Here is a 71,152-nt window from a genome sequence, read left to right as displayed (position 1 = left end):
AGCAATCAGATCGAGCTCATCATTCTGCCCACAGTGACAGAAGCTGTACTTCCTCTGAATCCACTCTCACAACTCAACAAGAACAAAAACCAAACTGTTTCTGTCTGACATTTAGAAGGTGTCTGGCTTATTTTTCAAGAGGAAGAGAGAGAGAGATTTATACTAACCACCAGCTCCATGAAGCCCGTCAGACACCAGAAGGACTCCACCTCATTTTGAGTGACAAAGAGGATCGGAGACAGGAGGTCGCTCATCCCCTGGACATAACCTGGACAGAAACGGGGTCAATACTTCTACCAAAAACTCAGAAAATCTAAATAACCCTGAAGTTAAAATATTGTCAAAAGTAAGTTAAGTTTCACGTAACAGCCGAGGAAACGTGAAAACATTTAATTTGGAAAGTTCAGCGAGGCCACTGTTATTTTATGTCCTTCTATAAGCTCGAATTTCAAACTTCTTACTGTAGAAGTTGGAATTGTTAGCTAGTTTCTAAAGACCAAAAGTGGCTGTATTCAATTTTTTAAAACCAGAAAATCAAGTTAAAAATCAAACTAGGGTTTTATTTGAAATATCCACTAAAAGATAATGTAAGGATGGAGCTGAATAGATTACAATAAGTGTCACTGAAAATACAATAATAGTTTGAAATGAAATCTTAAAGGAAAGCATTTGTTTATGTTAAGATAAATGTAGGATCATTTAAAAATGGTATTTTCAATTGTTTCAGTGTGACATTTTTGTCCTTAGAACAAATGTGTTGGTTTTTGCATTGCTTTCCCATTTAGGCTAATTTACGGAGCTGAGACAGTAGTTTTAAAAAATGTTAAAAGTGAATGCTCTCTGGCAAATTTGAGCTAAATTCGTTCAACACGGCCAAAATGGTTGAAAATAAAGAAAAGGAGAATGGCACAAAATGTCCCTAGGATCCCCTAAGGGTTAAAAAACTGACAATCTTGTGTTCTGGTTCCATAGCAGTCTTTTTTTTTTTTTTTAAATAAAACTCTGCTTACTACTTGAACTCCATCAGCACGTTACACTCTTCTTTACTTAACCTAACTGTCAAGATTATTAATCCCAGCCTTTCTGCTTCCCATCATGTTGGATGCTTTTGTCTTACCCAGATCAAAGTTGTACATGCAGTACGTCATGAGCACGTCATGAAGCAGAGTCAGTCCTGGGTTATCATTCCCGGAGAAGAAGGTGTTATGTCTGTCCGTCCTGCTGACGTCTCTCTCTGTCACAACACAACAGAGACGCTCTTTAACATCTGTCACATCGCTCACACACAATTCTCAGCTGTTAATCCCACAGACTGTAGCACTGACCAATCAGGCTTCTGTATCCTCTGAGGAGAGAGTTCCTCATTTCCTGCTCCTCGCTCACTGACTTCCACTGCACCTTCATCCTGAAGTACTCATCCCTGCAGACGCAAACACATATTCAAAGGGATGAAAGAGGTTGACTTCTTGTAACCATATACAATAGTGTTTTTGCTCTGAATTTGATTAAATCTGATAACACAGTCCTATTTTTAAGACAAATAAGGAACTTCAGGCATGAATTATGTAGCTTAGCACCAAGACTTTAAAAAGCAAGGAGCAGCTCTGCCTGACTCAGTCCAAAGGTAACAAAACTAATTTGAAAGCAGCTTAAAAATTACACAATTCAATTTTAAAACTGCAATAAAATCTGCTAATTTACATGAGTGGCTGCGTTGCTTACTGTGGCGTCATTTCTTTGAGTATCCTTAACTACTTCTAATCCTAGAGCCTGTAAATCTTAAGGTTACTAAATGTTTCCTGGAGGAAGACTTCAGGGGCAGCATTCCTGAAATTTTCTAGAAAGTTTCAGGAGTACATATTTGAAAATGACTTAAATCATTTAATTAAGAAAAAAAAAACACCAACGTTTTGAGCCGCAGAATGTCTTCCCTTTGTTTGCTGGTGCTGTTCCACGAATAAAAGCCAAGCAGGAACTTCCACACCTCCTTCCTCAGTGGCGGCGTGATGCCCTGCGAAGGACAAGAGCAGAATGAGACACGAGTATCACAGGGTTAGATAGGATGGAATCTTTGGTATAGTACCATTACTGTCTCACCCCTCTGAAGACGATTTCTTTAATCCGTTCTGGGTTCTTCACTCGCCCCTCCGGGTCCAGAAACTCCTCCCAGTTCTCCAGAGGTTGTCCCCTGGTTACACGTGGTCTGGGACCGAGCTCGACCCCCTTAATGGCAATACAGAAACAAATTAAAATGTTTCATGATTCTCGTGTCCCTAAATGTGATGAGGTTAAATGTGATAAGGACTTCATACACATGTGATGAGTTCAAAGCCAGGCTCATCATCAGACTGAGGGGGCAAACTGGGATCCTGAGTGGGACGAGAATGGTGGACAGGGGAATCTGGAGGTCGGAGGGCAGCCTTGAAGAAGTTGGTGACTTTGGAGAATCCGCCAAAGGTGGTGGCGTACGGGTCCTGGATAAATCTCTGCTCAGGATATTGAAAAAGGAATGTACTGGTGAATTTTAGAACAAGGATTGTATGATCAAAATGTGCTCTTGTACATATTCATATGATCATGATTACCGAAACAAGATCCGATCCTCCATCGTCGAACAGCTGCAGTTTGTCGAAGGACTGAGAGAGAGCGCCTGAGTCATGAGGATAGGCAAGGAAGAGCCGCCCGTCAACCGGAGACCTGATGGTGATGACAACAAAAGCTGTGACATCTTTGATGTGAACTGTCTGCTACAGTAAGAGGGCTCCTACTCAGCTCTAAAAATGGAAATTTAAGACTTTTCAAGACCTGAACTGAGAAAAATTTAAAACCACTATGAGCACAGCAAACAGTCAAAAATGCTGCTTTAATGTACTGTTTTTCAAATGTTACAGGGCAGTTATTCCCAAACTGTGTGCTTTCATGGAAGTGAAAGTGTGTCCTAGGACTTAGAACAACTATATGTTATCACTGCAACTGAACATCACCTAAATTCACTGTCACATGCTGTTGCAAGATTTTGGCTTTATCTTATGCATGCCTTGTGCAAAATGTTTGGATTGAGAGCAAGGAAATGTTTTGGCCACAATCAAATCTGATGTTTTTTGGCACATTAAGTGCCTCTTTTCTAACAGTATGCTTTACAGTGTTACAGCAACACAGGTTTGCTTGCCTGATTCTGTACAGTTAATAAACTATTTCAAAAGAGAGTTACACTTTTAGTCATGTGAGGCCTTTAAAAACAAAAGTGGGCTTTACAAATTTTTAAGTGGGCAATAATTTGATAAAGACGCATTGTAGTCAAAGTGCTATCTTAAATTCAAGACCTATAAATAGTAAAAATACGTCTTTTTATAGCCTTAAAAGTACAATTTAAGACATTTTCAAGGATCTGCAGGAATCCTGAGTAAAATCTTTCGTATCCATAACTGAGAAACCCTTGACTAAAAAGCAGCTAAAATCAGGTCTATAACTCTTACTGGTCCAGGATGATGTAGCGCTGCATCGCCCTAAGCAGCTCCCTGGTTCCTCCTCTGTGGAAGTGCAGTGGAGGCAGCGGGTGCCCCCCTCGACTGGTCAGCACCAGGAAGTTTCGACCCAATGAGAAGCGAGCTCTTCTGAGTGAGTACAGCTCTGAGAGTGGCAGAGAGAACGACCACTGACCTGCAAGGGAAATGAGACACTTTTAGTTCCGACCAGAGATGCAGCACTTGATTGTTTAACAGTTTGAAAGAAAACAAAACTGTTTTTACAATGGACTGATCAGTTCTCCTGTTAAAACGCCACATTTTTGTGGTGTGAGAAATACAGCAATGATTCTCCTGAATGATTCGGGAGAATTATCTAATTGCAATGTTATTTTTTTTTAAATATTGCGATTGTGATTTTATATTCGATTATTTCTTAAGTTTCTGATCTTATATATTTTTCAACAAACACAAGCAATGAATCATTACTTATTATAACCAACACAATATTAGATAATTAAACTGGGGCTGAATGATTTAGAAAAAAATATCTGATTGTAATATTTTTTAATCATAGAGCAAATTTGATGATAATTTTTGTGTTGAAGGGAATTGGAAAAAGATACAATAATAATAGTTCTGCAAAAGAAATCGTATTTTGTCAGGGATTTCAGATTAAAAAAATATTGCACCTTCTGCAACTTGAAAATCGCCTAAGATCATATTGAGATTTAATCTAAATTTCTCTTAACTGCCCAGCCTTAGTCACCTCTTTGCAAAATTTGTCCACTCTTCTTTCCAAATGCTCAGAATCAGTACATTTATGATGGCTTTTCCTGTGCACAGCCCTCTTCAGGTCAGATTCAACAGGATTCAGGTCTGGGTTTTTGCTGGGCTACTCCAACACTTTTATCTTCTTCTGGTGAAGCCATTGTTTTGCAGATAAGATGTAAACTTTGGGTCGTTGTCATGCTGGAAGGTGCCATGGGTATTCAAGTTGGTTCTTCAATTGAACTGCATGCATTAAAGGTCACAAGAACGGTGGATAAGGTCCTGACATTATATATCTGGCCTCACTTGTTTAATCCCTTAAAAATGTGGCAATTTAAAAGGGGTTTGTGGAGTTTTTAAAGCCATAGTAGGTCAGAAAATCTTGTTTGTGTTCTTTAAATCACCTGAATTAATACCTTTTCTTTAAAATTTCTGAAACTGCATATGAGTTTGGGACTGTTGGTTGGATAATAAAAAGCAATCTCAAAGAAATAGGTGTGTGCTTTTTGTCAACATCAAGACAAAAGGAAAAATATAATTGAAAATCTTCAATTTCAGCTTTAAATCTGTTTATTTTAGTACCTCATTTCCTAAAACGTTGGGACATGGTGATCAGAAACTGGAACGGTCAGTTCACAAATGTTTACATAGTGTTGTATGTGATGTTACACAACGGTAAACAAGACCCTGCCCCAATTTAAGAAAGGAGTGTTGCTGACATTAAGTTTATAATTTTTCCAAATGCAATTCATTTCTTCAGCTTTACCACTGACACACTATTTTTAAGCTATTTTCAATTAAAAATGGTGTTTAAATGCTTTCAAAATCATCAAATACTGTTTCTTATTACATTTTTAAACAGCCTCCCCACTTTTTAGGAAATAGTGTTGAATTATAACTGTGAAAGAAGGAAGCAGAAGAAGAAGAAGAAAAGTAATGTGCACCTGAGTCTCTGACTGGGACTTGCTCTCTGTCTTTCTTCACTGTGCTGATAACAGCCCAGTCAGGTTCATATCCGGGGTCAAAGTTTGTATCCTCCTCCCCTCCTTCTCCATCCTAATCAATAACACCATTTAAAGATTATCTATAGGAGAAAATGAACACTCTCATAGTTCTTTTAAGCAAACAGATGACTTCAGACCTTTTTGGTATAAAGCACAGCGGGAGCACTGCGCCCCTCATCCTCCAGTGGGCTCCACTCTAGCGCTGGAACTCCAGCCTGTAGCAAAAATTAAGCTTTTTATTTTTTTTTCTATATTTCCTGCTTTGTAAATCAGCTCCTTCTGAGTTATGTAGATTTACTTACTCGCTCAACAATTCGGATGAATCCTGGGATCGTGTTGTCCAGATTGCTCCTTTTTGCATTTGTGTGGAGATACACCCCCTCCTTCTCAAAGATCAGCTGAAAAGAGAGGAGGCCATATAAAAGATGTGCTGACTGCTTCTTCATTCAATAAAACATCAAAAATAGGTGAAAATGATCAGGATAATTCCTCCCAGCATGTTCACAAAAGGACAGCATGCACCTATAAATATCCAGGTCATCTTTAGACTACAATCTTAAAGTTTGGTGTGATACTAGTGAAAATAAAATGACATAAATAACTGTTTTGATGCAACAGCATCAAAAATAAAAGTCTTAGGCAACAAATTTTGTGTATGTTCTTGTTCCAATCATCAGAGTGAGTCTAAGTCGCAGAAAAAGCAAAAGTAGGCTTGCAATTTTTGATGGACTCATTCAAAATTGCAGGCAATTGCAGGCTTTGGTGCATTTCATCATATATATACATCACTGAAACAACAAATTGTGAATTATTTAAACTCGTGAGAGATGGGAGCATTCAACATTTTGACAGCCTTAAAAAGAAACAGGAAAAGTTACTGTAATTTGTGAAACAGGGTTTAATCAATCCTCACTCTTTCAGTTTAGAATGCCCGTTTTTATGGTCCCAACCACGCTGACTCTAACGGTACAATGATGTTATTAAGTGTACAACACCAGCATTAATAATAATGATTCAGGGGTCAACAAAGGGCACTCTAACTAGAGATATTACATAAATTGCTGGCCTCTAAGTGACCCAGCTGGCTGAAATAGCTCTGCGAAATGGCTTTACAATGTCCTACTTAATGACAGCATGAAATCACATGACGGTTGTGGCTGCTCGCTCAGATAAGTGGGTGAAGGCGATCTAACCAAACAGGAAAACTTTGATTAATCTTACAGTCACGCACCAAACTGTCTGACTTTGTAAAAAAAAAAAAAATCTTTATGTCTTTCTGCTACATCTCTGGACACTGAACGACGATTTCAGACGTCCTGGGATGGCAAAACATACGTAGCAGCCAGTGTTATGATACTGCTTTATCATACAGTACGTTACTAAGCGCTAGCTTAAAGTGGTAACAACAGCTAACATTCCCACAGCAAATTCGACTTCCAACGACCGCAATGTCATAGTTAAGATGGTGAAAAGTTGTCGAGAGTCACAAAGAACTAAAACTGACATCTGGATATTGTTTAAAAATAGAAAATACCTTGTAGTCTTCAGCGTTTTGCTCCATTCTTCTCTCACCTCTGGCTCGACTCTTTTTTTCCAAAATAAATGTTACGTCACATTTCCTGACAACGAAAAGCCCCGCCTCCAAGAGACGACATGAAACGTTTTTTAGACCAAAATTGAAAAGTTCCTTTATTATGATTAAAAACTTAAAGAAAACCAACAATTACAAGAGCGCCATCATAAGAAATAACACATTTCTGGTGGTTTTATGTGTTTTCCCCATTTGAGCTAGCCAATTTTATTTTGAAATTGTTGACCGGATATTGTGATACGTTTTCGGCAGAGTGTGCTTGATGCGTCACTCGGGCGCCATATGCGAAAGGGGGAGTAGCAGTTGACGATGAATGCAAGTCAGGGACGGCGGAAGGACAATCCAAGATTAAAATGCTTACAACTCACTGAAAAATGAACCGATTTTCAAGCTGTTTGTTTTGTCACCGACTTCAGACATGCATTTATCATCTTGGTTACTTGAGCCAATGAAATACACATGTTTTCAAAAGGATAAAATTAAAAGAAAGACATACTGACCTGATCCTGGAGGAACTTTAAAAAAAAAAAAGACTGGGTAAAGCAGCTCAATATAATGTCCTTTACCTAGATAAAACTATATTGCAACACTTAACAAGATTTTTGACCTGCCCTCACCTGCTTACACTATATAAAACATATTTTTTTAAATCATACACACGTCATAGTTTGTGTTTTTATGGCTCTTTAGCCGATTGCTTTATGAAAATGAAATTAAGTGGCTCTTTTTTTCAAAGGTTTTGCCTACACACATACACACAAACATACACACATATACAGTAGGCTATAGGTTCTTTGCAGTCACGTGTATGCCTATGTAGGCTATCTGTACTGCAAGTCGAAGTAAAAGTAGCTACTGATTTAAAGATGGTCTCAAATTAAGTACAAATACCCTCATACTCAATCAAAGTTACTTGAGTAAATGTAATCAGTTACTTTCTACCCCTGTCATATGGCAGTTGGGTGTGCAATACGATAACTGTGGGCTAATCTTTACTCATTTAAACAGAATATTTTGCCAACTATGATTTATCATACTGACGCATCTAGTCTATATTTATTTTATCAGGATCCCAATTCCCCCCGTAGTATAGGACTTTCACTAACTTAACACAGGTTACTGTGGGCCTCGTCTATCGCATAAACTATGCTGTCTTTATCGGTATCTAAAATATTGCCTCTCTGCAGACACGCGCGCGCACAGCTAAACACACACTCACTGCCTGACATGCATACCCTTCCTCTCTCGCATGCGCTGTCCCAATCACGGACAGAAATTCCTCCACAGATCAAAACTACTCAGAGTGACCGACAGGCTTCACTGGCGCTGCTGGCAATTTGATACGTTCACTGACATCAAGGAGAACTCAGTCACTGTCATAACTGCCATTTTACTCCACTAAATAGAACAGCCAATAAAGTAATCCGGTCTGTTAAAAACCCGCCCAATCTGGCAACACTGGGACTCCGCCCTACTCAGGTAGTCAGTGTTACAAACCCAGCGACGTCATTATCAGTCACCTAGCTCGTGAGGTAGGCTGCACCTGAGAGGCGACAAGGAAACAACAACAATGGGCGTCATAGAAGTTAGAGTCGAATACTGGTAGAAACCTACTTTATTGTACTGTCATTTTATTTATACGGTTCTAGCTAATGTTTATGAGTCTGTGTATTGTTGCTTAGAGGTGGAAGGTAACTAATCAAATTTACTCAAATAACTGTTATTGAGTTGTATAGATGTACATTATATATCGATTTTGAAAGAAGTACTTTTACTTTCACTTTAGTTTTAACTTGGCTTTTACTTGAGTATAATAGTCTTATACTTTTTTAACCTCTGTTGACTACACAACAGGATATTGTCAGAGAATTATTCCACGTCACATGTTGTATTTTACTTTATTACAGATGTGTGACCTGGTTGGACATTCATATTGTCGAATTTTTTGTTAACAAGGAAAATTTATATTTGCTGTAAAACTCCTCAGTAATTACTAAGACTGGGCAGTTAATTAAACAAAGTTTAGATTGAATCTCAATATGTCCTACTGCAATTTCCAAATTGAATAAGCTACAATGTTTCTTTGAAATGAAATGTGTGTCCAAAACAGTTTTGCACACTTTTTCTATGCTCTACACATAAGTGTGCCTCTTGAATATTTAAAAAAAAAAAAAATCCTACTTTTCTGATTTTTGTTAATTATTATTAATTTCAAAATAAGAGATAAAAATGATCATTCCTGTCATTTCAACAGTTCATGTTTTCATCTGCAACATGAGTCATAATAATGGCAGGTAGATATTTTTTTTGGAATTGGTCAGCATAGCTTTCACAGTAATTGCTGAACGACTTCAAGTTCAACAAATCAGTGCATTTACTACTGTGACTGAAGTAGATATATGTCCGGCCTACATGACAGAACTGTTTATGTCTATATATTATTGTGTTGGTTATATGTTCAGGAGGACACAGTAACAACTGACTTAAAAAAAAAATCTTTCTCCATTCTCAACTTCGCAAAAAAGTAGGGAAAGTTGTGTTTGGTAGATTATTTCTTTGTTATAACAGTGCTTCTTGGCAATAAGTCTAATACTGCTGGAAAACATGTTTATTTCCCTTTTAAATGGTTCCACATTTGTAAGGAACATGCATTTGTGGGATGAGCAGCAGGGCTGAGGATGTGGGTTGTGCCCATGAAAAATGGGAAAATATTCTTTGCTGGTGTCAAACACTTTATTTTGCTGTTGCTATGAGCTCTTGTTTTGGGTATATCATTCCTATGTTTAAACAGGTTAAATATTCTTAGCTAATGTTAGCATCTTTAGCTTATAGCTTGGCTAACTCAGCGACTAGACTGACAGTAATGCTTGCATAAAAGAATGTAACCTGATACTTTTGGTTTTAAAAAATAATGCATGCATTGTGTCTATGCAGTGGTGGATGAGGATATGGCCACCGCTTTCAGGAACTCGCCAGGGCTGTGAAGAAAGAGTTTCCTGAGGCGGAGGTGTCCGGCTTTGTGGGAAGAAAAGGTAAGCCATGGTATAAGAGCTTAGCGAGCAGCTTTTTTTAACTGAGAACCACAGTTTCATAAGCTGATAGTATCTCAATTAAAGCAAAGCCTATTCAAGGAGAAGGGAACATGTAGATAATCCCATTTATTTTCATTCTGCAGGCAGCTTTGAGGTTGAAGTCAATGGCCAGCTGATCTACTCCAAGCTTGACTTGGGCGGCTTCCCAATTGAGAAGGACGTGAGTAACATAATAAGCGTTTAAATTTATCCAACAATAGTTTATTTTTTCACTGTCAGTTTTTAATCCTCTAATGTTACTTCCTTTACCCTTTCTGTTATGTAGCTTCTGTTGCTGAATCTTATCTACTTTTCTATAGGTTTTTAATTGTTTGTGCTCACTGATTTAAATTAAAACCATTTGAAAGCCATTTTAAGGTGTTAAATTAAAGTATTGTCCTGATAGTGTCAAATATGTGCTTTTCTTTCCTGCTACAGATCATAGAAAGATTGGAGGCTGCCCGTGCTGGGAAACCCCTGCAGAGGATCAACAGGAACAAGTCACAGTGTGTCATCATGTAAATGTCTCTACCCTGCTTTACCATCAGCAGCAGCATCGACACCACCTTTGGCCTACCTCCACCCTTTAAAATGGTCAGGGATCAAAACCACTCGGTACAACCACAAAAGAGATGCAATGTGATGACTTGGTACTTTCTTGATTGCAGATAATGTGACTCTTCTCTGCCTTTTGGCTCCCCTCTCTATCCTCAGTGTGGTTCTTCAGGCTGTTAATGATTACTTTAGCCAAAAACTTAAGGTTAGGGTATGATGAATACATGCCTGGAGTTTCCTACTTTGATGGGACTGAGACTGGGAGAAGATGGCACAGAAGGGTTTTTGAAGGAGCTCGCTTTTTAATCTCCTACAACCTCATTGCCTGGAATTTTCTTCCTGAATACTGTTTATCCTTTGTTTCTTGATTTCATGCACATACCAGTTTATTTGCACATGGGTAGTGTTAAATAGTGGAACATATTATTGAAGCATAAAGGGACACTCTTTGTTGCTGCCTTTGTTGCTCCATGCTGATAATATTTTACGTTTTTAAAGCACTACCATCACTGTCTAGGTAAAAGTCAAAGTTATGTTACATTAGTTGTGAAATTTAGCTTGCAAATTTTATTTCCATATCAAATTGGACTTAATATGTAAATTAAAAAGTTAAATGCTGTTCTGTGATTAAAACTGACTGTATCTGGAGCGATCATTTAAAGTTTTTTCTGAAGACCACCACTCACTGGTCTGTCAGATTACACTTCAGCTCTTTTTCCACGAATCATCCTCCACTTCTTCCTCAACTACTGTCGGTACTGTACTCTTTAAATAAAGTTACGGCATGTTTTAAGAGACACCTTTTGTCATCTTATTTTCAACACACTCAAATATGCATGGTGGCACGCAGACAAAACCAACTTTGCAAGCTCTCTCTTTCAGTAATCCTGCTTCTTTGCATATGAAGGATTTTCCTGTTACAGTAAACGTGTACGCCCTGGCCTTAGGTTACAGACAAGGTGTGGTAGTGACTTTGCAGTTTCCACCAAAATCTGCTCCTATGGGAGACATCCAGTGTTGTTGTTGATGTCAGGGTGCCTGGCATCCAGCACCTGACAGTTATTTTGAAGCACAAGACAAACAGGTTTTCTCTCTTCGCTGCGTCAGCGTCTCATCTGAGCTAAGGAGAAGAAGAACTGGACCATTACTCAGTGGTCCAAAGTCCTGTTTTCAGATGAAAGCAAATTTTGAATTTCATTTAAAAATCAAGGTCCCAGATTCTGGAGGAAGATCACAGAGACTCAGAATCAAAGGTGCTTGAAGTCCATTGTTTTCAGTGTCCACAGTCAGTGATGGTTTGAGGTGCCATGTCATCTGCTGCTGTGGGTCCCCTGTGCTTTATCAAGTCCAGAGTCAACACTGTCAGTCATCTACCAGGACATTTTAGAGCACTTAATGCTGCCATCTGCTGAGAGGCTTTATGGAGATACTGATTTACTTTTTTTGGAGGACATGGCACCTGCCCATAGTGAAGCCAAAAATACCAGAAACTGGTTTGTTGACTATGGTATGACTGTGCTTGATTGGCCAGCCACCTGGCCTGACCTGAACCCTGAGAATCTCTGGGAAATGTCAAGTGGAAGATGAAAGAAACCAGACTCAACAAGACAGATGAGCTGGTTGCGGCTATCAAAGCAACCTGGGCTAGCAGTCCCCAGCGGTGCTACGGACTGATTGCCTCCATGACACATCACATAGTTGCAATAGTTTGTGCAAAAGGAGCTGCAAACTCTGAGTGCGTGAATGAGAAGACTTTTCCTAAAGATCAAAATTTATGTATCATAAATCCTTTTTTTTTTTTTTTGTCGAAGTGATTTTTTGTGATATTCAAATATTTTGAGATAGTGGATTAAGATTTTTGTGAGCTGTAAGTTGTAATTGTCACACAAGGTAAGGTTAAAACTATATCAGCATTTAAATAGTCTTCCACTGTTAAAAAGAACAGAATGCAGTTTGTTTTGTTATAAATGTTTTAAATTGTTTTCTTACTTAAACAATTAAAATGTACAAATATTAAATTGTGTCTACATAAAGAATAAAACTTGTCAATTAAAACCTCTCTAAAATATACTAAAACTAAAGAAAAAGAAGTTCCAGAATTAAGGATATCTGAAGGTCTGTATAGATCTTCAGAAATCTCTCAAAATATATATTTATATATAATATTTGGATATAAAAATATATTTCCTTTGAACCGTTTTATTTCAAACATAAAAGAATCGAAAAGATAATATTTGATTCAAAACCAGAAAAAATAGAAGACTCCAAGCCCTTAAGTGTTTAAAATCATCCTGTAAGTGACGCCAAAGTAAACGTTAAATTATGCACTATTATTTTGAATGTGTAAGCACTTCCTGTGAAACCGCAAGTTTATTGTCAAACGACGCGTATGAATGTAACGAACAGGAATCGACAGTAAACAAACGAAACGGCGCTGAAAGTGAACGAGGAAAGGCAGAGAAAAGGTGCTGAGAGAGGGGGGAGCAAAATAAAGGCTTTAGCTACGGTCGAAAGTGGGAACAAGGTATGTTTGTTGCACCTATACATGTATAGCAAAATATGGATGTAGTTTAGCAACTTTTTGTGCATGTACAGAGACATGTTAAGCTATTCTTGGTTTCATTGAAAGGGCTAAGCTAATGTTTTTGTTTTGTCTCTTGTTGTTTATGTCTATCCAGCTCTTACGTTGGTTTAGCTGGCTAATGTCACCAAGGAAACAGAATTAAAAGTCACTAAATCATCAGTCCCGGCCTACTCATTTTGACCCAACGCTACAGTGAGCGCTTGACCTCCCTCCGTTTGAAGGTGCATACCTGCAACGGACAGCAGGTGGCGGAATTTGGTAGGATAAACAAAGCTGCCTGGAAAATGGAGTATTCACAGACAGCATTTGTAAGTCTTGAGGACATTAATGAGCAGATTGCCAGTCTACAAAAGGAGATTGAGGACTATAAGGATTTAACTTCAAAATGGAAGTGAAAATACAAGTCAAGATATCAGAGAGACAATCAGATGTAAAGAAAAACTGTTAGTTGAGCTATAGAGTAAACTACACAGTATGGAAGATTTACCTTGCCAGTCAGAATTCCAACTGAAAAGATGCTTGCTTATCAGAAAGAAGAAGTAAGTAAAAAGGGGAAGAAGCTCATGAGTGCATACGAACAGTGGAAAAATGAAGCACATGAGGCAAGAGAAAAGTTGAAGTCAGATATAACTACAGCTCACTTGTCATCACTCGTAGACATGCTAGAATACGAAAGAGATGACATCATGAAGCTGTACAATGATCTAAGAAGCCATGTAACACCAGCAGCTGATTTAAGACGAAAAATCAATGCATGTGAAGCAGTCACTCGTGACCTCATCAAAATCATTTCCGGAAGAATATCAGCTTTAAATGGGGATTTTGATGCAGAGCAAGAGAAAGATCGTCTACGTAAAATTCTGGATCGTGACTATGCGCTTTCCATTTATGGTTCCACTGCTGCAAAATTAAGCATCTCTCACCATTCTGCATCATCTTACCTTGCATCAAAAGTGGCTGATGCAGCTGCAGAACAAGCTGCAAAGGAGGCTGAATACAAGATCATGGAAGAGGAAAGAAAGCTGAAGGAAAGACTGAAAGCTCAAGAGGAGCAACACAAAAAGGAAATGGAAACCCAAAGGTCAGAGTTGGAACGTCTACAAGCTGAGAAGGAGCTAGAGGGAGCCCGAGCTAGATTGGAAGCTTATAACAGAGAAATAACACAGCTGGGTGATGTCCAGTCAATCAAAAGTGAGCAAGTGAGCCCATATTCTGTACCTCAGCCCCTTGCATCACCCCCATCTAACACACCCATGTTGTCAGTGCCCCCCAGTGTTACTCAGCTTGCACAAGCTGATCAGGACAGTATAATGATGAACAGACTTCCAATACCAGAGCCCACAGTGTTCAGTGATGATCCTATCCACTTTATTGAATGGAAATCGTCCTTCATATCCCTGATTGACCAAAAGGGCATATCTGCTGCAAAAAAACTGTACTATGTAAAAAGGTATGTGAGTGGTCCAGCATGTAAATGCATTGAAGGAATATTTTACAGAAATGATGAAAAAGCTTACCAAGATGCTTGGGACAAACTTAACCTGAGATATGGCCAAACATTTGCTATTCAAAGGGCATTCAGAGAGAAGCTATCAAGCTGGCCGAAAATCCAATCTAAAGATGCTGAAGGTTTAAGAAGTTTTGCAGACTCCATAAATGCATGTTCACTTGCAGTACCTCATGTCAAGGGTGTGGAAATATTTAATGACTGCAAAGAAAATCAGAGATTGATACAGAAGCTTCCTGATTGGGCAGCTGCCAGGTGGAACCGCAGTGTTACAAAAGCACTGATGGAAGGCAAGGACTTTGCCAGCTTCAGTGATTTTTCTGCATTCCTGTCATTAGAAGCAGAAGTCGCTTGTAATCCTGTCACCTCTATCCATGCACTTTGTTCCCTGGAAGCACCAAGCGACAACAGGAATCCAAAGGACATAAAAAGGAACAAGGCAAGTGTATTCACCACAAAGGCAACTGTACAAGGTGACAAGCAACTAACAACCAAAACACATGTAAGATCTTCATGTATCCTGTGCCAAGACACACACCAGCTTCACAAGTGCCCAAACCTCATAAAAATGTCTCTGCAAGACAGAAGAACACATGTTAAAGACAATAAATTATGTTATGAATGTTTGAAACAAGGTCATAGTGCTAAAGATTGTTGATGCCGCCTCACCTGCAACACTTGCATGAAAGCACACCCAACCTGCCTACATGACGGAAACCAGGTTAGCGATCTGAAAAGAGAGAGACATGTGAGTACAGAAAATGCAACACAGAACAACACATCAGAGACAGCAGCTGCGATGTCTTTAAATGTTGCCATCCATGCAAGGAAAAACTTGTTTATGCTTTATTAGACACACAGAGTGACATTGTATTCATTGGTCAAGATGTAAGCTATGATTTGCAGGCAGATATTTGTCCAGTTAAACTTAAACTGACTACCATGATGAGCAAAAATGCAGTTGTGAGCAGTGGAAAGGTCTCGGGTCTCCGTGTGAGAGGCTACAGCTCTGGAACAGTCCTCCAACTCTCTCCTTTATATACCAAAGAATACATTCCTGCAAACAGAGAACACATACCAGCCTGTGAAACTGCTAAACACTGGAGTCACCTGTCACCAATTGAAGATGAAGTTCCACCCCTCTTCAGCTGTGATGTAGGTCTTTTGATAGGTTATAACTGTCCCAGAGCACTAGCGCCCCGACAAGTGGTACTAGGTAAAGACAATGAGCCTTATACTGTGCAGACAGATCTGGGGTGGAGTATAGTTGGCAGCTCAGAGCCTTACCTTGAGACTGATATGACGAACAGCCTCTGTCATCGTGTTGCTGTGAGAGAGATCCCTCCTGCAACTCCTATGGATGCAATCCGGGCATTAAAAGTGACTTCAGAGAGATCAACAGAAGTGACAAAATGGTGTCTGAAGAGGAGCTCATCTTCCTCGACAAGCTTAAAGAAGGCATAAAGAAAACAGACAACTTGCTGAAGTCAGACTAAACCAACCGAAGAAAAAACTCACTAGAGATAACAGATACAAGGAAGATTATGTTAAGTACACGAGTGACATCATTAAAAGAGGCAATGCAGAAGAAGCTCAGGATGAAGGACTTCCTGGTAAGACGTGGTACATACCACATCAAGGCATTTATCACCCAAAGAAACCTGACAAGTTGCGTGCAGTATTTGACTGCTCCACCAAGCACAATGGGACCAGCCTCAATGAACATCTAATGTCTGGAGCAGACATGATCAACAATCTAACAGGAGTTCTTGTGCGCTTCAGACAACACCAAACAGCTGTAGTGTGTGACACTGAAGAAAATGATCGGAACTATCTCCACTTCTTATGGTGGAAAGATGGAGATTTAAGCACACAGCCTCAAGCATACAGGAGGACAGTACATCTCTTCGGTGCAGTCTCCTCTCCAGGGTGTGCAAACTATGGGTTAAAGCATCTTGCTGAAGAGAACTACCTTGTGTACCCATCAGGCTCTCAGTTCATAACCAGAGACTTCTATGTATATGACGGAATGACCAGTGCAGAGACGGTGAAAGATTGCATACAGCTTACACAAGAGGCACGTGAACTGTGTGCTAAAAGTGGTTTACGGCTACGCAAGTTCATATCAAACAGCAATGCCGTTCTAAACAGCATACCAACATCAGAGCATGCTGTAGGCATCAAAACAAAGGACCTTACATTCGGTGACTCACAAACAGAGACAGCTCTAGGCACAGTCCAAAACTAACATTCGCCACTCGCCAAATACGGGTAGATTTAGTCTCTGGCTGCTAAATTTTTAAGACCACTCGCCACTCTGGCGAGTTATTTTTTTTTACCAGCGAAAAATTCATTTTTTTTGTTACTGGAGAACGATGCCAGTATCGGCTAGTTTTCTGGCAGAGTAATGTGTATTTCAGGCCGAGACGATCTTTGGTCACGTAAGTGCGTCAATCATGACGTCATTCACAGCGCGCTGAGGTGGATAGCTGGTTGTTACTGTACCCGTACCTCTTTGCAGTGTTGCAAACTTAGCAACTTTGTCGCTATATTTAGCAAGTTTTCAGACCCCTTTAGCGACTCTTTTTCAAAAATGCGACTAGTGACGAATCTAGCGACTTTTTTTGGTGTTACTGAAGACTCTGACATGAAAGCACGTATTGCTATAGTTCCTCTCAGTGAGCAGCAGGTGCTGTCATGGGCCCCTCCCCGTCCCAAGGCACTGACAGGCAACCCACTCCTCACACAGCAGTCCCTCTCAGCTGCGGTCAGAGCAGGAGATGCTCACGCCTCCATGTCTAGACTACAGATTAACCATGCTGTGAAGGCGCCTTGATAGTTTTTTCTATTGTCTCTTTCAGGGCCATTTAGATTGTTAATGAACACTGTATACAAAAAAAAAAAAAATTGATTTGTTGTAGGCTCTTAAGTGGACCATAAGTTTTAAAACTAAGCCAAATTTAAGAAAACTAACTTATAAGAACAACAGAATAATAAATAAATGATAAACCAAAAACAAAAATTTAAAGTAACTCTGCCAGAGGATCTCTTGAGCCATTTTGCCTAGCCCAGATAAAGGAGGGTTGGAATTGTGACATTATGAAAACAAGAATCGACAGAAGCAAGTTCATTTGTAGTTCTACACATAATAAAGGTCTTTTTACTCACTTTTTGTCTCTGTCATGATGTTTTTCCTCTCTCCTACAGCATCCTTTACAATTAAATCCATACAAACAATTATGCAAAATAGGTGAGGACCTCATTTAGCGACTTCTGGCGACTTTAAACACAGCCAATAGCTACTTTCCTTACTGAGGACTTGGCAACATTGCCTTACTCATAGAAGAAGAAGTATTACGAAAAGAAGAATAAGAAGAAGTAGGAAAGAAGTATCATGTGGCGATGCTAGCCAGGTATTGCAGAGCCTCCCACAAAAAAAACAAAAAAAACCAAACCAAAAGAACCTGCTGAGGCTGAGATTTTAATGAACGGTGACCAAAAGACGGAGCTGCACCCGCTCCCGCCACCACCGCCACCCCCCAGTCTCATCATTACTTTCACTCAAGTCATGTCGTTGTATACTTTGTCCACCACTGGTCAGACATTCATGTATTATAGGGCTGTTGCAGTCTGGTCGAGCTAAAATCTTATGTCTCATCTGTCCAAAGGAGGTTGAAGTCAATGATTCAGGTCAAATTCCTTACTAAAAGATTCTTTTTGCACTGTAGTAAGAATACTACAGAATTTGTTAACCCTATGTATAGCAAAATATAAATGTAACTTTATGTGCATGTACAGAGACATGTTAAGCTAATTTTGGTTTCATTTAAAAGGCTAAGCTAATGTTTTTGTTTTGTCTCTTGCTGTTTTTGTCTATACAGCTCTTACGTTGGTTTAGTTGGCTAGTGTCATTAAGGAAACAGAATTAAAAGTCACCAAATCATCAGTCCCGGCCTACTCATTTCGACCCAACGCTACACAGCCAATAAAGTAATCCAATCTGTTAAGATGCAGTTAAAGGAGACATATTTTACCCTTTTAAGACAAGTCTATAGTGGTCTCAGAGATCCCCAAAACATGCCTGTGAAATTTATCCCTGAAAAAAAAACACTGGATTGGATTTTTGCATGTCTAAAACCTCTATTTCAGCCCTTCTCAGAATGAGCTGTTTCTGTGTCTGTGGCTTTAAATGGTAATTAGCTGTCTGACTCTGCCCCTGACCACACCCTGCTCAGGAAATGGAGGCAGTACTCCTGATGTTACAGACACTTTTATCCAGTTTAGGACCTGACTGGAACTCAAACCATCAATCTCCCAGACCGTAGTCAGCAGGTTAACCCACTCAGCTATCCAGTATCTCAGCTGCTAGCTGAGGGGATCAGTAGAGGAGGACTGAACTTTCCTCCAAGTAGGGGTGGGCCAACCAAACCTGGGGGCGGGTGCTTAGGCCCCTGGTGAGGTCACTAGGTGTAAAATCTGAGAATGGCTTGTTTCAGCACACATTTTCTGAAAGGTGGAGAAAGAGAGGGGGAGAGGGAATGGATTTTTCTGGTAGTTGAGGGGATTGTGGACAGGCCAGGGGCACATATTTGTGTTAGAAAAGCCTGAAAAAGTGATTTTTGCATAATACGTCCCCTTTAATAACCTGCCCAATCTGGCAACACTGGGACTCCACCCTACTCAGGTAGTCAGTGTTACAAACCCAGCGACATCACAGTCAATCAGCTGGTTCGTGAGGTAGGCTGCACCGGAGAAGCGACAACAGAACAACAATGGGTGTCATAGAAGTTAGAGTGGAACACTGGCAGAAACCTACTTTATTGTACTGTCATTTTAATTATAAGTTTCTAGCTAATGTTTATGAGTTTATGTATGTTGTTTAGAAGTGGAAGGTAACTAATCAAATTTACTCAACTGTAATTGAGTTGTATGGATGTACATTATATGTAGATTTTGAAATCAGTACTTCTACTTTCACTTAAGTTTTAACTTGACTTTTACTTGAGTACAATAGTCTTGTACTTTTTCTACCTCTGTTCACAACAGGATATCGTCAGAGAATTATTCCACGTCACATGTTGTATTGTACTTTATTACAGAGGTGTGACCTGGTTGGACATTCATATTGTCATATTTTTTGTTGACGAGGAAAATTCATATGTACTGTAAACTCCTCAGTAATAACTAAGACTGGGCAGTTAATTGAAGTTTGGATTGAATCTCAATATGTCCTACTGCAATTTCCCAATCAAAGAAGCTGCAGTGTTTCATTGAAATGAAATGTGTGTCAAAAACAGTTTTGCACACATTTTTATAGCGGAGATTATAGCGGCAAACATTAAGACATCAATTTCTTCTTGAATAGTTTGTAACAAAAATCCTACTTTTCTTATTTTTTGTAAATTTGTATTAATTTAAATGTAAGAGATAAAAAATAGTCATTCCAACAGTCAGTTCAATAGTTCATACTGGCATCTGCAACATGAGTCATAATTGCAATTTATTTTGCTGTTGCTATGAGCTCTTGTTTTGGGTATATCATTCCTATGTTTAAACAGGTTAAATATTGTTAGCTAATGTTAGCATCTTTAGCTTATAGCTTGCTTACTCAGTGACTAGACTGACAGTAATGCTTACATAAAAGAAGGTAACCTGATACTTTTGTTTTAAAAAAATAACGGGTGCATTGTGTCTATGCAGTGCCGAATTAGGATATGGATACCGCTATCAGAGCTTCGCCAGGGCTGTGAAGAAAGAGTTTCCTGAGGCGGAGGTGTCCGGCTTTGTGGGAAGAACAAGTAAGTCATGGTGTAAGAGCTTAGTGAGCAGCTTTTTTAACTGAGAACCACAGTTTCATAAGCTGATAGTATCTCAATTAAAGCAAAGCCTATTCAAGGAGAAGGGAACATGTAGATAATCCCATTTATTTTCATTCTGCAGGCAGCTTTGAGGTTGAAGTCAATGGCCAGCTGATCTACTCCAAGCTTGACTTGGGCGGCTTCCCAATTGAGAAGGACGTGAGTAACATAATAAGCGTTTAAATTTATCCAACAATAGTTTATTTTTTCACTGTCAGTTTTTAATCCTCTAATGTTTCTTCCTTAACCCTTTCTGTTATGTAGCTTCTGTTGCTGAATCTTATCTACTTTTCTATTGATTTTTAATTGTTTGTGCTCACTGACTTAAAACCATTTAAAAGCCATTTTAAGGTGTTAAATTAAAGTATTGTCCTGATAGTGTCAAGTATGTGCTTTTATTTCCCGCTACAGATTATAGAAAGATTGGAGGCTGCCCGTGCTGGGAAACCCCTGGAGAGGATCAACTTGAGCAGTTCACAATGTGTCGTCATGTAAATGTCTCTACCCTGCTTTACCATCAGCAGCAGCATCGACACCACCTTTGGCCTACCTCCACCCTTTAAAATGGTCAGGGATCAAAACCACTCTGTACAACCACAAAAGAGATGCAATTTGAAGACTTGGTACTTTCTTGAATGTAGATAATGTGACTCTTCTCTGCCTTTTGGCTCCCCTCTCTATCCTCAGTGTGGTTCTTCAGGCTGTTAATGATTACTTTAGCCAAAAACTTAAGGTTAGGGTATGATGAATCCATGCCTGGAGTTTCCCACTTTGATGGGACTGAGACCGGGTTAAGATGATGCAGAAATGTTTTTGAAGGAGCTAGCTTTTTAATCTCCTACAACCTCATTGCCTGGAATTTTCTTCCTGATTACTGTTTATCATTTGTTTCTTGCTTTCATGCACATACCAGTTTATTTGCACATGGGCAGTGCTAAATGGTGGAACATAAACTTAAAACAAAAAGTAAGGCAGTTTGTGTTTGGTACATTATTTCTTTGTTGTAACAATGCTTCTTGGCAATAAATCTTATACCATTGGAAAGCCTGTTTATTACCCTTTGAAATGATGCCACATTTGTAAGGATCATGCATTTGTTGGATGAGCAGCAGAGCTGAGTATGTGGGTTGCGCCCATGAAAAATGTGCCAAATCTTTGCCAATGCCAAACAGCTGATTCTGCATTGACTCTTGTTGGGTGTTTGGTGGATTGGATGGTTGAACTTTGAAGAAACAAGACATATTGACAATTTAACAATATTTATTTAACAAACAGAAGCCTCAGTAGTGTGTGGAAGAACCATACACAGGTCACCAGCCTGGTCACACACTGCTGTGGGATGGCATCCCATTCTTCAACCAGCATTTGTCGCAAGTCAGCCAACGTGGTTGTGTTGGTCACTCTGGCACAAACAGCACGCCCAAGCTGATCCCACAAGTGTTCAGTGGGGTTAAGGTCAGGACTGCTGGCAGGCCATTCCATCCTCTCCACTCCCACATTCTGGAGGTAGTCTCTGATAAACCCCGCTCTGTGGGGGCTAGTGTTGTCATCTTGGAGGATAGAGTTCTTGCTGACAAGGTGAGAAAACAGTATTCTTGGGGTGTTGTCTTCTTGGGATGCCCACTTCAAGGCCTGTCTCTGACATTCCCCATTGTATGGAACTTGGCCTTCAGTTTGGAGATGGTACTAGGGTTTACTCCAAACTATGCCGCAACTTGGTATCCAGATCAGGCAAACGTGGCATGCCGATTCTTGAAGCAGACATCTACTGACCACTGTGGCAGCACCTGGAGGTACCAGAAGCTCAAAGTTATGTTACATTAGTTGTAAAATTTAGCTTGCAAATTTTGTTTCCATATCAAATTGGACTTAGTATGAAAATTATGAAGTGAAATCAATGCTGTTCTGTGATTAAAACTGACTGTATCTGGAGCGATCATTTAAAGTTTTTTCTGAAGACCACCACTCACTGGTCTGTCAGCTCACACTTCAGCTCTTTTTCCACGAATCTTCCTCCACTTCTTCTTCAACTACTGTCAGTACTGTACTCTTTAAATAAAGTTACGGCATGTTTTAAGAGACACTTTTTGTCATCTTATTTTCAACACACTCAAATCTGCATGGTGGCACATAGACAAAACCAACTTTGCAAGCTCTCTCTTTCAGTAATACTGCTTCTTTGCATATGAAGGATTTTCCTGTTACAGTAAACGTGTACGCCCTGGCCTTAGGTTACTGAGATGGTGTGGTAGTGACTTTGCAGTTTTCACTAAAAGCTGCTCCTACGGGAGGCATCCAGTGTTGTCGTTGTTGTCAGGGTGCCTGGCATCCAGCACCTGACAGTTATTTTGAAGCACAAGACAAACAGGTTTTCTCTCTTCACAGTGTCAATGTCTCATCTGAGCTAAGGAGAAGAAGAACTGGACCATTACTCAGTGGTCCAAAGTCCTGTTTTCAGATGAAAGCAAATTTTGAATTTCATTTAAAAATCAAGGTCCCAGATTCTGGAGGAAGATCACAGAGACTCAGAATCAAAGGTGCTTGAAGTCCAGTGTTTTCAGTGTCCACAGTCAGTGATGGTTTGAGGTGCCATGTCATCTGCTGCTGTGGGTCCCCTGTGCTTTATCAAGTCCAGAGTCAACACTGTCAGCCATCTACCAGGACATTTTAGAGCACTTAATGCTGCCATCTGCTGAGAGGCTTTATGGAGATACTGATTTACTTTTTTTGGAGGACATGGCACCTGCCCATAGTGAAGCCAAAAATACCAGAAACTGGTTTGTTGACTATGGTATGACTGTGCTTGATTGGCCAGCCACCTGGCCTGACCTGAACCCTGAGAATCTCTGGGAAATGTCAAATGGAAGATGAAAGACAGCAGACTCAACAAGGCAGACGAGCTGGTTGCGGCTATTAAAGCAACCTAGCTTAGCAGTCCCCAGCAGTGCTACAGACTGATTGCCTCCATGACACATCACATAGTTGCAATAGTTTGTGCAAAAGGACCTGCAAACTCTGAGTGCATGAATGAGAACACTTTTCCGAAAGATCAAAATGTATGTATCATAAATCCTTTTTTTTTTTTGTGATTTTTTGTGATATTCAAATATTTTGAGATAGTGGATTTAGATTTTTGTGAGCTGTAAGTTGTAATTGTCACACAAGGTAAGGTTAAAACTATATCAGCATTTAAGTAGTCTTCCACTGTTAAGAAGAACAGAATGCAGTTTTTTTTGTTTTAAGAGTTGAGAAGATAGTATTTGATTCAAAACCAGAAAAAATAGAAGACTCTAAGCCTGTAAGTGGTTAAAGTCCTCCCAATAAAAATTGTTTAGAAGAACAGCGACACCTGCTGACCTGCTTGTGCCATGATTAAGGAGTATTTTGTCTCCAGAATAAATCATTCACTGGTTGCCTAGCCAAATGAATGCTGTTTCTACATAATATAATATGAAAGTTGTAATTATGAGCAAATATCTGGCCAGATGACAATTCCATAATGAAGTTCATGTGGCACAGTTCTGAAGAATCAGCAGTCGCCAAGCTGGGTTGCAAACCTGCGACCCCCGATGCTGAACATAGTTGCAAAACCTTAGCTGTATTAGGCCAAGCACTCATCTATCTATCAGTCTATCAATCAATCAATCAGTCTATCTATCTATCTATCTATCTATCTATCTATCTATTGGAGAGGAGAGTACTCACTGTGACTCTTAATTATTATAATCAAATATTTTTTATTCATGGCAGTTAGACTCAGGTTTACATGTAATTTACTGTAGTATTTATTCAATAACACCTGTTAAAGACTACCCACAGCCATATTTTTCATTTGTTCTCCTTGTATGACAAGCACATTGAGGTAATAATAGAGTATATAAAGAGTATAAAAATAATGTTTTGATAGATTAGGTAGGCAATGGTTCAAATAGAATTAAAATGTCAAATGAACTGCAGTAAAATGTTCGTAATGAGAATTTATAAACAAATAATGGTACAAAAAGTTTCAAAATTCATATGAAATTCAAAGAAAAAACGTAAATGAGGCAAGAATATATTTGATACTGCCAGCAGAATAGATAGCTGTATAAAAATGACATTATAGTCGTGATCAATAACAAAATTATTTTACATTAATGTCACAGCTAACAGCAGTGTAAAGCTAAGGGAGACGTAACTATTTTGAATTTACTACCTCTATGTTAGATAACATCGATCCTACTTTGAAACAGCGTGAAAAATATGAATGCGACTGTACATGAACAAAGAGGTGAAGTGCCGGAAATTACGCCGTCCTCGCGGCGTGATTTCCGGCGTTTCAAAATAAAACACAATCAGTTCTTGCGTTTTATCTTGAAACGCCGGAAATCACAGCGTTTAAACCGGTATTATAATAGTGTTCTATACCGTGTAGTTTTATTTTAGTCCGAAACTTTCCTGATTTGCATAGTCAGGACATTCAAAGTTTCCTCAACCAATCACTCCATAGTAAAACCAGACCAAACCAATGCATCCAAGAAAGAAAGACGACAGTGCTTACCTTTGTATCTCTGCTTGTTGCATGAAATGTATTGGAAGTCAGTAAACAGGTGACGTCAGTGTTGCGTCAAGTCAGTAAAACCTCAGTTCGCGTAAGACCGGATGAGAACAGATGCTGCAAACTTTCAAATTAAAACAAACAAACAAAAAAAAACAACGCAAACAAAATCACAGAATCGGACGATGAGACAATTATTTATCAGTATTATGCCACTTGAAACAATTTATTTAAAAAGTGAATATAAATAAATATAGGCATTATAGCAGAATTTTTTTTTTTTTTTTACAATTGTCCAAAGGGCTATGATAAGGGTAAATTAAAAATTTCACTGAGCCACACAAATTTATAAAATAAATGTTCTGAGATAAGCTAATATAGAAGTTGATATATGTAAATCCACGTTATGAAAACATACTGTATATAGTATCATAGAATGCTTCACAATGGTGGGCATTGTAAATTGCTGAAGGCCTCAATCTGGATTACTTGATATAATGGATAGTCTCATTCGTCTCAATACGAACTGAGCAATGCTTAGTTTGCTTCAAAACTCTAACTTAATAACATAAATATTTCAAACAAACATGACTAAATTAAAAAAGTAGTGCATTCAAAAATTTTTATTAATTTCGATTAATTTATCACGGGTGAAAATGCGATTAATAATGTATGCTGATTAATCACATTCTGATCACACAACTGTCTAAGAAGCTTTGTAACTTCGACTGGATGTAAAACTTCTCTGTGCTTTTAAATATTTAAATTTCATGGATAAAATCGGATTAATACCACCATGATTGGTAGTGAGTGGGCAATCCTGTTTTGTTACTGTTATTATTGAATCAAGAAAGCGACCTTTCTCAAATTATTGACAAATGCAATTAATTGCGATGGATTAATTACAAGGCCAATAGTTAGTCGAATGACAACACAAGTAATCAGGAAATAAAATAAACTGAAAGAATAATAAAATAAAGATTTTATATTGGAAGTTTCTAGGCTAAATATAATACATATCATCACATTTGACAAAATGTCTCCTCAGGGTTAGAAAAAAATCTTATGATGACAAATGCCCTGTCTATCGCCCATTTTAATATATTTCCTACTTTGACTCAGCGCATCGTGGAGATAATTTGTCTTTTATTTTGAAGCTCTTAAACGGAAATGCCGTGCCCATCCTCGCTGGCTTGCTGCTGGTGTAGAGCCTGGCTAGGGGAGAGAAACCGTGTGAGAAGGTAGAATACGTATGTTTAAAAAAGAAGTAAAGTTAAGCCTGATAAACACCTGGCAACGGATAAGAAAGAAACTGAACAGGTAGGCGAACACCTTGACTCGTTTCTGTAATTTATATGCGCTTGTGTCGGCTGCTAATGAAGCACGACAAATGGAGGTGAAATGTGGTGCCATCAGAAGGTGGTTGCACACAACACTGAATAAACAACATGATCAACAACAACAGCTGCAGCAGCGGCGACAGCAGCCGTGCAGAATAGTCCGTGTTGCGCAGTTTAAAAAGAGACAGAAATGATTTTAAAGATGGAAATAAAGGCGATGGGAAGAGCAGACTGAAGCTACAGCAGCTAATGTTACTGTAGCTACAGTAGCTAGCATGGGCTGCTGTCAAGCTCGTGGAGGTGGTGGGAGCTGCGACAATCTTATGTGTTTTGGGTGCTTATCTGCACTAATTAAAATGCGCAACCCCTTCCTTTGTATTTATTATTTAAAGATAACATTTTCTTTGAATATAGTGCAATATTTTCCACTTTTTTTTTAATTCCCAGCTAACCCTTGGTGTTGTTTTGTCTTATTTTTGCAGGTATCACCAGCAAGTTGGCAACATCAATTCTCTCCCCTGGCTCTCCAGTGCATAAAGACACCACCCAATACTTCATATCATTAAGTCACCCAGTGCCTCTGTACCTGATAGACCATTATACTCCTCTTCATCTTCACCAGAGCAAAAAGTAACCACACACCAGCAGGACAGAAGAAACACAAGTGAAGGGATTTTCTTTAGCATTTTGATCAAAAGCAGATGAACCACAGTTTACTACCAAAGTTTCCTGACAATATTGTACTCAGCTAGACATCCAAGACTCTACTCAGTATAAACCTTACAAAACTAACCATCATCATTCATCAGCATAACTCCTCACATCAGTCCAGCTACAGAAACACGCAAACAAACATAGCACCATAATGGCCTCCATCACCCACTCATCCGAGCCCGAGATCCCAGACAACCACAAAGAGAGCTGGCTTGCACTTCTTTCTGCAGCTGAAGCATATTGCCAAAAGTCGGGCTGCGACCTGGCCATACTAACAGCCTGTAAGAAGTTTCGTTCCTCAGCTGGAGAAGGAGAGGGGGTGAGGAAACGGGAGAGCAGCAGTGCCTTTCCTAAGGAGTGTGATTTCTCCTATAGCGTTTGGGGGCAAGGCTTTCTGGCCGAGTCGGCGCGGCGCTACATGGATGACATCAGCGTGCTGCACTCTACAACCATGCTAACAGCCCAAAAGCACTCACGCCATGTTGGAGGAGAGGGAGGAACCAAGATGGTCGTGGACCTGACCTCAGACCCTGCACATAGGGGGGTGAGTGGATATCTTTTGGATTCAGTCTGCACTCTTGTGCCTAGTTTAAGGTCCACAAGGCATTCATTTAGTTTTTTTTCCAGAGCTTTACAGGAGACGGCAACGTGGGTGGAGTAAGTCCCAATGGTAGAATGTACTCCCAAAGCTACCCATCAATCTACAGCTCAGGAGCCATGACGGGTCAGGGTGCTGGGCAGAACGGTAACGGAGAAAGGGAAAGGGAGAAGGGTGTGCTGGAGGCTGAGCGGGCGAGACAGAGGGCTGCAATCGTGGACTTGGAGGAAGAGTGTGAGGATGAAGAGGAGGAGGAGGATATGGATGAGAGGAGACCTTATGGGAATGAAAGTGCTGGTGAGGAGTGTGTTTTTGTAAGAAAACTGTTACTTTTGTCCTTTGATTATAAACTTGTTTTGGATTTTCTAAATCCCTAGTGACTAAAATTTATGAAAACAGATCTAATAAATGTCTTGTTTTCACCAGTAAGCACTTACCTTAAACTGGGCTTTTAAATTTAGAAATTGGGTGTCTAAATGACAAATAAAACTCAGGATTGCCTTAATTCAATGATCAGCAGGCAGCTGCTAATGAGGTACATTGACTGCAGTTTATTATTGAACCTCTTCTTAGCAAACGTGATTTTGACACTTAAAGCAGTTGATTTTCTTTTGACCCTTCATTGCAGTAACTTGGGGTCTAAATGGCTAATAAAGTTTTGAATTGCTTGAATTTATTGCATGCAGCTGCTAACTAGCTTCAATGACTTAAACGTATCAAAGTGCATTCACTTGCCTCTTAAATTAATAAAACTTTTGGCTCCTTAATGCATTAACTTTGGGGTGTAAATAGTTGATCAAGGTTTGATCGCCTTGATTTGTTGCAGAAGTAGACAGCTGTAACTATCTTCTGGGCTTAAATTTATCCACTAAACGTACTTGTTTTCACTGGTAGTGCTTTCTTAAACTTGGCTCTATAATTTGTCTAAAAAGCTGGGTTCTATATAATGAGCAAAGTTTTTTGGATTAACTTCATTCATTGCATCAGCAAGCAACCACAAGGCCGCCCACAAGAGGGGGATAAAGGGGAGAGCTTTCTGGGGCCAACCCTAATGGGCCCATGGAGGTCAGGAAAATCCTGGTCCGTTGAAAAGTTAATCTTTGATGGGCATATTTTTTAATTAACCTGAATAATAGCCACTCTTACCAAAGCAACAAAAAAGATTTTATTTATCTATTTATTAATGCTGTTTTTCAAAATGTAATCCCTTTTTCTTAAAACAGAATTGCTTTTCTGTTTGATAATGTTAGCAGTGTGGATGGACACACTGATTTAAACCAGTAGGAAAGTATGGTCAGACTTCATGGCTGATGTGCAAAACGTCGGGATGCCAGAGAACAAAATAGAAGGAGCTTAAATAACTAGAAGAGAAAATTAGTTTAATAATTGCGTAAAGAGGCCTAAAAAGCTAAAAATTGGCAAAAAGTGGTGAAAAGTAGCTACAGAGTGGCAAAAATGGGTTAAAAGTGGCAAACATGGGATAACAGCAGCAAAATGGGCTGAGAAAGGCAAAACGGTGAAACACTGTTAAAAAGTGGCAACAATGAAATACAGAGAATAAAAGTTGCAAAAATGGGTTGAAAGTGGCAAAAAAGTAACGGAAATTTGAGACTAGTGTAGGGAAAAGCGGTTAAAAAGTAGCAACAATGGGTTATAAGTGGCAAGATTTGGTTGAAGAGGCAAAAATAGGTTAAAATTTTAAAAACGTCAAAAAATAGGCAGAGACAATGATGAAAAGGGGTCTTAAAGTGGCAAGAATAAGTGATTTAAACACCAGCGCCCAATAATAGTTTGACATACTTTTCAAGTCCAAAATTATGCAACTGTTTGCCAGGATGCTAGCACCAATGCTAATGATCCAACATATGCATTGATATCATTAATAAACCACAACTTGGTAGGGCCCATTTGTTGTTTTTTTTTCAGGGGCCCATCCAATTCTGTAGGCAGGCCTGGGCTAATTTATCTAACGGCACCTCCTCAAGGTACTTGATTCACAACCTGAAGTCATTTTTCAATATTTTCCTGTATATTCTAAACCTGGCTTCAAATAGCATCAGTGGGCATCTGCTAACTCACTACAATGGCTAAAATTGATCAAACTGATCTACTTAAAGTACTTGTTTCCTTTAGTAAGTGCTTGTTTAATCATGGCCTTGTAATTTAGAAACCTGTTTTAGACTGCCTTAGTTCACAGCATCAGCAGACAGCTGCTAATTAGCCAAGTGCATCCTATAAAAGTAATGGTTTTCGCCACTTAAAGTAGTTGATTTTTGCCCCTTTGACATATTAACTTGGGGTTCTTAATAGCTAATACAGTTTTGGATTTCCATAACATAATGCATTAGTAGGCAGCTGCTAACTAGCTGCAGTATTTCCAGTTCATAAAGCATGCCTTCATAATATGTTTCTGCCACTTAAAGGAGTTGATATCTAGGCCCTTTAATTCATAAATTGTGTGTCTAAATGAGTAATAAAGATTGGATTGCTGCTGACTAGCCGTAATGGCTACAATTTATGAAGTGCATCCACATAAAGCTATTATAATTAAGTTGCATTTGTGTTTTAGTTTGGATTCAACATAATGTTTTGGAAAGACACAACAAAACAACACGGTTCTGACTCAGTAAGGCAGCAGTAGAAAAATTCATGTCTTCTGCAAGGTTAAATAGATGAAAGACAGAGGTGTAACTTCTTTCTGAGATTATAAAAGGACTAATTTTAACAAAGGGTTTATTCTCTAGGGGTCCAAAGGCACCCCCTTAGCATCAAGAAATAAAAACGTTTTTTGACGTGTTTGTGACAAAGATTGCATGATACGTTTTGTATGATTTGGTCTCCATCGCTCTCTATGAATTGTTTTTCCGTCAGGTGTCTTCTCGATGGACGAGGACTCTCTATCTCGGGACTGTGAGCCGTTCTTTGAATCTGATGGGGAGGAGGAAAGCACAGATGGTAAGAGTTTGTCACTTGGACCTATCTGCTTAGAATCAGATCAATGCATCATCCTGTCATCATCCTGTCACAGGCTCTTTGAGTGAGGACGCACCTCCGCCGACACGTGGCATGGCCATGGGTCAGGCTGCATACTCATCCCGGCACGCCCACACCATGGCTCTGGCCCGCTCGCTGCCGGTATCTGTGCCTGTGTGGAGCTGCAGGGGCAACAGAGCTGCTCCGGGAGACAGCAGTAGTGGAGAACGGGTGAGCACATGGACAGGGAATGGTTATTTTACCTCACTGAGAAAAGGAGTTGATTGGCTTTGTTTTGTTTACTTAGTTTACAGTGTGGAGTTTTGTCACAACATAGCGAGAGAGCCACTATTTACTTTCAGATCAGTGTCTCAGATCCTGCAGGATCCTGACAGGGACTAAAGAACTCTGCAGGGTGAGGGATCAGAGTGCCATGTTAATAGATCAAAAGGATTGCTTTACCTGTTTGATTATATCAGAGATAAGAGGTTTTAAAGAGGATCAAACAAATAGATTATTTGCAGGATAAATAATGGCAGAGCAACCCTCATTATGTAACAGTGGCATTATATCCATGCCTTGATAATTGTCAAAACCATGTGTTTTATAATTGAACAACCTGCATTATTGCAATGATCAGAAGTATCAAAAAGAACTGAGGGGTTGTGCAAACTGAGTTTTTGGCGTGCAGTTTTTTAATTTGTGCATGTTGCTACATGCATGTTGCATGTGTGTTCTTAAAGGGATATTTCGGCATTTTTGAATTTTGGTTGTACAAGTTGCTTGGCAATAATAGTGGCATTAGCCTCCAGAGATTTCAGTGTGCATTGCCTCTTTAAGAAAGCCGTGCTTGGGGAGCCTATCCTGTACAGAGTACTGTTGCTCTGTGGGATTTAGTGAGTTTAAGATCAAAATTGGCCAGTAAACAAAGCTGGCTATCTCAGAAACTTTTGAAGCGTTTTGTTTTTCACCCTGAAAGCCTCTGTGTTTGGTACTATTTTGCAAAGCAAGCTTCGGCTACTGTCTACATGCTCTTCTGCTTCAGTTATTTCATTATAGTTTTTCACTCCAGCAGCTCACACAATTTTTTCATAAAGTAAACATATTGTGTCGACTGTAGATTGTCTAATTGTCAGCCATTAAAATAATATATTGACAGGCATAATCTTAGTAGGATTATATTTTTCCATTCAGCTCTTCTGGTCTGTGTCAGTTTTCCAATTTATCTTCAGAAAGTTGAATAACAGCAGCTTTCAGCAAAGCACGGAACTCTGGATGGGGAGTGATGCAGGTTGCAGGCATCTGTGAGCTGCTCTCCTTGATTAGAAATGTCCTGAAGAGGTGTTGTGAAGTCCCACTTGTGTTTGCTCCCCATGTTCATGGGCATGGGCTCACAGTTTGCACTCCCACTCCAGGTGACTGGGGATCTCTCCTGCTAATCTGTCTCCACTAAAGTTTCTCGCCTCTCTCTTTCGTCCTACTGAGTCTCCATGTGTAGAAGTTCCTCTGTGTTCTTCGAGTTATAAAAGTACTCCCTCATACCCACAGTATACAGTCATTTAATCACAGCTTAAGTCACAATGGCTCATTTTAGTTTTGTTTTAACTTAGTTTAATGTTGATGTCTCAAAAGGCACACCTTTATAGTTAAATATTTCCTAAATGACAGAGAGGTAGAAATAAAATCCTGATGCAGTTGTCCTTGAAAAAAAAGAAATGTGCTGCATTTTGTCTGGATTTGTCCCCATCTCAGCAAAATAAAACAGCTTGAAAACACTTAACACTGTCAGATGTGTTACTCTATTCATAATATACATTCGCATGTGTTTGTCTTCCAGGTGGGCTGCGCGGATCTGGAGCACATTGCTGCCAGCATGAAAGCCCTTCTGGCCCCAGGAGCCACGGATGGGACAGAAATGTTTGGGGCCCTCCCTCGGCCCCGACTCAACACAGGAGACTTCTCCCTCAAGCACTGAGAGAGCAAGAGATGGAGCGAGAGAAAGGGATAGAGGGGGCAAATCAGAGAGATAACGTGAAAGTGGAAGGTTGTTGTGACGATTGGAGAAAACTGATCAGCCAGCGGGTGTGGCGTTCAGTTTGTGAAACAGTGTAAAAGCTAGTACCTCCATTTATTTCGCACTAACCAAAATTAATGCTTTGAGGAGTAACTGACAAAAAGAAATGTTGTTATAAACACTAATAACATTTAAGACACTAGCCCTCCTCCCTTTTTCACAACACACTTCACAAAGCTAGCCACTACATATCGATACGACACTACAACAGGATTGAACTTCAAGATATGTGAGTGGTCACAGAGGAGGGCACCAGAAACACCCGGCCAAGTGTGAATTGTTCCAAACGTGAGGTGGAAATTTGCCCTTTGGTAAAATTTACTGTACACTCATGAGAACCGGAGAAATGGTCTTTGATATGTGGTTGATCGTTTGCTTTGTAGCTACATGCTAACACTTTGATAGCTGATGAGCTAAATGCTATGAGAGAGATAGCAATGTGACAGGCTGTCCACTCTTTTGAAACACAATATAAAATAAATCTTGTTTAAATTATTTAGGGAAACACTCTTTGCTCTTTATCTGATAGATTAGTAAAAATGTAGCTGTAGAGTTGGTTAGCTTAGCTCAGCACTGACTGGAAACACACTTAAGAGCTAGCCTTTTCGTCCACATTTAAATATACTTCAAAAATGTTTGAAATCATAAAAATAACACTTTATACTATAAAAACATGTTCATTTTACACTATAATACCCAGTTTTACTATAATTAGCTCAATGCTGCATTATCATACCATTGGCAGAATAAGATTACACCTGCTGTACTTACATCAGAGTGGCTGTGCAAACTGTAGTTTAATCTTTGAACTGCTCTGTTAGATAAAACCAAGGTTTAAATTTCGCTCGATCAATGAGGGGACATTACAAAAAAGCTCCTGTTAGGACGTTTTAAATGTTTATGAATTGGACTGAAATTAATACTCATACCTCTAGATCGGTGGTTCCCAACCCTTTTTCCTTAGGGCTCCTCTACTTGTATTTAAGAAAAGCTAATCCCCCCCAGAACCTACTTGGAAAAAGAACACATCTATTTTATTGGATTTCATTGACAAATCCCAACACAATAGGCCCAGATATATTTGTTCTTCACAAAAGATCTTTATATAAACTATTCATTATTACAACAATGTATAAGGGAAACTTTAATAAAATAGAAATAAAGAGGATCTGTTAATTTGAAAAAAAAAAATCTCAAGTTAAAAAGTCATAAAGATATATATAGATATTTTTGCTTTAAAATTTGTAAGCACAACTTAGAAATTTTGAGATTATAAAGTTGAAAGTGGAAAGAAAACAACCATTGCCTTCAGTTTGTTTTTTCATAAATTTCTGACTTAACACTTTGCTAAATTTGCAATTTTAAAAACTTGAAATTTTTGTGTTTCTAAGGTCAAAATTAAACTTTTTAAACAAAAATTGCAATTTTTTGGTAAAAAGAAACCAAAACTTTTTTAAACTATGAAATCTTGAGTTTTTCTGGTAAATATTTGATGCTATAATCTAAAAAAAAAAATATTTTCAGTGCAAATGTTTAAACTGTCACTTAAAAATTGATTCTTTTTTTTTTTTTAGTTTTGCCCTAATATGCAGTCATACATAGTGTTTCTAATCAACCATTTTTTCAGTATGTTTTTTTGTGCAATTTCTGACTTTACACTATGTTAAATTTATGATTTTAAAAATTTGATTTTTTTTTGTGTTCCTAAGGTCAAAATTTAAGACTTTTTAAACTCAAAAGTTTCAATTTTTTATTTGAAAAAAATCTTAACTTCTTTAAACTCTGAAATTTTGAGTTTTTCTGGTAAATATTTGGCTCTATAATCTCAAAAATTTTAATGTTTTTCACTTCAAATTTTAGCTTAGAGCAGAGAGGGTCCCCCACCCCCCGAGATCCTTGGCTTCCCCAGGACCCCAGGTTGGGAACCACTGCACTTGATAACTTAAACCAGGCATTAATAGACAAGACTTACCATTTATATTTTGTAGTTTTTAATTATGGAAAGTGCTGCCGCGGGGTAGGTGTCAAACCAAGTGACTGACTTTAAACTGCAGCTAAAAGAAAGCAGAATTAGATTTCCTGTTTTTGGTTCTCATATGTATACAGGACATATTTAGCTAAGAGTTTTGTCCACCTGGGGCATCAAAATTAACGCAAATTAAAATGTCCTACCAGGAGCTTTAAAAGATCATAAATGGTTATTCTAGTAGTTTAACACCGGAGGTTACTTAAGACATAACTGCTGAAAATTGATGGTTTTCCGCAAATTTGAGAAGGTTTGTGACACTTGCGTGGAATTTTTTCAACTGAGATGAGAAATCGAGATATCATTGCCATTAATATTGCTCTTTGCTGGCTTTTTTCCCTAGTATTTAAGCTAAGCTCGTTTTCCATCGTTTGCTCTCTCTCTACCATCAGTCAGGGAATTAATGCTAAAGTCTTAGCATGTAGCACAAGCGCCAGAGATCTCCCTGGACCATAAAGATGATTTCTCTTTATGCTCTCATCATTAACCAGTTAAATAAACCAACTGGCCAGTTGTTGAAACCCCCCCACCACTTTTTTCACCCCCAAAACCAAAAAACATCTATATTCTAGAGGGTAGGAACCAGAGAAACAATAGACCTCCCATGAAGCTTGTGGCTTTTCAAAATGTGAGCGGAGGACACCAGCACCTCCTCCTAACATGCCTATTTGTACTTTTACTTTTATGCCAATGAATGACTGACTGATCGAATGATTGTAAATCTACATTGAGCTAAAGGGGATGGTGATTTTTTGTTTTGTTTTGCTCCAGTGCTTTGTGTTGATAATGACTGAATGAGTGAGCGAGAGAAAGAGCGAACAGAAATGTTTGAAAGGAGAAAATGTCTATCTCTGATATTTCAAAAAAGCAACTAAGTGTTCTGTTCAGTACTTTTATGTTTGAATAAAGGAGCAACACCAAGAAGAAAATGACTTATTGGAGACTGCAGTAAGGAAGCCACATTAACAGCCTCTAGAGGGCCTCATTACTCTACTATAAAAGGTAAATAATAGGCAATGTACTGGCACACGAGTGTTTTTACACAGTAGAATTTATTGACTACATTCAGTACATTAAAAATTTACAAGCACTCGTAATACATGCAAAGCCCTTTCTGATAAAAAAAAAACAAGACTTTGCCTAAAGTTCTAAGTTAAGTATAAATAGATAAATAATAGTAAATAAAATAAGTAGGCATCTGCATATAATATGAAACAGATTTGCTTTCTACATGCACCAGAGAAAGCAAATGTAACCCTCATCAAATGTATTAACATGCTAGGTTTTGCTTTACAGCTCCAGCACTTGTTCCTCAAACATCCCAACTTCTTATCTCCCTCTTTAAAACTTTTAAATTTACACAAATCAACGGTCTTCCCTGGCGCTTCAAACCCTCTGCTGTGTCACTGGTCCTTTTTCTGAATAATGCAGAACGAACTTGTACCAATCCAGAACCCGGGGTATATCTTCTCCTGGATGTCAGCCTTGAACTTGTGAATCAGCCGCACCTCCTTCTCTTCCTCGCCCTCCACCACAAGGAACTTGATGATGCCGGCAGGCTGGTCCACGTAGACGCCCATCCTGGAGGTATCAGGGAGTGTGACATCCACGTTCTCACCGTTGTGCCACACTTGGTAGCAGGAGCCAGACCAGCCAGCGCCCCAGGAGCCGCTGTTCTCCCCAAGGCCGCAGGGCCCGTCCTGACCCTTCCTGGGTGCGCTGTCGCAAACCACACCGATCACCACCCAGCCGCCGTAGTCAACCTCCCAGTACCCCCGGTGACCCTGCAGACTCTCCTTGCACAGCACCTACAGACGAGAAGGGGTGAGCTTTAGATACAAAAAATACTTTTTAGATCAACTAATTTTAGAATTTTGACTGCTTATTTGGTGAAAAGGCTACATCTTCTTCCCTTTATATTTTCTAAAACAAAGAGCTGCTAATAAACTGAAAAAAATCAATAATTTTTCTGCTGTTGGTCAGGAAAAAGCGTTTTGTATTTAAATTTTAGCTTTTTTTTTCTGTCTCTTCCAGTAAAAAATGAAATGCTTAAAGAATCTTTTGTCCCTGGTTTCTTAAATCATGTGCCAAAAGTAAAACAGCCAATGCTTTTAAATTTTGATGTGATTGTTTAAATTTTACTGCTGGTTTGCAGGGGCAAAAAATTACTGCCTAGTCAGTAACAAGGATTTTTAAAGAGCCATATTTGTCTCAGGTGACCACAGGAACCCAGATTTTCTAAACATGTTCATACAGGGAATAATGGGATATATGTAGTTTGGTTCTATATGATTTAAACACCTCTACCTATGTTTAATACAGTTATGAGAGATAGATTTTACTACACATATGAAACGTTAAATTTTCGTCTAGATTTCATACTTGCCCACCTGTGGTGAGTGTTCGTATCTTTCAGGTCTGTTTGGATATGGGCAGACGGCATCGGATGTACGAGCCACCTTTGAACCCCCCTCTGAAATCCACAGCAGCTTCTGTGCTGTTTTGTCATCCAGGGTGACAGGGATCCAGTCTGAGAGGAGGAAAGGTGGGAAAATGTTAGACCACAAAAGGGTTATGTGTCAATAATTTTTTTTTGAAACATTGATTTTCATGTGTTATTTTTTTCACAATCCTAAAAACTTACATTTACGTCCCAGTGAATCAAAATGGCTAATTTCATACATTAGGCTATAAAATATGATATAATATTTATTACTATCATTTTGGTTATTTAAAACACCCCACCCTCAATTCAGAAATATTAAATGGTCATTAAAAAGAGAGGGGGGGTGAATATTTGCACAGAATCTGCATTACAAACATAGTCACTTCCACTCCATAGGGATTTTGGGGGGGGGGTTTAGACAAGATAAGACATTATTCTAAAAATTATGTTTTTCCCCATAGACCAGAATAAGGAAAATGGTGCCATCTGGTGAAAAATAAAAATACTTAAAAAAAAAATCCCCAGCATTTATTGCATGCGGGCTGCGCGGTGGCGCAGGGGTTAGCACTGTTGCCTCAGCAAGAAGCAAGAACAGCAAGAAGGTTCTCTCAGGGTTCTCCGGCTTCCTCCCATCACCAAAACATGCTCATAAGGTTAATTGGTGACCCTAAAATTGGCTGTAGGTGTGAATGTGAATGTGCCTGGTTGTTGTCTCTGTATGTCAGCCCCAGGACTCCTAATGGGATAAACGGTATAGACAATGGATAGATGGATATATTGCATGCGTGTTTTTGTTCTAATGGCTCCAGGATAAAAAAATCTAATTATTATCAAAGAGCATAAGGTTTTCACTGTGTATCTAGTTAAGGTCTTTAATGCCTTGTCATAAATAAGTGTAGGAGACTAAAAATGCATTCCAAACAAAAGCCAGCTCAGGAGGTTAAATCAAATAAATGTAGGTAGAAAACAAAGATGGAAAAAGTTTAGGTCACACGTCTAACTCAAAATGCCCTCTAAAATTTAAGACCACTCACAAGTAAAAAGACTTTTTAAGATTTTTTATGGCCTTAAATCTAAAAACTCCCATTTAAGACTTTTCAAGGATCTGCAGGAACCTTGAAAATTTTAATTCCCAATTATCTTATGATGCTCATCTTACACAAACTATAAACTTAGCATGAGTGCCCTAGTAGCTTGGATTATGATAGATTGTATATAACATGTATTTACAAAAATAGCTTATGAAACCTTACATTTCATGAAGTCAGCTCTGGTCATAGGTTCAGGGACATTGGGCTCATAAGGTGGCAGCTTTTCTGAGGGAACAAACAACAGAGAAAAAGAGGATTATCACAAAATGCTACAGAAGGGAGGTATTCACTAAAAATCACTGATTTCAGTGGTGGTATAATTTTCCATTTTCATTTAAAGTCCCTGTAAAGTAATAAAAAAATCTGTATTTCAGGTTTTTGTTGTATGACAGGCTACTGTGTTCTGAAAAAATTTCAGCCATCTTTAGGTTTGTAAAATTAAGCTTAATCATTGTAAAAAATGAGGCAGTAAGATCTGCTCTAGGATGGTGATGGTGATGATCGTCTGCCTGCCTCTGTTCAGGAGCAGACACAGAAGCTGGGGATTAAATTTACTGTTTTCTGGCACAAATCTCTCTGTTATGATGCTTTTAATGACCTGTCGGCCAATGTGGCTGAAAGATTTGGGGAATTTACCTCACAATGACCAAAAACAGCATGTAATTTGCTGTTAACTTTCTTTGGCGTTAGTGACATCAGCTTACAACAGACTGTCTAGATGAACTGCTCTGTGATTTTATATCGCTGTAGCATTGGGGGGGGTAATTCCCAGTCAAGACTGGTGGTGTCATTTGTCTTATATTTGCCCTGCTCAAATAAAACCAAGCCAGAAAAGAGATTAACAGTTTTCTAAGGGTCTAAATCAAAAATTCAGTCACACATAGATGTCAGTGCTTTCTCGTGCTTACAGCAACCTTATTCCAACATATCTAGCATGTTCAGACACAAAGTGAGGATTTCACTTTACAGGGACTTTAAAAGTTACTATTACTAGTTATATTATTTTAAGAAAGACTACAACATTTTGGTCTGTACCTTCTGGAACGCTGCTGTTTTTCCTTCCTGGAAAAGCAAAATAAAATTTAAAAAAAAGTCATCACACAAATCAAAGAAATACTTCATTTGTAAAAGTTGCTACTAGCGCCTCTCCAAGACTCCAATAAACCTTCTATTATAAAAAATTGACAAAACTTCTGGATTTAGAGATCAGAGTCGACACAAACGTGCCTTGGAGCTGTATTTTCCCCATGGCCAGCATGGGGAGGGGGCTTGAGTAGTTGAAAATGTAATATGCTTTTTTCCTTTTACTTTTAAGACAAGTTCTCTTGCTTCTTTTCTTCCTTTAGTTGTTTCAGTAAGTTTTTACTGTTATGTATCAATTAATAAGGGCTTAGTGAGCCAATGTTCATTGCACTTTATACTGGCTGAAATTATGTGTCAAGCTGATTGAATTAAGGATTACTATTTGCATTTGCATTTTGAAAGCGGTGTATTTTTTCCTTTTATTAAATCAAAAGTTATTGTGGTTATTTAATTCAGAATATTTCACAATATGTAAAAGTTTGGCCCTCTCAGTAACCAAAGTTGCCCATCCTAGATGTAGACGGCTAACAAATGGCTTTACCCAGATGCACGTGTAGTTTGCATCGCTGTTCTTAGATAGATGACAGTGAGTATGTATGAAATAACAACTGCAAAGAATCTCAGGGAAGATTTTAAAACTGCAGGAGAGGTCCTTAACCAGTTGAGGCATAAAAATGAGTAAAAAAAACTTGCAGAAAGATCATTAGGAGAGTTTTAGTTCTTTGTAATAATATGAAGATGTTTTTATGACATCTTGTTGGGAGAGGGGTAGCTGGACGAGGGTGGCCTTTTCTCATATTTCTCCAAAGCCCCCCCTTCATCGATGTTTCTTCCTGGCCGTCGTCTGTAATAAATCATCAACTACTCTTAACATGCTGTAGATCACACCGGGCTATGTGTGCTATGTTGGCTCAGCACTGATTCATTAAGTTCCTCTAATGCCTGCCAAGGTTTAGGTTTCAACATAAGGAATCCAAAAGCCAGAGAATCCATTTGTTAAGGACACCCATCCTCACCACTGACAGCAGAACCCTTGGTCTAAGAATATACTTTCTATATGACACGGTTACTTTATCCTGCTGAGGGCACGTTTGTCGTGTTGTGCGCTGGAGTAACATCTCTGTCCGTTTGTTCCTCCTCGATGCTTGTGAGCCACCGTGTCTTCTGACTTTCTCAGAAAAAGGGCGATCCGTTTCAGACTGGTCTGATCATGATCCGACACCCCTCTGTGTGAGCTCGAGTTACTTTTTCCTCAGATTTCACACAGATGACTAGCTCATCATTCTTACTCATTTACCAAGCGGTTACATCATCACATAACAGCGTGCTTAGCTATGACCAAAATTGGACAGAACAGCCTCAATTGACCTGTTCCCATATATGGAGGCCTCCAAATAACTGTGTAGTGCAGGGGTGTCAAACTGAAGGCCTGGGGGCCATATCGGGCCCCTGGTACGGTCCCACCCCACCCGCAAGACTGCATCATATACTTTCACAATTTAAAAACAATATTTAACTCATCTTTTGACCTTAAAATGCATAATATTGAATTTTATCTAATATTATGACCTTTTAAATTTATTATTTAAAATTTTATCTCATATCTTGACCTTAAAAAACTTGTGATTTTGAATTATATCTCACACTTTTACCTAAAAAACTAATAATTTTTCATTTCATCTCATATTTGGATGTTTTGAAAGTATTATTTTGAATTTTACTCAATATTTTGTTCTTAAAAACTCACAATTTTGAATTTTATCTCATATTTTGACCATTTTAACTCAGTATTTCAAGTTTTATCTCATATTTTGACAATTTAGACTTGTAATTTAAAATTTTATTTTATATGTTGACCTTTAAATCTCAAAATTTCAAATTATGTTTCATGTTTTGAACTTTAAAAACTCTGAATTTTGAATCTAATTTCGTATATTTGCCTTTGACTTTGACATTGTTTTGACTTTGAATTTCATGTTATGACCTTTTGAACTAATAAGTTCGACTTTTATCACAGATTTTAAGCCTTTTCTTTTAACTTATCATTTTGCCCTTTTTTTAAAAAAATCTCAACAAAATCAATGCTTTTAACAAGACTTAGTACAGCCAGTATCTACCAGACGTTTACCTAGTTTTAAAAAGTCACAATACTGTATACTAAAGAAGTACAAACAAAGCAATTATATATGGCAATTTGCCTGTAAAGTGACCTTGGAGTAGGCTTACATCACAAAAACATGATATCAACTGCAGCTATTTCATTGTGTATGATCGAAGACCAGGAGAGTCAGCTCTTTGAGGAGGGATGGTCTGTTACAACACACGTCTGAGCCCGAGAAACTTAACCTCTCCAGGCTGCCAGATCTTTCACTGGGTAGGATGCCAGCTACGTACCGACCGGAAGGTAAATGAGAGTCTGGTATAACATCTGCAAGCATCATATGAGATCAGACGGCATTGCTTTCATTCGTTCGTGACAGCATGCAGTTATTTTTCCTAGTGGTTGTTTCTCCAGAGAGTCCCGTCTCCTTCTTTAACTCCTTTTGGTCCATCTTTAAGATCTAAAAATACAGGGCATTACTGTTTCACTATGTGGAATACAATAGCCTGACTGAAGCCACCAAGCTGTGAAAATGTGATAATTGACAGGCTTGCAGAGACATTAATAAGACCCTTATGAAATTTAAGGTCCCATTACAGACTAGATGTACTTGGATGATGTTCAAAAGCTCTCTTTTAAACTAAGTGAGCCTCCATTGCTTTTCCATGTACATTTGGCTGAAAAAATTATAACAGAAGGGGAGATTTGGCAGGACTGGGAGGGATCGAGTGAAGGCCACAGAGTCCGCTTGTGAAATTAGCGGGCATGAAAAAGATGCTGGTGACAGATCACTTCATCGGTCTTTCTTCCTTGATGGCGCCCGTAAAGGAAGAGAGCAGGTGAGACTGGGACATGATGAAAGAAAAGCCTTTTGAAACAGTGTCATCAAGGCTTTATGAGGGAATTAGTGGAAGACGAACATTCCCTGTGGAGATATTAATCTTATATCTATATGATGTTTTTGGCTCCGTCTCTGAGGAACAACTTGATGACCTTGGAGTGAGATATCGAGCTGGCAAGGGAGACTGTCTGTCCAGTTCACGTTTGGGGTTAATCCCCTGTGTATACCCTTCCACGCCTAACGGGATCAACAGGAAATCCCAACAGGGATAAACAGATGCTCAGAAAGATTGATGACTTGACGTTGCAGCAATAGAGAGATTGAGTAGAGCAAAGTGTAAGATATTTTAAGACAGAAGGACCAACACCTCATGAATCAAGTTGGGAATAATGGATGATTAAATAAAACTGTTAAAGTTCTAGCTAGAAATGCCTATAAACTCATTGGGGTGTCTGTTAAACTTTTGTCCTCATGAGCACATGTTCAAAAGAGTCAAGAGCTCAACTGAAAGGTCAGTGTTGGATGGTGCCTGTGAAGGACAGTCCTGATGGACAGTTTTCCCTCCCAAGATTCCCCTCTCAGTGGGACAGAGCTACATTATCTGGACAGATCAGGTTCGAAACATCCCACTGAGGCAGCAAGATCAGAAGATTGTGAGATGAGCAGAGGTGGCGTGGACCCAGGTTCATCTCTCTGGTTCCTGTCAAGGCATTCTGGCTTGGAGCCTTGTGAATGAGCGATGACCACATGTGGGTTTTGAAGGGAAAAATGGAAAGGAACTAATGTGTGACATCTGAAACATCATGCACAAATTACAGCACAAAACACTGAGTTTTCAAGACTTTTCCCACATAGAAAAGGAAATAAAAGTTAATGATAATAGGGAGATGTCAAAATGCAGAGACTAGGGAGTTGCATGTTACATAACAGCAGAATCAAACAGCCATAAATAAAAGCCAGACGGTCTTGAACAGTTTGTTGACTTGAGTTACTGTGCATCAGTTCACACTTTGTTACCGGGCCTGCCAGAGGACGCATTAGTGACATTTTTGTCTCCATTATGGGAGCTATTTTGGAAGGCAACATCCTGCATAGATCAAATATATCCCAAAGAAGCACGGGGAGGGACTTTATATCCTCATACTAGAGGGAGAACGAGCATGAAGCAATGCTGAGACTGGTAGAAAATCGAGCCTTTGACTTTGATTGCAGTCTCGTAAATGTCGGCACATGTCTAGAAGAAACCATAACCAGCAGGCGAAGCGGCTCTTTGATGCTTTTTTTGAAGACATGAGTGATGGACTGGAGAAAGCTAGCTAACTTATAGAGAGGATGCATTTGCGTAACATCAGTGAACAGCAAATTGAACGGTCAAGAAGCGAAAATGTACCTGCCCAGGCAGTGGAAAGAATTAATTTCTAAAGTTGTTCATTTTGGCATTTTTTGACTATAAAAACCCATGCTAGAGTAGTAGTTTCGTGGCCACATTTCTTCTGGAAATTCACCCTGACTTTAATGCGGAATTGTACAACTGCAAAAACACCTTGAATTTTGAGTTAAACCAAAGTTAGGCTTTTAATTCCTATTGATAATGCTAATGCAAAATTAAAAACAGTTGATGAAATTAAAGGCCCTCACAGAGGTGAAGACGAGGCAGGTTTCTTACCAGCTTTCTTGGGTACAGGCATGATTCCTTTTGTGCTCCTGGCGCTGCTTGGCATCAGACAGGGGTGCTTCTCGAGATAATGCTCGTGCGTCCCTCAGGGGTCACTCTTATTGACTTCCTGAAGCGCGCAGGGGAGGGAGGAGGGAAGTTTTGGTTGGTTGTAATGGATGGTCACTGTCATGACATATGAAACTCCTGAACCTTTTCTAGGGATCAGATGGAGACAAGCAAATACCCAGTATATCCCAAGTATGCATGCTCATTTGCATACACATGGACCAGCATGTGAGGGATTACTCACCTAAGATATGACAAGACACAAACAAATTTGGTGTTTCTTTTAAATGAGTGGAAAGATGATTTTGCAGCCAAGCAAAGGGTCAAAAGTCTAGGCTGCATTTCAGGAGTATTTCTAAGGACTTATGTGCCTAATTTCAAATGCTAGGCTTTGTTTTGATACCTTAGCAACATGTCCATATCTGACCCGAGAGTGACCAGCAGCTGAATTTAACTTAAACTGACCCTGAAACATGCTATAGGTGTTTGCTGCTTCATAGAGGAGCCAGGGGCGGTCAGTATGTAAGATGGAAGCCAGCTACTCGCTGGGAGAGCTGTCGTCGATCTCCAGATCCCATCAATCAGCAGCTGCTGTAGGGGTGCTCTGGCAGAGAACTTGGAGTAAAGTGTACTGAACTGCTGATGTGGTCAGAGCTTGAAAATAACAGCTTGTAAGTAGTCCGTGTACACAGATGTTGCTGACATTTCAGTCGTCTCAAGTGACCACTTTTAATTAAACACATTTATTTGTAGTTGGTACTTCAAATGTCAGTATGTTGGCTTTAATCGCTCAAATGAAAAGATTATTGAGTTATTGCCTCTGCTTCTACAAACAGTGTGACTACAAGAGTATAACACTGGAATATCCTGGCACAACTTCAATCAACACTCAAGGAAAATATCAGAGTTGACAAGAGCTGGCTTTGTTTCCAGAAAAGGGTCATCTTAATTTGAAAGTATCAGTAACAAGGTAATAAATGCTGGGAATTTTGTTGTGGTGCAAAAGTAAACTAGGACTAGGACTACTGCCTGGTGATCATATACCTTACAGCTGTGCAAACTGTGAAGTAGAAATTGTGAAGTATTTTCCCAAAGCGTTCTTGAGATACTAGATTTAAAAGCACAGGATGACCATGAGGCCCTTGACTTTTGACCTTTGAAATCTAATCATTTTATCTCTCAGTCAGTAGTGATTTTATAATTCAATAATGGTCAATACATAATGGTCTGTAAAATTGCAAAATGCACCTTTGTCTGCAATCACAGCACTGAGTCTGTGTGGACAGGTCTCTATCAGGCTTGCACACTGCATATTTACTCTCTTCTTTGCAAAACTGCTCAAACTCTGTCAGGTTGCATGGGGATCCATTGGAACAGCCCTTTTCAAGTCCAGCCACAAACTCTTTAGTGGACTAAGGTCTGAGCTTTGACTCGGCTACTCCAGAGCATTCACCTCGTTGTCTTTAAACCATTTCTGTGTAGTGTTTGCTGTATGCTTTGGGCCATTGTCTTGTGGAAAAATAAATCTTCTCCCAAGCTATAGTTCTCTTGCAGACTGATTAATATAGTCCTCAAGGATTTTTGTATATTTTGTCACATTAATTTTATCCTCTACCTTTACAAGCCTTCCGGGGCGGCTGCTGAAAAGCATCCCCACAGCAGGATGCTGCCTTTCTTTCTCTCAACCATGGAGTCCCCCACATGCCTTCTGGTAAACTCTAGTTGTGATTTAATGAGTTTTCTCCAACAGTGGCTTTCTCTTTGCCACTCACCCATAAAGCTTTGACTGGTCAAGAACCAGGCAGCAGTTGCTGTATGCAGAGTCTCTCCCATCTCGGCTGCTGAAGCTTGTAACTCCTTCAGAGTAGTCATATGTGTCTTTGTGGCCTCTCTCACTAGTCTCCTTCTTGCATTGTCACTCTGTTTGTGAGGACAGCCTGATCTAGGCAGATTTACACGTGCGCCATATTCCTTCCATTTCTTTGTGATGAATTTAACTGAACTCCTGGAAATGTTAAGTACCTTAAAAAAATGTTTGTATCCATCCGCTGACTTATACTTTTCAATAACCTCTTCTCTGAATTGTTTTGAGTGTTCTTTTGTCTTCATGGTATAATGGTAGCCAGGGATACTCAATCACCTGAGACACATTCACTGCACTCAGGTGATTCCATTTTCACCAATTGTGAGACTACAACAGCTGATTTGCTTATTTTCTTTCTCACTTATTTTAAATTACATATTTGCACTTAATTGACATTACTTTGTAGAAGTCTGTCTTTACTTTGACATTAGAGAGTTTTTTGTAAACATTTTTGACAAAAAAAACCAAATTATATTGACTATGATTGATAAATAAATTTAAATAAAAGGGTAAAACATTCAAGGGGTGAAAACTTTTTATTGGCAGTGTAATAGTAAATCATAAAGAGGCCTTAAAACATCAAATTATCTCTAATATAATTGGTTAAAATTATGTAATGTTAGTTATGTTAGCTTGTACAACTGTTAAGGTTAGCAATAGACAACAGGGGCTATGCTTTGAAAAGAAAGGGCAAGGGTGGGAACTGCTGGTGGCACAAGTAGTGATTAAACCTAACTGTCTCATTTCAGGTAAAGCTAAAGTGTAGGCCTCTTAGGCTAGCTACTTTGAAAGTTGGGTCTTCTGAAACATGCTACCCCTGAAATGAGACACAGCTATTGTTCTGTGTCAGATTCATGTTCGCAAGTTAGTAACAGGTTATGCATCCAGGAGCTTTTGTCCATCTCCAGTATCTTTGCAGTGATTGGTCTTTGTGGGAGCAGGAAATTGGTGTCAGATTCTGAGAATATGGGCACTTTTTGAATCTGGTAAATGTTACCCTTTTTATAGTGAGGCAGATTGGGTCTGATTTGGTCAGCTTTTTTCTGCAAGTTGATGATATCACATGTATAAAAGCAGGAAAAATCCTCATTCTTTATTCTTACCGGCATACAAGGAAATGCTCTTCAAAGGAAAAGCAATAAAGATAATGTTTGCCTGCTGAATTTAGGTGGTATTCTCACCCACACTGTGAGCCATAACTTGCTGTCTCTGTTGAACCACTGGGTGTGGAGGGTTCCTTTCAAAGGGCCATCTTAATTGATAAAACTTATGAGGAAATAGCTCCCTGTCATGAGAAAGTGTCCCACCACTATTAAAAAAAGAATTTTAATGAAGTCTAAGTGCCCGCTTAGCGCCAGCTCCTATAATACCAGATATAGTCCCCTGTGTGAGGCATGAAAACAAATTTCAACACCTGCTGCTTACTGCTGTCAGTAAGAGGGCTTAAATAGTATTGTACCATGACCTTTGGGTGCATTTAGGGGCTCTATGCACAACACCGTACACTCAACGATCACGATGTAATATACCAGTGTACATTACCGGCAGGCTTGGCCATTAAACTTCCGATCATGTTACTTCATTACACACATACATGATGGCGCTATGGTGACATGTATAGGTGGGGGATACAATAAGTGTGAGGCTGTAATCTGTGAAGGCCTGCTGAGACGCTTTTCAGGGACTGTCGAGACTTCCCCTCGTCTTTTTCGTCACTCTTGGATGATTGACAGGGCAGGTGCTTCCTCCTTCTGACTCCCCTGCTCACTTTTACTCTCCAAGTGTGTTTTGATCTTAGTCTGAGCACAGCGTGGTGTGTTTACGGTGTGTGTGAGGGCTATTTAACTGATGTCACAATATAAAATTTGATTTTACAAGTAAAAGTCTAAGAGTTTAAGACCTATAGCAGTGAAAGTTTAAAACTATTTTAGCTTTTAGTATTTTTTGTAGAAAAATACAGCACTTACAATAATATATATATATTAAATGGCTATATCTTTACAAAATGGAGGTAGTGTTAAAATCATGGACATAGTCTCAGTGAAATCACACATTAATAACTGGAACAAAGTTTTGAAGCCTATCAAAGCTAGTCCTCATATTAAAAATGCTGCCCCTAACCAACTTAGATAAACAGGCAAAGAGCTGGAGCTAAGAAAGGCAGGCAGGCGTTTTTTTGCACTTCCGCATTGGCGTCATTTTTCAACACCAGATGGTGCCGCTTGGTGTTAATATGGAAATTTAATCAAGGGGTTTTCCAGCCTAGCAGTCAAACCCTCTTCAAAGGCTCACAAAAACCCAGAGGGGTAACCCAAGAGAGGAGAAGGACGAAATAGAACAACATCATTGTATGCCAGAGGTGTCCAAACAATGGCCCCTGGTTCATTTTTGATTGGCCCAATGAAATGGAATATGGCCAACACTAGAACATGAAGCTTTGCTTGACTGAATTGTTTCAGCACAAGGAAGTGCTGCTATGCTAATTCTGTAAACAAACATTTTGACAAGACAAATGTATTGCTTATTTTTTAGACAACACTACATGGTAAGTATATTTGCAACCAAAATAATACCAATATCTTGATTGTGGCAGCAAATAGCAGTATATATGGCGTCCCAGAGCTGATCAGAGCCCTCTAAAATCTGATTGGCCTACCCAAAAATCTTTAAAATGATCAAGAAACCTGCTGCGCACCATACATCTCTGACTGTCACTCCCACAGACCGTTTATCTGAGACACCGTCTCTTTAAGAAGGGAAGTGCCTTAATTTACCGGTACAATGTATATTCAGTTTTAGATTAAAAATAAAAGAAAAGCAACTTTATTCATAAACAAAGTCTGGCAGTAACATTCATGAAATAACTACACTCTAAACATTACAGACTAAGCAACATTGCATTAATAAAACAGAGGTGAGAGGTCTAATCTGGGATGGCTTAAACAAACTGATTTTTATTTATTGTAATACTTAGTGCTTTAAACATAGTCTGATAGCTGTTCAGTTTATTCATTTCCAAAAGGAGAGATGGAGGGCACTGATCAAAACTGTGAATTCTATAATAATTTAATCTTTAAACAGTAGTTTTTGTATGTGTGTGTATAAACGCCTGATTGCACTGTACTGTCCAAACCCTCAGGTGTTTCATGTCAATAAAAAACACAACTAAAAGTTAAGTGTTCCTTAAAGAGACCTCTCTTTTGTTCACTGTTCAGCTCACCTGTGCTAGACTAATGATGGAGCTCTCTCTCTCTTATGTAGGCTGCTGGCCTCCCACTCAGCCCTCTCCTGTCTCTGCTTCTCCAATGCGTGGAGGTCAGCCCACTCTTCTCCTAGCTTCTCCTCCAGTAGGGCGCTCTGGGTTGTTTCTTCCACCCTCACAGCTGGGAGTGTATCCAACCATTCCTTCCTCCACCACCAAACAAAAATGACAAACACAGAAGAAATCAGGATACCCTGCTCCACAGTCAAATGCCCTTTACATTAAACAGTGTGGCTACAAATATTTGTCCTATATATTTGTCCTATATATCAATGACCTGCTGTATAAAGCAAATCATCTTCAGCTTCATCTGTACATTTATTTGCTGGAATGAACAATATGAATTTGTGTTCAACAAAATATTATAAGAGATAAAACCTATGAATTTTATCATAAACTTCATAGCATGACAGGGCATATAACGTCTACTGAATGCAAACTATGAAGACAACAATGAAAATATCAAAAGCACAATCTTTTATGAGATTAGTTTCTATCAGGTGTCTAAAATCTATCAGGATGCAGTAAATTCTGTCAGTAATTCTATATCTCAACATAATGGTACCTGAAATAAAGAAAAAGGGAAATAACTGATTCAGACTCTCTCATGATTGTTACATTTGTCAGCATATTTTCTCCAAAACAACATCCATGCTGAGACCAAGATAGATGGAGGATCTGAGCAGGAGAATTCTACCTTCCCTGATTAGCAGGAAAAATGACTGCAGAGTAAATCCACCTGTCAGCTGCCAGTGTAAAACGATTTGTCTTTGTGTCACCAGCGAGCAGGCCTGCCCGCTGAAAAGGCCCCTGAAAAACCAGAGAATGAGCCCTGCGTAGTTGTGATTTATTGATGGTGTCAAGTGATGATGTGTGTGGGATCAGTAGCTTTGGTGCTAGCGGCCATGCTAATAGTTCCCTCATTTTGAAAAGGGTATGGCACTATTAACCTTCCAAAGCAGATGGATACGCCCGTTTCCTTGTTTTCACTGGTGAATCCATCTTGAAAAGCTCCCATCTGAACCGTTTGGGCCCGGTTACAAAGTGACAGGACCAATCAGCGATGAGAGACAGTACTTTCAGGTACAGCAGAGTCGTGATGTAAACAAGCAGTAGCAAGAGCTGGTGCAGTTATGGAGGAAGGGATTTGCGTGAATGCTGCTAAAGTGCCAGTTTTATCAGAACTTCACAAAATTCCTTCTTTAAAAGAAGAACAAAGAACAGCAGTGAGTTGTTTTCTTTTCAAAAACGACAAAAGTCGAGTACTTACATGTCTATAGTTGCCATGTTTCGCGTTATTCCTCAGTCAGTAGCTGCGCACAAGGAGCTCGATAACAGCTACGTCACGTGTTTTGTTGCTCTGATTGGCCTGTAGAGGTGTGACAGACAGAACGTTCACCCAATCACACTCCGAGTTTTTTTCAAAGCCTCAGCCTTTTCTCAAACGTTTCCTGTTGAAGCTTCCCAGGTGGATGTGTGAAACAAATCCATCTGGCATGTCAGGTTAGCTATTGATGGGTTCTGATGTTAAAACTAGTTATTTGTGCCACATTTTGACCACTTTTCTGTCTTTTATTGCCACTTCTGACACTTTAAACCAATTTTGCTGTTCTTTTTTGTATACCACTCTCAACCCATTTTGCTGTTTTTTTGCCCTCTTCCCACTTTTATCCAATTTTTCCCAATTAAAACTTTGTCTTTTTTTCAGTATTTAAGATCCATATTTGCCCCTTTTTAAACTCTAGTTCCAAACTGTGTTGGCCACTTTTACCCCATTTCTGCCCTCTTTTGCTTCTTTTAATCTGGTTTTCCTTTTTTACACCCAGTCTTGTCACTTTTTGCCCATTTTTGCCACTTGACCCCTGTGTTAACACATTTTTTTTGTCACTTTTTGCCCTTTTTTGCCACTGGTTACTAATTTTTGCCATTTTTAACCCAATACTATATTTTTCCTCTTGTCCCCTATTTTTTCCACTTCTTTTTACCATTTTTTTTGCTGCTTTTGTCCTATTTGCTGCTTTATTTCCCGTTTTTGACACAAATGCAGTTTTGACACTTTAAAACATATTTTTGCCAGTCTACGCCCATTTTTTAACCACTATTTGGCCCCTTAATATTTTCCCATTTTTGCCATTTTTTGCCACTTGTTGCCCAGTTTTACCCCATTTTGCCACTTTAAAACCTGATTTTGAAACTAATGCCAATTTTTGCCACTTTTAAAACTCTTTTGCCATTTTACACCCAAGACAGGTGCCCCCTTTTTGCCTCATGATTTTGCCAATTATAACCCATTTTGCCACTTTTCGCTTTCTTTTGCCACTTTTAACCCCTTTAGCAGCTTTTTGCCCATTTTTGCCACTATTATTACACTCTTTGGCCTTAATCACTGTTCTTTGCCTATTTTTGCCAGTACTTAGCCCCTTGTGTCCCATTTTGCCACCTCTTTTGGCCACTTTCAACCCATTTCTGTGAATTTTTGCCACTTGTTTCCCATTTCTAATCAATTTTTGCCTTATTTTGCCAATTGTCCCTGTTTTTACCACTTTACCACCTTCAACCAATTTGCTGCTTTTTGCCTTGTTTTGCATCTTGAAACATCATTAATACTACTTCTTTTTGCCATTTTTTGACACTTATTTTCAGTTTTGCTTCATTTTGCCCTTGTGTGCCACTTTTAACCCTTTTTTGCTCTTCTCTCCCTTGCCACTTCTTTTTGCCACCTTACCAATTTTTCAACACTTTAGGCCAAATTTTGCCACACTGTAGCCCTTTGTGCTTTTTTTGCCACTCTAACACACTTCTGTCCTATATTTTTGCTTTTTAGAAAATTTGTATGTTTTTGCCATTTTTTGCCACTTTTCATTCATTTTTGACATTTTTGATGTTACTTTAACCCCTTTTGTCTGTTGTTGTGGTTCTTTTCATGATTATGCAATTCTTTTCTGCTAAAGTTGTCTCAGTTTCTTTGACTTTTTCTGGCATCCTGACGTCCGTGCACATCTTGGCTTAGCTATGAAGTCTGGCATTACTTTCCTAATTGTTTGTTTTAAAGTGCTTGACCAAATGCTCACAAACTGTCATTTTGTTTTAATGAAAGGCATTTGCATTTTGAAAAAAGCTATACTGTATTACAGCAATAGAACTCAGTTTTGTTGCTTTTAAAAGAGTGGTTATTCTTCAGGTTAAAAATAAAATATAGTTATAACAGCTTAACTTTACAATGGATAATGGTTTCTGCTGACCTCCATGGGCCTACTATTTGGCTGGGCCTTTTGTCATTTGAACTGGCACAAGCTTTTTGACTAATCAGAGTATTTTTAAATACTCCAATCACTTTTAAGGTCATGGTACATATTTTAGTAATTGATCCAGGCTGATCATCTTAAATAAACCATATAAACTTTGAGTGTCTAGATTTACAGTGTGAAAACGACAAGCCAAAATCAACAAGCCCTCCTTGCAGCTTTAGTGCAACATTAACCTTCTAACTGCTCCTAAATCATGACATGTGGGGCGGGGGGGTCTCTCCTGACACATGGTGTTGCTGACATTGGTGGTCTCCATGCAACACAGAGCCATAAGATTTATGAGTAACGGCTGCCATGCAATCGGCAACCTGTTTCATGTATATAATCTCTCCTCTCCCCAGACTGGCCTCACTGCACGTTCTGTTGTGATGTGCTCCTCTGAAATAAACCTGTTTCACATTATGGTCCTATAACTTTCTCTACTTCATATTTGGACACATGAATAGCTTGTCATAAACAATAACAGGGTTGCTAGTTTACCTTGTTTTAAGACTAATAAATCTCTTAAAGATTATTCAAATTACCATTAAAATGATTTACAACCTGACCAGTCTGAGTGTGGTAGTAAATGTTTAGCATTCATATATGACACAACAGGAGGGGTGCTATAAAAAGTTATTGGTCTACCTACAGCAATGGCATGCATGGGTGACATAGTGGGGGAGAAAGTGGGACTAAAAAACCAGGGCCAAATTGGAGAAAAGGACGATTGTGTTTTTATCTTTATAGTGCAAGCTATAATTAGCCTAACCTAATCCCTTTTAATCATAATGAATTGCAATGTAAAACACTCATATTTACTTGTTTACGAATTATATAGTGTTATACAGTGTTTTATGTTGTGTTATCCTGTAGACTTCAGGCAGATCCATCTTACAAAACTCCAATGTGCAACAATTGTACCAGGTCTGAGAACACACTGAAGCAATCAGCCTCACTGAGGAGAATGAGGCTGTAGCAATGGTTGGGGTTTAGTGATACTTGTAGCAAAAGGCAATGGCTGCTAAAAGTGCAGTGACTAGCTCGGATGTAGCCACAGCATAGTGGCAGTTTTATCAGAACTGGGCCACATTTCTTCATTAAAAGAAGAGCAACGAGCCACACTGAAAGCTTCTTTTTGGCAGAGAAGGGGTTTTTGCTCTCCTCCTGCCCTGTGTTGACATGATTTTGCAATAGTTAGAGACAGGTCTGCCCACAGAATCCTGACTAAGAGTTTCCGCACTTTGGAGCTGAAAAGTGTGTGGACCTATTACTGGTTCTAATGTTTCAAATAATTATTTATTCATGACCATTTTTAACCCCTTTTCATCACTGTTTCTGCCTATTTTGTCACATTTGTTTCTACATTAAAAACATTTTGCCACAAATTCCCAATTTTTGCTACTTTTTACCCTTTTCATAGTTGCCCATTTTTGCTCCTTTTGCCACTTTTAACCCATTTCGCCACTTTTTAACCGGTTTTAACCTTTCTACCCCCTATTTTTAGGAGACCTGGTTTTTGACACCTGAAGCAGATTTTTGCCACTTTAACCCATTCTTGGCAATTTTTAACTGCTTTTCATCATTTTTACCATATTTTTTCTTTCTTAATCCATACTACTTGCTAACCCTTTTTTGCCAGTGCTAACATATTTTTTCTACTTTTAACCAATTTCTGGCACTCTAACCACCTAATACCGCTTATTTCTGCCATTTTTTTTTTGCCACTTTCAGCTCTTTTTTTTATCATTTATAACCCATTTTTTGTCACTTTTTAACTCCTTTTCACCATTTTGCCACATTTTTCCTGTTTTAACCTATGTTTGCGGGTTATCCATATCCTTGCCTCTTTTAACCTAGTTTTGCCTAGTCTTACCTATTTTTCTCATTTACCAATTATTTCTGCCACTACTCTCACTTGTAACCAAGTTATGATACCATTTTTACCATTTTTGGCCACTTTTTAACTCCTTTTCACCATTGAACTGTCATTTTTTGTCACTTTAGCCAAAATGTTTGCCACTTTAAACTAATTTTTGCCACTTTTAACACATTCTTGCCACTTTTTAACCACTTTTTACCACTTTTTTCCTTTCTTAACCCATTTTGCTGCTTATCCATTTTTTCCTCTTTTAACCTAGTTTTGCTACTTTTGACCAGTTATTTTCATTCTTTTGCCACCTTTCACCACTTATCTCTGCCATTTTTGTCTCTTATAACCAAGTTATGACAACCAAATTTTGCCTCTTTCTAACTGCTTTTCACCGTTGTGCTGCACATTTCTGCCACTTTTGGCCAATTACTTGTCACTTTAAACCAGATTTTGCCTTTCTAGACCCATTTTTCTCTGTCTCCCACTATTTTCTCCACTTATTTCTGCCAACTTTTTCCACTTTTAACCCATTATTGCTACCACTACCAAAAAACAGGTAATTCTATCTTCTGAAAATAGGTTTGCATTTTGAAAATGCTATATTCTCCTACAGAATAAATAAATTAATTTTTTTTGTTGTTGCTTTGATAGAAGTAGTTATTTTTCACTTTAATATAAAACATGGTTTTCCCATCTAAACATGATTTTGCTGACCTCCCCTGTATCCCCTCTTATGGGCAGCCTTGGTTACAGGTAGGGTTTAGTTGTACTTTAAGCCTGTAATGGCTGCTAGTGGAGCGATAAGCTCTGATGTAGATTTAGTGACAGCCTGTATAAGATATGGACATCATTTTCTTTATTAATAAGGAAGGGAAGAACCACACTGAAGCTTTTCTTGGTAAAAACGATGTTTTCACTCCTCTGCTGACCTGTATTGGCATAAGTCTGCAATAGCTGAAATGCATGCCGGTGAAGCTATTATCTCAGATGCAGTTTTAGCAACAGCTTTTATCAGACCAGGACAGCATTTCTTTGTTGAAAAAGGAGCAAAGAATCTTACTGAAAGCATTTATTGGTGGAGGAGATGTTTTTGCTTTTCTCGGACAGGCCTTGGTATTAGTTTTATCCAACAACAAGCTACACTGTTCTTAAACTATGATAGCTGGAGCAACACAAACCGACCTTCTCATATTTTCTTGTTGCTGTGAAAGAAATTTCATTTTCTTTTTTTCTTTTTTTTTTCTTTTTTTTTTAAAGAATGGACACTAAAAAAATAATGCCTGACTCTTAAGTATGTCGCTCTTCTGTTTGCCTCTGCTGCTTAGAAAGAAAGGAACACATATTTACCAGATTTCTGCCTCCGGTGAAGGTCTGCCCTCGCCAGGTGACCTCCAGTTTTTACACGTATACCAGCAAAAACATTATGTTACTTATGTAGCTTGTTGAAAGCAATGTGTTTATCCGTGGCTTAAGTGTAAGTGCAAACACAGATAATTCCATTCCCAAAGATCACAAAAGTCATGTGTCCTAGTGTCAGTTTCCACCAGCTTCCTGGTAAATGTACATACATCACTGACCATGTTGATAGGCAGTGAGCCATTGGTGTTTATGTTTAAAGTAAGCAAATATATTTGAGATGGCATTCTTGCAGCTGAATAAGAAGCTAGCTTCATAGGATATAAAGAAGTTGTAATTTTGGGTCATTGCACTCTTTGATATTTTTGCTAAAAACTTGGTGATCACACGCCCTGAACTCCTGACAGCAGCAGACCTCCTTACAAACAAATGACTCTTGTACTCTGGCTTCATGGATTGAATGTCTCCTGTTTCCCTCAGCTTTATTTACCACCTTATTTCTCACTTTCTGCAGTGAGAGGTAAATGAAAAGCCGCCACAGAGAAGGACACGCTGCTTCTGTGACCTGAGGGGTCATTCTGAGAAAGAGCTGCCGGCCGATTGGACAGGGGCAGAGGCCAGGGAAGTGTTGAAGCCCGACCCTGAGCCTCCTAAAATAAGTGAATATTTCTCACAGTTGGAAACTAAAAACAGCCGGACTGATTGACTGACATAAGGAAGAGGATTGGCTCTGTTGACACAGGGATTAGGGGACATTCTGTATCTAAATCCATGTTGTTTTAAATCTATGATGTCACGAGTGAAAGAACACCGATAGGTGTCAGGAGTTGGTGAGGCTCATTTCTGCTTGGGATATGGAGGAAGCCTTTTGTCCTTACCTTGTGATGTATATGGTGGTAAGGCAAACACTAGTCCATTCAATCTCAGGGGAATCTCTGTGATATCCAGTGTGCCTGTGAAACTCCTCTCCTCCGTAGTAATTCCTTAAAACTGCTGCAAAAATAAGATATATTTATATTTTTTTCCATATAGAAATGTAGAACTAATTCAGTCTGAAATATACATATCAAATATCAATGATATTTTCTGTATTTTAATAGAACAAAATCAAAAAAACTCAAATAAAATACACACACACGCTTACTTTTTTACACACCATTATCCAATCTATCATTGATTTTTGTAGCAAGGCACCCTTGCAGAAAAAAAACAGAAAATGTGAAATTTTGCGGCATGCTTTGAATTTTTGTTTCTTCCTCAATCTCCTCTGATATCCCTCTCCCACTCTCTTCTGGTCCCTGGTATATCTCTTTGTCATTTCATTTCTGGGTTCCAAAAGAGTGTGTGTGTTTTCCAGGATGAAAAGTCCACCGGATCTGCTGTCAGTCATTTTATTAATTTAAGAAAAGAATGTGTTTACTGGAAATACAGAATCAAAACTCAACTCAAAGTATATTCCAGTATCTTATACATCAGTTAAGGAAAACTCACTCAGGCCCTTGTTTATGTGTTCTTAGGACATCATCTGGATTCTGTAACCCCTTCTTAAAATGGACATTCAAACTAAATAATATATATATAATTGGAAACAAAGTGGCAAAAACTGTTTTGTGGTTTTAAATATATAAAACCACTTATTACCAATTTTTGCAGCTTTTTAACTGTTTTTCACCATTGTACTACCCATTTCTAACACTTTCAGCCAACTATTTTCCACTTTAAGCCAAATTTTGCCACTCTTTAACCACTTTTCACCACTTATTTCTACCACTCTTAACCCATTTTTGCTTTTTATTTGGCAAACACTTGATTATTTTCCACCTTAATTCCACCATATATAATAATTTATCCAGTATAACTAAATTGCACATTATTTTCAAATTGTGCAGCACTGATTCATATCTCATTTTAATGAAATATTCAATGAAACATACTATGTTTCTGGCAGGCCAGCATCTTCACTTCTTTGTTGCCATGCAACAGGTCCTGACTGGTCCTTTTCTTGTCTCAATGATTCTTGACACAAATGTTTCAAACTACTAGCGGGCTGAAAAACAGAAGTTTTAAGCATTAAAATTACCCTTTAGAAATGGTCAGTCTTATTGCTGATGGCCTTGTTTGCCTTTAAAGCTCATATAGAGGTATACCTATCACATCATAAAACTCTGTAAACTGTTTTATATCCTGAAGGCATTGAAAAAAAAAAAATCCTCACAAAAGCTTTGAGGTATGCACTATGCTCTTCTTAAACTGCATTATTCTATTTAAAAATTCTAAAACCATCAGAGGACGCTGAGCAAAGCATGACAGGAGAGACATCACTAATCACAAAAAAACTAGAAACAGTGCCTGTAAACACTGATGTGAAGCGCTGAGAACGTATTCCTGACACTTGTTTGGGTACAGCAGCAGCTGCTCCTCTCCCATCGGGGAAAACTCTGGCTGTATTAGGAAGGATTAAACAGCTGAGAAGAGGCTTTCTACTTCAAACGTGGTAAACTGACACGGAAGAGGTTCTGGTTTCTGTTTTATCCTTTTGTTAACATTGCAGTATATCATACTTACATAACAGCAGTTACTAAATATAGAGATAGTTACTAATCTATAATATGAAGGCATGTCACAAATATTTTCATTAGACATTGATGCAATGCAATATATTTTATATCAAATTCTACCAAGTCTAAACTTAATCCAAACAGAAGATAACAAGAACATTTTTTCCGAGGCATTTCCAGACCAGGGAACCATATAAACAGATTTGCATTGAGCACATAGAACTGCAGGAGTAGAATGTGCTCTACAGCTCGACACAATAATCTCTCTAATTTAGCAGATTGTCAGTAGAGATAAGTATCGAAATCTGGTACCAACATGGTACTGGTACCAACACATCCAATACCTACCAGACCGAATTACAACACAGGTATCAATACTTCATTTTAGCACCTCTCCACCCCAAATGAGAGGGAAGAAATCACTGTTGAATTTGTGTGATTTATGTGTTATGTTGCACTGGTTTCCTTTTTCTTATCCCACATACGTGTGGCATCTCATAAAGAGATTCCTGCGTATCTTTGACAATACCCAGGCAGCTTTTAGTGTCCAGCTGACTTTCAACACACTTTTTTCCTCTCAAAAGCACTGGATCAAGCAGCTGCAATGAGTGTAACAAGATATAACCAGCAGGTGGAGAAAAATCGTGTCATTTTTAAAGAGATTGATTGTGGCTGTTTTGTATCCTGGAGGCAAAGAGCAGGCCCAGGGCCACAACGAATCGACCAGCAGCTCTGGCAACAAGGGGAACTTTATGGAGCTTGTGCAGGCTTTTGCTGAATTTGACACAATGGTGGCGGAGCATTTAGCATCAGCAACTACATTTACTAGTTTGTCAAAGACCATTCAAAATGACATGGAAAGCACTGCTCGTGTTATTCAGGAAGAAATAGACAAAGAAATAAAGGCAGCACCGTTCATGGCAGTTGAAGTGGATGATACCACAGACATATCCAAGTGCCAGTTGACAGTTACAGTCCGCTATGTGAATGACAGCGGCATAGTATGTGAGCCGTTTCTTGGTTTCTTTGACATTAGCCTCGACAGAGACGCTGAAGCCATAGCTGCTGTGGTGATGAGGACCATAGCAAGCTACAGTCCTGGGACGAAGCTCATTTGCCAACCCCATGATGGAGCCAGCTGCATGTGTGGCAAGAGAAGCAGTGTACAGGCGCTCGTCAAGGCAAAATGCCCTTATGCACTGTTTATTCATTGCTATGCACACAAACTTGATTTAGTCTCGGCTCAGGGGACAAGCAACATTCAGGAAGCACAGCTCTTTTTTGTTTCTCTTGACTGTTTTCACAGCTTCATCAGCTGTTCACCTAAGCGCACAGCATTGCTTACAGACGTGGACAGCAATATCCGAGAACCTCTTAGCAGCAGCACTCGGTGGAACTTCAAAAGCCATGCCGTGCATGCTGTTCACGAGGGACGCAAATCGTTGATCATTTCTTTTTATCGGATCACAACTGAACCTGGTTGGGATGAGGATGTAATCACACAGAGCTCGGCGCTGAGACAGAAGCTGGATGACTTCTATTTCACTTTCCTGCTTGAGGTTTTTCAAACGGTTTTTGGCCTGGCTGAACCACTTTTCCAGGTGCTTCAGAGCAGAGCTTTGGCCATAAGCAAATGTGATGACGGGGTAAACAGCACACTGGATGCTTTAAAAGCAACCCACAGCAGTGAAACCTTTAATCGGCTGTACAAGGAGACAGTACGGACTGTTGGGATGCCAAACCAGCTGCGACACAAGCAGAGCCGTAGGGCCTGGGCGGATTTTGAGCTCGGAGTCAGTATGGATGAGGACCAAGAGGACACGGGCCCTGTGAATGCCTACCGTTGCCTCTTTTTCCAGTTGCTTGATGGCATTGTGCAGCATATGACGCACAGATTTCAAGACATGAAGAATCTGAGCTTTTTTCAAGTCCTGGATAATACGTCATTTAAGATGTACTCCCAGCGTTCAGGATTCCCAGGGCAGGAGATCTCTTAACTGGTTGAGACCTACCCAGTGTTTGATGAACAAAGACTAAGAAACGAACTACAGGTCATTTATGCAGATGCCCTCTTTCACAAGCCCCCAGATGAGCTCCTGAAAATGCTCTTAAAAGATCAACTGACTACTTCCTTATCCGAAGTTTGCCAGCTGCTGAGGATGATACTAACCATCCCTGTTACAAGCACGTCTGCGGGGAGATCTTTTTCCTGCTTGAAAAGGATCAAAACCTACTTAAGAAACAGCTGTAGACAGGAAGACTTGGTCACTTGACAAAGATATTGATGGAGTCCTCAGTAACACAAGAGCTGAAGTCCCGTGGGGAGCTGTATGACAGAATCACTGAACGTTTTGCCAAGGTTATGACAGCCAATTGAGAGGCAGATTTCAGTTGTAACTGTTGGCTAGTGTGGATTTTGACAACTTGAAGCAAAAAAAGTGAGTTTTCTAAACAATTAATTAAGTCCACAATCACAAACTGGTCTACATATTTGCAGATTGGTGCACATCTCTTTACGAATTTGCAAATCTTTGCACACATTTACAGATCTTTGTACACATTTGTGGATTTGTGCACGAATTTCCAAATCTGCCTACGCATTTGCAGATTTGTGCACAGATCTTTGTATGCATTTACAAATACTTTGGCAACAATAATAGCTCCATAAAACGTAGTATTGGAGAAGACTCGTGTGTCAGATGTAGTCAGTTTGACTTGTATATTTGATCAGGTGGAACTCAGTAGTGAAAGCAAACAGAAGGGAATTTGAATTATCTCAGGTTTTCTTAAAACTTTAACTATCCTTAGATTATCAGAGGCATAGAAATCATCTTTATTTGAAAAATAATACCACTCATGCTTTGGAGTGTGTATGTTTCAAAATGCAGAAAATAGCATAATTCTTCTCCTTTTTCCAGGAAGGACCCTCTACACTCCCACTCTGACATAGCGCACCCAAAATTTCCAGTTGCATGACACCCCTGATCATCACTTCCAATATGCCAGCAGTAAAAATGAACAAACACAAATAATGCCACCCCTTAAACCCTCATTTGGCATGCCTTTAAAAAAAAAAAACATATGTTGCAAAAACCTTGTGGAATGCGTTAAGATTCTAGGCCCTAGTGATGTGTTGTATGCAAACATGCTGGCACTTTTATGTGAATGGCAGGGGGCCAGCTCTCATTTCAGAACCAGTCTGATTTTTTCCCGTTTTTAATCATTGTTTTATAGATATAAAAAGCCAAAAATTGTTTCAAGGCCTCATTGTTGTCCTTTAAAGCAATGCTTTTATTGGACATTAAATCACACCTGGCCTTACAGTTAGAAAAGTCCAATTGAATCCCTTCATTAGGTTATGCCTGGTCTAGGGAGCCGAAGGTCTTTTTCTTTTCCAGCCAAAATACTGTTGTTCTTATAGTGCTCTTTTATCAGTTCATTCACATGTCTCTGAGGTCCAGCTGGCTTTTGTCCCTGATGTCATAAAAAGCCATAATGGGACCAAATAAAGAGCTGTTTTGGAGCTAAAAGACCTGCTCTCATTGCTAAGGATAGCCGACCAAGCATGGCTGGCATTGGCTGTGAAAATGCAAGCAAGATCAAGGTTTACTGTACCCACTTGGTGGAAACACTCTTAAGAACAGAGCCATATCATCAGTCAGATAAAAGAAAAAAGTCAAGTAATAAATACTTTATTTTCACATAAGAATTAAAAATGCAGTCACCAGCTGGGAACAATATCTCTTCTCTATTATACAGATTAAAATTGAATTTATCCATCTTAAATAGCATCCTGTACAGCTATGTAAATCTTTCTAAGCCAGTTTTTATTAAAGAAATGTTCATCACAATCAAAAAAAAAAAAAAAAAAATAATAATAATAATAACAGGCAGTTGTGTCCATCATCGGCCACCTCCGTTAGCTGCCCCACCTCCGGCTCCTCCACCTGATTGGTCCTGGGCTCCTGACATCATCAGGAAGAGAACAAGTGGAACGATGTACATCCACTAGAGAAGAGGACCAGATAAGAAAAGAGAATTAATACAACAGTATTTGTTTATGACAGAACAGATTCAGCTGTGATCACAGAGAACCTTTCCTGATTTGTCATCCCAGATTAGTTAAAGGTTTTTTTTTAATATAAACAGAGGAGAAGACAAGATTAAGAGTATAAGTGGGTGAGATAAAGGGCTAAATCTCAGGATCAGACACCAAACACATGTTTATCACCCATAAAATTACAGTGGAGGATTCTTCATTGTTTTAACTAGAGGTTTTCTTATTCAAATGATTTTGAAAAAACAGGGAATATCTTTCTTAAATGTATTTGGCATTGAACCTGAGCTGAGGTGACTTAAAGCAGAAAAGGAACAATAAGTGGGAAATAAGGGGGTGGGTGTCAGTTAGACATATTATAGAGGAGAGAAAGAGTTTAACAGAGGAGGAAGGGGGACAGAACGAGCCACAAGCATGAAAACTGTACTTCAGTGGGAATCAGCTCTGCTCTCTTCCTCCCCCTGCTGGGGGCTGTGCTGAATTGGTGGCCATGAGGAAGATAGCACCTCCCAGAATCAAATACCACTGGAACACAGCACAGCACCAAGTCAACACACTGTCAAAAGGTCACTGAAAAAAGCAGCATACACAAACACACAGCACAGCACAGAGCACAACAAGCTGGAGGAGAGACACATACGAGATGCTTCTGTGTAAAAACTGAGAGCTGAGAAGTTTTAACTACAACGCTGAGCTCAAAATTAAGTAGACAAAAAAGCGATAATATATCATCTCCTTAGTTTTCATCAGAAATATCAGTTATACTTTTTTTATTGTAAGTGTTTTACAGTCAATAACAAGAATGCAATTTTCTAGGAGACACCAATAGAACGATTAAAGGATTTCTACCTCTGCTGGTTACAAAAAAAGACTACCAATAATTATGATCTCAGTATCAATCAAAATAATCATGGTTGTGATTCTTCCATAACTGAGCAGCCCTAGGGTTTATTATACTCCGGAGAAGCTATAAAAATTCTGTTCTAAGAAACACAAAGGTCCTTTCTTTCATATTTCGAATTGTGGGGTAGCCAAAGGGAGCCCAGCTGCCCTGAAAAGGGCATGAGCTCTCCTGGCAGCCTCAAATGAGACATTTAGGGGGAGCTCTAAGAAGTTATCAACACGTCGGATATTTTTATAATTTTATGTACATTAAGATTCCAAAAATACAAAACCAAAAGTATAAAAGGATAAAGGCAAGATACATTATATTAGGGATGCACGATAATTATCGGTACAGATAAATTATCCCAATAAAATAATAACCGATAAAATCCCCCAATAATAAAGGTGTTTGTGTTCTTTCTCACGAGACTACACATGCTGAAACAGTAGGTGGCGCTGCGGTGTGTGACATGCTGTTAAGCACCAGAGAAGAAGAGGAAGCAGCCTCAGTGCTAAGGGCTAATAACCAGTGTTGCCAGATTGGGCGATTTTCCAGCCAGTTGGGTGGTTTTATGGCAGCTTGTGCAGGTAAAAATGGGCTTGGGCGGGTTGATATAATTTGGGCTGGTTTTTCTTAAGTTTGGCGGGTTCAACTGCATCTTAACAGACTGGTTTACATTATTAATTGTTTTGTTTAGTTAAGTAAAATGAGAGTTCAATAGAAGGAGTGTTGTGACTCTATTAGGAGTAGGAAATTATAAGTTAAAAAAAATACTTATCGTGCGTCACTTCATATATATATGTATATATATATTAGTATAGCTCAACATAGCCCCTTGCTCATTGTACCACAATATATCATATCGGCACCTCTGTACCATGATATGTATCGTACTGCCATATTCTTGCCAATACACAGCCCTAATCATTAGTGTCACTAAATAAGAAGGTAAGAGAATGAGAAATAGAAATAGAGAGGGACATACCGGTAGCTGGTTTAACAGTTATTTATCAAATGATAGTTTGCTTCAAACATCTTTTAGCCTACTAGAAAATAAAAGAGAACATTTATATTTCATTTTTTCATCATTGTATTATTTAGTTGGGTGAAGAGCCCAAGACAATTTTTGTCACTCTGTAGGATAATACGGTCTATCTTTTCTTGTCTTATAACCCCTGACTTAAAAAATATTTTATGTTAGGCCTTACTATTCAAGTCACATTATATTTTCTTTGTGTTAAAATATGAAAATTATTCTTATCCAAGACTATGAATAATGACAGTTAAACTTTGTGAGATTTAAAAATAAATGCCCAACTCTAAATAAAATAGCCTCTTTCTGCAGTTGTGTAAAAAAAGGCCCCTGTCTTTATTTGATGATTTACTGTATTTCATGTGATTTCCATTTAGAAATCTTACATATTAATGTAGAGTTTATCAACAAAAGTACTGATAAGTATCAGTACTGAACACAGTTCTGTTATCAAAACCAATAACTATAAAATAGTAACAGGACTCATCCCAACATTTTTGTGAACTGATTTTTCCTGATAAAAGAAAGGTAATAACAGGCGGTGTAAAGCATATTTCTGTGATTTCAATATGACAGGTTTACTGCTTAGGAGTTCTTTGACATTAAAGTATCAGGAAAAGGTCCAGAAGTAAAGCTAACAATATATCTTTCTTCATTTGGTCTGATCCTAATGACCTTAATTAAATATGTAAAAATGATTCCTACAGTGAGTGACTGAATGTGACAGAAACAACAGCCCAAATATATGCAACCATTTTGAATTTTAGGAAGACTTACACTACTTTACTGAAATGCCCTTTATCATTTATTCAATACACGCTGCAGGCTAGTTCTGTATAAAAAGTTGTATTGGTTCTAATGGACATAAAAGATTGATGAACTTATAATAAGCATTTTTATTTTTTCATTATACAAGCCATTACAGAGAACCAAAGGCAAAGTGAATATGTTTATGCACAGGCTGCACATCTTATCAGCAGTTTCAGCAGTACTACTTACATATTTAGCAAAGAAAGACTTCTGCTCTTGTGGATTCTTTTCTTTCGACCTCATGTCCTGCTCCATTCGTTCAAGGAAAAGAGCCGTCTCAGGTCTGGAGGAAAGCAGGCAATTAGTATTCAAACAAAACCAAAAAGTGTATTTGAGAGTCAGAGCAATTTGTTTTCCTGTGGGGTGGAAGTGATGTAAAGCATTTTTTTGTCAACTGCTGAATGTTAATTACATTGAGCAAATAAAGTACTGACCCTGGTGCATTGACGGGAGCCATTATGCTGAGAGTGGTGTTAAAAACCTCAAGATCGACCTCATCCTCAACCTCGGTGCCCCTGCAGGCTCCAGGTATTGTTACGATGGAGACACCAATGAGGTACCCTGAGATGTCAGTGTGGAGGGTGATGATGTCGCTCAGATGGGACTCAACCATGGCACACTGAGGACCAGAGCAGAAAACAAAATTATCAAAACAAGCCTAAAAATCGATAAGCCCTATAAAGGTAAATGTTTAAGGCAGAGCTAAGGACTTATCAAATATAGATGAAAGTTTAAATGTGCTGATACTTCTTTAACAGTGTCATATCAAGGACATGCTACATCATTTTTGATGTATAATCTCCCGTTATGTTGAGCTTGATACATACGGCTCTGACAAACGCAGTGAGGTAACCCTCCATCTGGCGCTCTGCTTGCCGGTCAGCCTGGAGGAAAACACGAGGAACTCTGATTCTGTAGAGACCGTCCACTGCAGCCACCTCCTGTGGAGTCATTCCACAAACAGAACAGGGATCAAATCTTGATGCATACAATCATAATCCTTTTTTTTACTCTCTGGCACTGACAGCAAGGATTATTTCTAAATGATGCTAGGTGCAGGTATGTAAGCTGATACAGAAGAAAACTATTAACCCCTGTTAAGTCCTAAACCATGGGTCATCAACGCCATTTGCACAATGGCAAAATTTTTCTTAACAGATGCTTCGGGGGCCAGACACAGAAATAAATTACAATGAAATCAATATTTTGGTTAAATTAGCATAGGGGGAAATTGAAATATTTTAGATACATATTTCTGGAGCCCTATGATGTCTATTACTGAGTTTAATACTGATATGCTATGATGTGATTGGCCAAAAAGACATGGAGGGAAGAAATGTTCATCAAAGTCTCTCAGAAAGGGAAATTTTACCCTTAAAGAGACTTGCGTGGAAAACTGATGTGGAAAAACCACAGCTTTAATTAAGATAAGTAGCCAAGTATACATTTACCATGCCAACTAAAAAGACATAATATACTTGCATGCCTGTTGTTTGATAAGTTGCTGGGTTGAAGAGTTTATTTGAACTGTGAAAAAAGGGTTAAACAATGGCATGCCAGGGCGCAAATGGTCTAGAGGTTAGGTCGTTCCCCATGTAGGCGGGCAGCCCAGGTTCAAGTCTGTGGCTCCTTTCCTGCATGTCTCTTTTCCACTCTCTCATTCCTGTTTCTTATTCTATCTAAAGTTCTCCTCCAGTGTGGGCTCCAGTTGATGATCACTGCCCTAGGCTATTATTTAACCTTTTTGTTTCACCTGGACTTGTTCTCTGAAAAATTGTAAAATATAAATTCTGTGGTGTACAGGCCCTGAACATCCTTTTTCAGGTCAACCTGGGCTTTAAGAATATGTGTGCTGCAGTAAAAATTTGGGATTGGCCTCATTTGAGTCATAACTCAAAGTAGTTCCTGGCTGCAGTGGCACAGAGGGACATATCACTGCCTCTCTGTGTCTCTTTCTCTCCATTATGAGCCACTCAGGCCCTCTCCTTCAGGTTTTTAAGTGTTCACATATGTCACCCAGCCCTAATAGCTACCACAAATATCAATGTGTAATGACTTTTCATTTTTTGCTAAGTTTGGTCTGTGGTTGTGCATGAGAATGGTGAGTTTTAAATGTGATTATATTTATTAGTAGTCAGGAAATGGACACTGCAGCTTTTGGTAAATCCCATCACACGCTTCAGTTTCATTCTTTTTACCTTCAGTTTGATGCGGTCTTCTTCAGATAGCTGGTTTTGACTCAGTGAGAGGCTGCTCTCCCTCCCAGCTTTTAACAGCAGTGCTCCACGTACCCGGAACTTTGCTACATCATCTGAAACAACGAGGACAAAAGAAAGTGAGAGCAGACACAGGTAGTGATTATACAGCTAGAATCAAGCACATCTCATTGGGAATTTTAAAAACACTCATATTTTAAATAAAATGCTTTTATTTTGACAGGTAGTCAGAAAGCAAGAAATGAGAAGTATCAGAACAAAGAATTGAGACAAAAAAGCAAGCTGCTACTGCAGATCTAATCAAGTTTTAATAGTACAATTGGCATTATTCTGTTCTTCTGCCTAGTTATTCATAAGCCTCTTCACCCCTACATGCAAAGTTTATTCATCAGTTGACCCAGAACAACAAGGCTCAAAAAGAGGCCTTGGAGAAGCAAAAAGAGGACCTCTCCAACTATCAGACCAGGTATAATTTGATGTGTGATGAAAAAATTTGTTTAATGAAAGACATTGGGGCCTTAAAATAAGAAATTGAGGAGGCCAAACAAAAGTTGCAGAACAGACGATAAAAGAATGCGATGCCTTAAAGACTGAAAATAAAACATTCTGTGCGGGCATTCGGGACCTCAGACAAGATAATCAAAGCTTGCACTGCAGAAATGAGGCTTTAGAGAAAAAAAAAAACTGAAGCCCTCTCCAACAAAATAAAGACACCGGGGAGAAAATGTTACAAGTCTTTGAAAATGAAAGGAAAACATGGCAAGTGGCAGATAAGCACCTCAGAGAGGATCTCAAGCAATGTGAAAAAGCTCTCCAAGAACAAATTCAAGCATTCACAAATGTTCAGCAAGGACTTGAGGAGTGTAACATTCACAACAAAACTCTGCAGCACCACACTTAGGAGTTAAAGGAGAGGCTCAGGTTGGAGAAATGCTTGCTTGCACATGAGCAGAACAAGGCATACCAAAGAAAAGAGGCTCTTCCTGATCAATTACAGACCCTCCAAATTCAACTACATTCAAGGACCAGATCAGCAGAGTGTTCTGAAGATTTCCCTCATGTGCAGGCCTTTAATGTCAGATGGACAGCAGACGAGCTTAATGTTTGCGTGATGGAAAAGAAGTGGACCATAAGCAGTCGTTTTTGAGTTAAAAAGGTTATAAATCCACCTATTATTTCTATTTTGAACTGGAGAAAAAAATCATACCATGTGTTGACCTCAGAAGTCGATTTTAGGGCTGAAATGATTCCTCTAATTATTCGAGTGATTTGATTAAAAAAATTCCTCTGCCTCGCTTCGCTTAAATCAGTCAAGTATCCATGTACGTCCATGCTGTAAGCCTGGACATCGCGTCGTGTGTTGCACGGCGTGCTGAGTTTCACACGGATGGCTATTTGTGTGGCACAACGCACTTGTGGTTGCTGTTACTATAACATAACATACATGATGCGAGATGTGAAAACCACAGGGGAAGAGAAGTTGATGCATGTTTACAGGCACTCGTCCCGCGCTATTACACATCCACTGCCCGGGGCTTCGGTGATCCTACGCAGATCTCCAAGTTTACGCGCTGCCTGCATGACTCACTGGTGTAAGACAGCGCTCAGTTTGTGTCTGCAGACTTCAGGGAATTTCATAAACTTCTCTGATTGAGCCGACAGTTTCAGCATCCCCAATAATTTGATAAGACTTACATTGATAATGAGTTGACAATAATTAAATAGAAACACACTGTTGCCACAGACAGCGGCTGAGACTAAATAGGTTAAAATTCATCATCATACTGTCAGGATTCAACAGGTCACAGAAGCAAATTTATCCCTTAAAATGTGTTCTCCAGGTCAGTGGATGGTCTTAAAAGGTCATATTTTTATGGTGGAGGAACTCACAAACAAAAATGTGCAAAAATTAATTGTGAACACCCTTTGAAAAATAGACCATATTCCCATAATCTACAGCTTCACCTTTCAGACATCACCAGACCACTGTGTGAATGATGGACCATTATTCTTGCTATAATGTGAAATATTACTTTCATGCATAAGGTAGAGGATGTTAAAATGATTAAGCGTCTCTTTACTGACAAATTGGAAAATAAACTACAAAAACTACAATATAAGAAATAAAGCGTAGGCACCCAAAATTTCCTGGTAGAGGAGCTGTAAACCCCAAATATGGCAAAATCTTATTTATTTTTCTTCCTTTTCTTTTAACTGTAATAACTGCCATCAGAACTCTGTTGCACTTTGTAAAATATATTTTTTCTTTAGAGAACCTGTTTATACCAATTTTTTTTTATAGAAGTAGTACATTTAAGGGACCCAGCTTCTTTTCTCGTTTGTCTAGTACTACTTCCCGTGAAAAAGGCAAAAGTGATTGATGAAAAAAACTGCAATACTTCTTATCAGAATACCCAACGAAGAACTGATAGAGTACTCGATTACAAAAAGAATCGATTGCTGCAGCCCCAGCCGTTTTATTCGATTTTATCTTCTTGAAGTTAAATCTATGTGTTCCTGATGTTACAGGTGAACACGTGACAGTTTAAACACTTTCTGCTACAATGGATGTACATTTCTGCCCCTTTCACAGCCAGCAGAAGGCAAGACCAGCCAATCAGATGCGTTGCTGGGACACTCTGGCATTGTGGGTAATGTAGTGCTGTTGATCGAGATGGCAGACAATCCACATATTTTCTTATATATAGGTTGATAATATACGTATTTGTGTTATCTACATCACCGTTTCACACTCGTTTAGCCCGTGAAAAGTCTATATTTAATGGTTAAAACAGTATGGCTGACAAATCTGAGAAGGCAACACAGACCGAGTGACACACATTATGTATTCTACGTGACAATCTAAATAATTATAGAAACAGAAGACTCCCTCACCGACTTCAAATGAATGTTCGAGGGGAACGGAGAAGCCATTTAATTCGGTGTCCATGGCATCGCCGACCTGTTAAAAATAAAAGGAAGCTAATGTTAGCAGTCAAACAGCCAAAGCTCATGCTAACTATATTGCTAACAGGTGCAGCTTCCGCTTAACCGCGGTCGGTTATTTAAATTACATTAATACCCTTTGATACTTACTCTTCTACCATTATTACAACAAACAAAATCTGTATATATGGCGCAGAAAACGGTGAAAATAAAAGCTCTTTTTGGCTGCAACAGACAAGCCATTGCGGCAGTCATGCAAAGCGGAAGTCTTCTTCTTTTACAATTTCCGGCAGTTAAAAGGCATCTTGGCGTATTACTGCCATCCACAGGATGGATCCACATCCACAGGTGAACAGTACTACATCAGTCTACTATATTAGACAGTGCCTCATATTCTTGGGTATATTTCTGTGGCCTGCAGAAATGTAATAAATGCTTTTGTAATCAGTGGGTGGTTCTCACATCGGCCAAGCAGAACGTTCAATGCGGAAGTTACCGTCACAGCTCCTATTTAACAACGTGACAACTTCCTGGAAGTCTTACCATTATAAAATATACATCGTAGTGGTTCCCAGCCCTTTTCCCTAAGGTTTCCTCTCCTCACGTCTAAGAAAAGCTACTCACCCCAGAACCCATTTAGAAAAAGTAAACGGATTCTAGTTGTTTTCCTCATCAAAATTTTAAAGCTGGCTTATCCCTTTCACTCCCTGCATAGAGCGAGAAATAAAGGAAGTGTTTCATATGCCTAGAAGTATTTTTAAGAGGGTAGGAGGGTTGGATTTCACAAAACCAGCTACAAAGATATCAGAACTCCACAGACAAGTGTTTCACTATTGGAAAATGATCTTTTCCCATACTTTTAATTCCTATTGCTCCACCTTGTGAAACAACAGGTCAATTACAGTGAACAAAAAAAACTTAATTGAGAAAAATTGGCATGACAAGGATGTAGTTTTTTGTTATTGGCCTAATGGATAAAAACGGTCCTTTCCTAGAATTTGGTTCGTTCAGGGATAAATACAAGCTTCAGTGTTCATCTGAGAATACGAGCT

The 71,152-nt window shown here is 38.9% G+C and overlaps 4 protein-coding genes and 1 pseudogene across 5 annotated transcripts in view; 2 read left to right on the top strand and 3 right to left on the bottom strand.

Annotated features, from left to right (window-relative positions):
- tbc1d17 (TBC1 domain family, member 17) overlaps positions 1-6,849 on the bottom strand; it is an 11,490-nt gene extending 4,641 nt beyond the window's left edge. Inside the window, exons 1-12 of the mRNA XM_041778517.1 lie at positions 6,774-6,849; positions 5,542-5,637; positions 5,377-5,454; positions 5,180-5,291; positions 3,477-3,660; positions 2,586-2,697; positions 2,313-2,486; positions 2,098-2,223; positions 1,908-2,011; positions 1,326-1,420; positions 1,118-1,234; positions 168-268 (exon numbers count right to left, since the gene is read on the bottom strand). Coding sequence (XP_041634451.1) covers positions 168-268; positions 1,118-1,234; positions 1,326-1,420; positions 1,908-2,011; positions 2,098-2,223; positions 2,313-2,486; positions 2,586-2,697; positions 3,477-3,660; positions 5,180-5,291; positions 5,377-5,454; positions 5,542-5,637; positions 6,774-6,800 — 1,326 coding nt within the window. The 5' untranslated portion in view covers positions 6,801-6,849. The remainder of the gene's footprint in view (positions 1-167; positions 269-1,117; positions 1,235-1,325; positions 1,421-1,907; positions 2,012-2,097; positions 2,224-2,312; positions 2,487-2,585; positions 2,698-3,476; positions 3,661-5,179; positions 5,292-5,376; positions 5,455-5,541; positions 5,638-6,773) is intronic.
- A 1,446-nt stretch (positions 6,850-8,295) lies between these two features.
- LOC121503578 lies at positions 8,296-11,249 on the top strand (annotated as a pseudogene).
- A 14,871-nt stretch (positions 11,250-26,120) lies between these two features.
- Positions 26,121-33,136, top strand: akt1s1 (AKT1 substrate 1 (proline-rich)). Its single transcript, XM_041817290.1, has 6 exons — positions 26,121-26,262; positions 26,765-27,540; positions 27,624-27,891; positions 30,466-30,549; positions 30,623-30,798; positions 32,405-33,136. The coding sequence occupies exons 2-6, from the start codon at positions 27,148-27,150 to the stop codon at positions 32,540-32,542; spliced, it is 1,059 nt and encodes a 352-aa protein (XP_041673224.1). The 5' UTR covers positions 26,121-26,262; positions 26,765-27,147; the 3' UTR covers positions 32,543-33,136.
- A 2,564-nt stretch (positions 33,137-35,700) lies between these two features.
- On the bottom strand, positions 35,701-44,029 carry zgc:195001 (uncharacterized protein LOC567531 homolog). Its single transcript, XM_041817291.1, has 5 exons — positions 43,896-44,029; positions 39,240-39,266; positions 38,367-38,429; positions 37,058-37,197; positions 35,701-36,475 (listed from the first exon to the last, which is right to left on the bottom strand). Exons 1-5 carry the CDS (start codon positions 43,948-43,950, stop codon positions 36,071-36,073), a joined length of 690 nt encoding a protein of 229 aa, XP_041673225.1. The 5' UTR covers positions 43,951-44,029; the 3' UTR covers positions 35,701-36,070.
- A 17,799-nt stretch (positions 44,030-61,828) lies between these two features.
- On the bottom strand, positions 61,829-70,503 carry emc10 (ER membrane protein complex subunit 10). 2 transcript variants are annotated; one of them, XM_041816720.1, is made up of 8 exons: positions 70,251-70,501; positions 70,050-70,116; positions 67,137-67,249; positions 65,766-65,879; positions 65,373-65,557; positions 65,128-65,221; positions 62,637-62,734; positions 61,829-62,160 (listed from the first exon to the last, which is right to left on the bottom strand). In XM_041816720.1, exons 1-7 carry the CDS (start codon positions 70,440-70,442, stop codon positions 62,648-62,650), a joined length of 852 nt encoding a protein of 283 aa, XP_041672654.1. In that variant the 5' UTR covers positions 70,443-70,501; the 3' UTR covers positions 61,829-62,160; positions 62,637-62,647. The 2 variants fall into 2 exon arrangements, with proteins under 2 accessions (XP_041672654.1, XP_041672653.1); XM_041816719.1 differs by lacking the exon at positions 62,637-62,734 and having other exon boundaries at positions 70,251-70,503.
- Positions 70,504-71,152: the final 649 nt, after the last annotated feature.

Source organism: Cheilinus undulatus, linkage group 21, assembly GCF_018320785.1.
Source record: "Cheilinus undulatus linkage group 21, ASM1832078v1, whole genome shotgun sequence".
NCBI classification, from domain to species: domain Eukaryota; kingdom Metazoa; phylum Chordata; class Actinopteri; order Labriformes; family Labridae; genus Cheilinus; species Cheilinus undulatus.
The sequence above is the reverse complement of the archived record's forward strand: the minus strand, read 5'-3'. Positions and strand labels throughout refer to the sequence as shown.

Bases quoted from the DNA above. Each gene is read 5' to 3' on its own strand.
- emc10 (XM_041816719.1), bottom strand. From the start codon at position 70,442: ATGTGGATCCATCCTGTGGATGGCAGTAATACGCCAAGATGCCTTTTA. The intron at 70,117-70,250 runs GTAAGTATCAAA...TATTTTTAACAG, and splicing joins GTTGTAATAATGGTAGAAGA to GTCGGCGATGCCATGGACAC. The intron at 65,558-65,765 runs GTATGTATCAAG...TCTGGTCCTCAG, and splicing joins TCACTGCGTTTGTCAGAGCC to TGTGCCATGGTTGAGTCCCA.
- zgc:195001 (XM_041817291.1), bottom strand. From the start codon at position 43,950: ATGCCAAGCAGCGCCAGGAGCACAAAAGGAATCATGCCTGTACCCAAG. The intron at 39,267-43,895 runs GTAAGAAACCTG...TTGCTTTTCCAG, and splicing joins GCCTGTACCCAAGAAAGCTG to GAAGGAAAAACAGCAGCGTT. The intron at 36,476-37,057 runs GTGGGCAAGTAT...TCTCGTCTGTAG, and splicing joins GATACGAACACTCACCACAG to GTGCTGTGCAAGGAGAGTCT.
- akt1s1 (XM_041817290.1), top strand. From the start codon at position 27,148: ATGGCCTCCATCACCCACTCATCCGAGCCCGAGATCCCAGACAACCAC. The intron at 27,892-30,465 runs GTGAGGAGTGTG...TTTTTCCGTCAG, and splicing joins TTATGGGAATGAAAGTGCTG to GTGTCTTCTCGATGGACGAG. The intron at 30,799-32,404 runs GTGAGCACATGG...TTTGTCTTCCAG, and splicing joins ACAGCAGTAGTGGAGAACGG to GTGGGCTGCGCGGATCTGGA.